This window comes from Cibotium barometz, chromosome 11 (assembly GCF_041138505.1).
Source record: "Cibotium barometz isolate CiBa-2024 chromosome 11, ASM4113850v1, whole genome shotgun sequence".
Taxonomy (NCBI): domain Eukaryota; kingdom Viridiplantae; phylum Streptophyta; class Polypodiopsida; order Cyatheales; family Cibotiaceae; genus Cibotium; species Cibotium barometz.
In genome coordinates, this window is record NC_141056.1 from 6489982 (window position 1) to 6562070 (window position 72089).

The following is a 72089-nucleotide window of genomic DNA, read 5'->3' on the forward strand; positions in this document are numbered from 1 at the left end:
CTGATGGCCAAATCATCAAGGAATAGGCATAAAAAATCAAGCATGATTTCACCTATAGTCCAGTAATGAGGGATGGATAACTCAGGGACTTTAGACATCAGGCACCCAACTAAAAAACCCGCTAGTTTCATGACGAAACCACAAAATTTTGATAGATCTCCCCTGCCATGGTCATCGACAAGGAGTCTTTCTCTCCATTTCCCAGTCCACCTAATGTTTTCATTAAGAGCCCACGAACCTTGTTACAAAAGAGGGACAAACAATAAACATCATTTCACTTTTTTTTTTGAGAGGGCCTAGTGTATAATAAAGAGACTTTTTTATCAAGATAACAAATGGGCATAAAAAATCAAGCATGATTTCACCTATAGTTTGATAGTGAGGGATGGATAACTAAGGGCCTCTACACATTAGGAGGCACCTTGCCTTTCAAAATAAAAAAACTAGGCGTTTTTCCTTCTTTTTATGTATTTTTGACAAGGACTTGGAAATTTTATATATCTGATGGCCAAATCATCAAGGAATAGGCATAAAAAATCAAGCATGATTTCACCTATAGTCCAGTAATGAGGGATGGATAACTAAGGGCCTTTACACATTAGGCACCCAACTAAAAAACCCACTAGTTTCATGACGAAACCACAAATTTTTGATAGATCTCCCCTGCCATGGTCATGGATGAGGAGTCTTTCTCTCCATTTCCAAGCCCACCTAATGTTTTCATTGAGAGCCCGTGAAACTTGTTACAAAAGAGGCACAAACAATGAACATCATTTCACTTTTTTTTTTGAGAGGGCCTAGTGTATAATAAAGAGACTTTTTTATCCAGAGAACAAATGGGCATAAAAAATCAAGCATGGTTTCACCTATAGTTCGATAGTGAGGGATGGATAACTAAGGGCCTCTACACATTAGGAGGAACCTTGCCTTTCAAAATAAAAAACTAGGTGTTTTTTCTTCTTTTTTATGTATTTTTGACAAGGACTTTGAAATTTTATATATCTCATGGCCAAATCATCAAGGAATAGGCATAAAAAATCAAGCAAGATTTCACCTATAGTCCAGTAATGAGGGATGGATAACTCAAGGCCTTTACACATCAGGCACCCAACTAAAAAACCAACTAGTTTCATGACAAAACCACAAAATTTTGATAGATCTCCCTTGCCATGGTCATGGACGAGGAGCCTTTCTCTCCATTTCCAAGCCCACCTAATGTTTTCATTGAGAGCCCACAAACCTTGTTACAAAAGAGGGACAAACAATGAACATCATTTCACTTTTTTTTTTTTGAGAGGGCCTAGTGTATAATAAAGAGACTTTTTGAACAAGAGAACAAATGGGCATAAGAAATCAAGCATGATTTCACCTATAGTTCGATAGTGAGGGATGGATAACTAAGGGCCTCTACACATTAGGAGGAACATTGCCTTTCAAAATAAAAAACTAGGTGTTTTTCCTTCTTTTTATGTATTTTTGACAAGGACTTTGAAATTTTATATATCTGATGGCCAAATCATCAAGGAATAGGCATAAAAAATCAAGCATGATTTCACCTACTGTTGCAGTAACGAGGGATGGATAACTAAGGGCCTTTACACATCAGGCACCCAACTAAAAAACCCACTAGTTTCATGATGAAACCACAAATTTTTGATAGATCTCCCCTGCCATGGTCATGGACGAGGAGTCTTTCTCTCCATTTCCAAGCCCACCTAATGTTTTCATTGAGAGCCTGTGAAACTTGTTACAAAAGAGGCACAAACAATGAACATCATTTCACTTTTTTTTTTTGAGAGGGCCTAGTGTATAATAAAGAGATTTTTTTATCCAGAGAACAAATGGGCATAAAAAATCAAGCATGATTTCACCTATAGTTCGATAGTGAGGGGGGATGGATAACTAAGGGCCTCTACACATTAGGAGGAACCTTACCTATCAAAATAAAAAAAACTAGGTGTTTTTCCTTCTTTTTATGTATTTTTGACAAGGACTTGGAAATTTTATATATCTGATGGCCAAATCATCAAGGAATAGGCATAACTAATCAAGCATATCTGATGGCCAAATCATCAAGGAATAGGCATAAAAAATCAAGCATGATTTCACCTACAGTCCAGTAATGAGGGATGGATAACTAAGGGCTGTTACAACTAAAAAATCAAGCATGATTTCACCTACAGTCCAGTAATGAGGGATGGATAACTAAGGGCTGTTACATTTAAGGCACCCAACTAAAAAACCCGCTAGTTTCATGACGAAACCACAAAATTTTGATAGATCTCCCCTACCATGGTCATGGATGAGGAGTCTTTCTCTCCATTTCCCAGCATGTTTTCATTGAGAGCCCGGGAAACTTGTTACAAAAGAGGGACAAACAATGAACATCATTTCACTTTTTTTTTTTTGAGAGGGCCTAGTGTATAGTAAAGATACTTTTTTATCAAGAGAACAAATAGGCATAAAAAATCAAGCATGATTTCACGTATAGTCCGATAGTGAGGGATGGATAACTAAGGGCCTTTACACATTAGGAGGAACCTTGCCTTTCAAAATAAAAAACTAGGTGTTTTCCTTCTTTTTATGTATTTTTGACAAGGACTTGGAAATTTTATATATCTCATGGCCAAATCATCAAGAAATAGCATGATTTCACCTACAGTCCAGTAATGAGGGATGGATAACTAAGGGCCTTTACACATCAGGCACCCAACTAAAAAACCCGCTAGTTTCATGACGAAACCCCAAAATTTTGATAGATCTCCCCTGCCATGGTCATGGACGAGGAGTCTTTCTCTCCATTTCCCAGCCCACCTAATGTTTTCATTGAGAGCCTGCGAAACTTGTTACAAAAGAGGGACAAACACTGAACATCATTTCACTTCTTCTTTTTTGAGAGAGCCTAGTGTATAATAAAGAGACTTTTTATCAAGAGAACAAATAGGGGCCCAATGTTTGTTCAAAAGAGGGACAAACAATGAACACCATTTCACTTCTTTTTTTTCTGAGAGGGCCTAGTGTATAATAAAGAGACTTTTTATCGAGAGAACAAATAATATTAAGGTTTCTGTTACCGTTAATTATGGGAATAATATTTCATAACTAAAACATTGTATGTTGTAACCCCCCATCTTTCTCTCTCATTGCAAGCAACCACATTACCTTAAAAAAAATACCTCTCTTAGCAGGTGAGTCTCTCTCCCTCTCTCATGATTTTTCTAAGAATTTTAAAATGTATAGGAGGATAAAGAATGTGCATATTCCAGTAAGACTCTTCCATACATCTGTCAATTGTAGATCGTTAAAACTGCAGAAGATGAGATTCCAAAATGATAAAGAATGTGCATATTCCAATAAGACTCTTCCATACATCTGTCAACTGTAGACCATTAATTGCAAAAGATGACATTCCAAAATGATACTTGACATTCACTGCCTTAGTGGAAATGCGAAGAAAACCATGATGAGCGAACACAATCCCCAGAGGATTGTGGGGCAAATATATAGGGATAAGTAGCACTCTAACTAGCATTAACAACAATGGTGATGCTAATGCAAAGAGCATGGCATTCAGGAGAGCAATCAACCAATAAATATCAAGACACCACCTTCCAAATGAATACTAAAAGCATAACTGTAACTAAGGCTTTCAACAAATAAAACCTTATAGTATTATTAGATGTTATGTCACGTTTTTGAAAAAGCAGAAGCCATCTCTCAAAGGATGGGTGGTGTTTAGAAACATCGTAAGGTTGGGAAGGCCTCATCTAACCCGCCAAAGCCATAGAGGGTGTGACCTTTCCTCTTGAGAGTGTATGCCATGTCCATGGTTGTCACTATCTTGCATGCATGTGCACTCATGTAGGTGTGGCAACATCCCTACTAACGTTCTCTAAGAAGATCTTGAGGATGCCCTTGGTCTCTTCGTAGATGAGGCCGTTAATGTCCATGGCCTTTCCTCTTGAGGAGGGTGTACACCATGTCCATGGTCGTCATCACTATCATGCAGGTGTGCTCCGTGTAGGTGGCAGCATCCTTGATGACGTTCTCTAAGAAGATCTTGAGGACGCCCTTGGTCTCTTCGTAGATGAGGCTGTTGATGTGCTTCATGCCACCCCTCTAATTAGAAGACTCGTTAGAAATTAATTTGGGAGCCTTAGAAAAAGTGCCTTGTGTTTTAGTGGCCATATTACACCTTTATTAACATAATATCTAACATCACCTTACATTACATTCCATTAATAATGTGCCTTGGCCATTCGACTAAATTAAGAAAACAAAAACAAACCTTTAACAAAACAACATCTACAAAAAGATATCAAACATTGTGACTCTCCCATACACATATATTGCAAGTCACAACGTTTGATATATTGCATCCTTGTGGCAATAATTTCAGCACTACAATTCACAAAATGATCAAGATTGGAAAATACTACCCATCTTCTAATTGGACAACACCATACCAAGGTAGCGGAATGGAGCTAAGAAAAATTGATGCTTTATGGAGGGCAATGGTATATGCATCCACAACAACAATGGAAGATATTTATGATATTTTTATTAATAATCAAAATTATGATGCAGATCATATTGGTTTATCAATAGGTGGAAAATAAATGAGAGCAAAGTTGATGATCCAAGGTATGCATATGAATTTTTGATGAAATAGTAGAGAATGTGAACAAAACTACAAAAATAAACAATTGAAATAACAACAACAAACACATAATTAGGAAAAAGAGCAAAAATCATTAATATAGACTGACAAGGAAGACAATATCCACAAGCTCCATTATATTTCTTTGTGCAAGAAGAGGAATAATGCTATGTAATCACATAAAAATGTAATAAATGACTCTCTTACTATGTTTCTCTCGATTTTGAATACATGAGAATTTGTAATAAATGTCTCTTTTAATATGTTTCAATCCATGGGAATTTTTGTCATCACAAATAAAATAATACATGTGGTTTTATTTTAATCTTCCTCTTTCTAAATTGATGATAGGAATTGTTTTTTAGAAAAATCGTCAAAGGTGGATCACCCAAGTAGGATAGTCAATCCTGAAGAAAAACAATGAAAAATATAAAACTTCCTTGAAAGATCAAAAACCTTAAAAAAATCAAGAAAATGTGTCAACAGATATAAAAAAACCAAGTTTCAAAGATTAGAGGCATTTATACAACTACAAATTACAAAATCTTATTCTTAAATCACGATAAAAAATTTGGGCTAAACCACCATTAAAAACATAATAATAATAATAATAATAATGTGAAGGGGTTGTGCGCCCCTTGGCACTGTATCACACGCCTCTTAGTGTTCTTTCTCATGAGTTTTGTATAGCGCAGCACCTCCTCCTCTCACCTACCAGTAGGTTATGCCACGTTTTTCTTTTAGCTTCTCACACAGTGGGCGTTCCCCACATCGTAGGGTTACCTCTATCGTTCCGTGTTGTTTGCTTTATCGCCTTTCCTGCACCGATTCGCTTTCTTACCCCTCCCCCGTACTCGCAAGAAAACGCCATCTCTCTCGGAAGGTCAGATGCCTTTACCATTCTACACAGGTAAGCTCTTTATCTTCCTCCTGCTCTTTTTCATTTCTCAACAAAAGCCTTCATTGAGTAATGGCAACCTTAAGAAGAACAGCTCGACCTTATTGTCCTCTGCAGAGACTCAGCACGGAGGCCTCTTTGTGTAGTTTTCTTAGAAACTGCTTGTCTTATGACGTTGAAACAGATCTTTGACCTAAGCTGCCTCTGCACGGAGGCCTTTTTGCAATGCTTCGTTCATTTTTAAACATCATTTCTACCTAGCCATCTGTTACCTAGAGAGAGGCTAATGTGGGAGTCTTGCTCATAATTGATGGAAATGTTGAGTATCTAAAGTTGTCTTTCTCGGTGTCCTGTAAGGTATTTTACCTGCTCCGATTTTCTACTGTGCATTAGGGCTTTAAGTTCCCCTTTTCCTTCTTGTGCTCAGATTATGTTGATAAGTTACTTCCCCTTTTGTTTTTGCTGAGTAATCCTTATCGCTGAGATTGCTTGCAGTGACTTATGCCCCAACCAAGACCTTTAGTTCCTCTTACTGCTATTGAAGTAACCCGAGGTTGTTTGATGCATTGAACAATCCAGGACTGCTTAAGAATTTGACCTCAACTGAATTATCAGGGGTAAATTACTGCAGTGGCAGTCAGTGTCTGCTTTACAGGTGGTCGCTTGGAGAGTGACAATCTGAAAGCAAAGAGTGGCATTTTGGAGAAAAGTAATTATACTTTGCTAGGTTCTCCATGGGACTGACTATGTGCTCCCAATCAATTCCAGCAATACTAGTTTCTCTGTGGGACTGGCTATGCGCACTTGGCTCAGATAACTTTTATAAAACGTTTTTGTTGCGGAGTCAAGAGGTAGGTCCCCTAGTTGAATAATCATTCGGTTTTGCTTATGTACATTTTCTTCCATTTTGGAGCTTCCAACAGAAAGATTATCTATGTGTCTCTGTGTTGTGCTTTAGTGGTACGGAGGTCTACTGGGTTTGTTTGAGATAGCAGGTTCAGTAGTCATTTTTGGCATGCTCTTAGATGATTGCAGTTTCGGGGCACAAAGCTGTATTTTTATACTGCATTTTATCCACTTATGTTCAACTGGTTGGAGTCTTTTTTCTGTTCAACAGGCGATATTGAAAGATCATGCTTTTAGGTAATTGGTTGGACTTCAAACGAGAGATCACTTGGGAGGGAGTTCCAGTCTCTTCACACCAGATTCGTACCTTCAATAACCCTTATAAGGGGCTTGTACTGGGAGACTTTAGAGTGTGGTTGATATCAAGTGTTTGTAGTGGGATTGAGCATATCTTTGCATCCTGAAGCCAGAGCTCAAAGAGGCCACAAATGCTACCGAAAGCTTTCATTTTGAAGCTTCAAATTCAAACTCCTATTGATCACTTTGGGGATGATCAACGAAGTTCCACATGCCTTCCAGTTGGGCAATGCATATCGATAAGGCAGAGGTTTAGTTTCTGAAGTGATTGTCGTCCACGTAAGCATGGAACGAAGCACTGAGCGTGATCACAATAACAAATATGAGGATGCATGGTGAGATGAGGATTGTTGTGACAACTTCCATGTTTTGTTGGCGGGGTCTGATAGAGAAAGCCATTAACCTTTTCCCCCTTTAAATAAGTCGGGAGGGATGCCACAGACCCTTGGTGTATGTGGTAGTGTTCCACTATAACTATATTTTGAGAGGATGGTTGGGAGTACATGTACTAAGTAACCTTGTATTTCAGAGTGGTAATTTGTGAATTAGAGCAGACTGAGAGGTCAGGTTATTAGGCATACTTAAGTTGCAATTAACTTTAATGAGAAGAGCGAGACATGATGAGATAGACAGGGACAACACACCTGATTGGATCCCAATCCACCTACTTAAGGGCTCCACCTTGTGGTGCATTTGATTGTCATTACTGAGTTATAACTAAGTACAAAGTAATGTTCCCACAATAGTGACTTCATGGATTGTCTAGACCTCTTTGGAAGAAGCATCGGATGAATCCCAAGCTGACCGTTGGCAACTATGCACAGTGGGCTGTTTGATGTGTTGGGGCTGATGGCTTGTTGAGCTTTGGAAGATTGAGAATGTTGGGTTTCCTTCGTGGGCTGAACTGTGCTCGGGAAGACTTGTTTGTTGATGTCTTTGACACTTGAGAAATGAGGAAGGAGGAGGGCCAAGAGTCCTTTTTATAGATGTTTGGTAGTCCCCTTAGAGCAGGCTAGGTGTCACACGCACAATATGTGGACATGCTTAATCCCCAGTTTTGGCTATGATTAGGAGCCTTTTTAGGCATTCTGTCCAAGGAGCTTGCCGATAGCAATCGGGTAGTTGTAGGGGCAATTCTAGGAGCCTATAAATAGCAAGGCCTAGTACAATCATTAGTCATCTGATCCCTGATTTGTGGGACATCATAGGATTAGGTGTTTTCCTTTTGGAGGCCATGTTGGCTAGGATATATGTACATATTGATACATACATACAGAAAACACTGTTACAGCAACATTTCTCTCTCTTCTCTCTGTTCATCTTTGTGTTTTGCACAATTCTTAGTACATGCAATCCTTCCGCGTATTACATTGTTTTTAGAGCTTGGCGAAAGTCCTAGAGGTGTTGAATTGGTGCAGATTTGAAAAACGCAGGTACAAAGGTGGCTGTTTTCAGTCCGGACAGGAAGACAACCAAGTGGCTCTTCAACATCAAGTATCCCGATGGTGCCAAAATGAGGGCATCCATGTGGTATAGAGCCCCCAGGTGGGTATCATGGGGTAACAGAGGCTCAGCCACGGTGCAAGGATGAGGGGAGGAACAAGGGGTTGCCAGTTTTCAAGACGGGATCTAGCACTCGGCCCAAGAAAGGTACAAATCTTTAGCTCAAGGAGGAGACAAGAAGAACACGTGCACGTTTCTCAATGCAGAACATAGCATTAGAGATTGGAGCAATCCAAGGTTGCAATTGAAGGTTTTCAAGACACGATCCACTCAAGAGTGTCTCAAGTTTTGGAAGTAGGATGCCAAGGATGGAGTCCACATGCATTTAAGGGATGATGTCAATCATCCAAAATCAGTTGGATTTCCGTCATCAAGCTTAGGAGGAGGAGGGGCTGTCACATGCACAACATGTGGACATGCTTAATGCCTAGCTTTGGCTATGATTAGGAGCCTTTTTAGGCATTGACTAGCTTTTTATGGGATGTGTGGTATTTATTTGTCCAAGGACTTGGCCGATAGCAATTGGGTAGTTGTAGAGGCAATTGCATGAGCCTTGAAATAGAAAGGCCCAGTACAATCATTAGTCATCTGATCCTTGATTTGTGGGACATGTCATACGATTAGGTGTTTTCCTTTTGGAGGCCAAGTTGGCTAGAATCTATGTACATATTGATACATATATATAAAAAACATTGTTACAACAACATTTCTCTCTTCTTTTTGTTCATCTTTGAGTTTTGTAGAGTTCTTAGTATAGGCAATTCTTCTATATGATACATTGGGCAGCCCAAAATGTAACATATTTCAATGGACTTGGTGTAGGTGGATTTATAATTGTGACTGAGACTAGGAGTCACTAGCATGCATTAGAGAGAAGATTAGAGAGAGCTTAGTAAGAGGGAAAGCCCAATTGCATAATGGGAGAGTGTTTGCATTATGAGATAAATTGCCTTTTATACAATGGCCATAAGTGTTCACACACTTAAACTATGGTCGAGTAGGCGCCTAAAGCTTCTAGATGGCCTATTGCTTATACATTACTTCATCTCATAATACATTGATGCATTACAACAATAGAGAGCATGCTCTAGCTCACTACCACATGCTCTTGGAGTGGGAAACACGATTAATTATCTGTCTCGCGGGCGAGTGCCTGTCCAAGTTTGAGATTTGGACATGATTGTTTCATGGCTTGTTTGTACATGAGTTTGGTGTGTCTATTCTTGACATTTGATGTAGATTACTCACGCTTTGGCATATAATTGGGTATGGAACCTTGTTAACCCTAAAATGGCCCCTTCTTGATGTGGATCGTGTCCTCATGATTGGATGAAAGACTTTGTCAAGGGGTTTATGTATGCTTGGTGTTGATAAGTAGATGTTTCATGTCTTTGATTCTCCAGAGGGATGAAGAAGCTAGTTTGTAAATGAAAACGTTAATAGCAAATGGGATTCTAATTGGGGTGGAGGCCATTGTGTGTGATTTCTTTTTTTTTTTTGGGGTTTTTTTTTTGTTTTTGTGCACAATCACATGCAAGGTTACAATATTTAGAGTAGCCGCTCATCCTTCAAGACATTGATGTTTGGGATGTTTACTATGTGTAAAAAGCATCGGTGTTCTTTTGGGTATGTTGTAGTTTGGCTTTGGACAACTTTCCACATGATATTGTTGCCTTAGGCTTCTTGTTCAGGTAAAGTATGGCTTATTTTTTGAAGACCTCCTGCCTTAGACTGGGCCAAATATAGCCCTTGAGTATGTACCTTGCCACCCTCGGATTGGGACGGTTTCGACGTGCTAACTCGGGTAATCTTTGGCCGCTTGTGGTTATGTATCTTCTCCATGCTTTGAACAATATCCATTTCAGCCTATTGTGGCCACAATGTGGTGCCTACAATATTTTCTTCTTATTTGGATCGGTGCATGGCTGTTATTTAAAGTGTTGAAATGATACAAAATTTTAATTTGTTTGCTCACCTAAGATACCTCAAACTAGTCATCAAAGGTTACTTAATATGAGGATTTTACGTTGTGTAGTATGCTAAGCACAAGTGTGCTGATGATGTGTTGCTGTTAATGCTAATTAGATTTGCAGAAACTGAAAATGCAGTAGACAAGGAAATAGATTAACCTAATCTATCAATTGAATTATTACGCCGATCCAGGCTTTTGACATCTGTTAACTGTTGATGCATGCTACTGACTTTAACTTTTGCTCCAAAGTTGTTCAGGGCTGGAACCTTCGTTGCTATGATTAGAAACTGCTGATAGGCTTGCTTATCCAACCTCGAATGCTGACATTTGAACCAAATCTTGCTATTTAAAGGTAAAACTCTTGTCCATCTAACTCTAGTTGGCTAGCCTTTTGCAAGCCCAAAAATAATGTCATAAAAATCACTAATTGTGTTGATACTCAGCTTCAAAGGTGTTCAATCCTTGATCCCTTGGTTAGGCTGTTTCACACATGCTTAGGTAGTTGAAAACTGCCCATAATTAGCCAACTAGTGTCCTTGTGGACCCAATTAATCGATGCAGGCGACATCTCCTTCCCCTTTACTTGGAGCACCAGCAAATCTAATTCACCTTTGTGCTACCTCCATCTCCAACCTTGATCATGTGCTCCTTCGTATTCTCTCCCTCTTCTATAGCTCAGTTCCCCACACGCCAAGGGTGCTTATTGACACTAGGCTCTAGAAACATGATTGCCAATTCTCCTTGCGGTCATCCTGAAGTTGCATGTCTTTAGGTTCTACTTTTAACTGTGGATCCTGCACTATTGGTCCCACTGGCGTGTTGCCAAGGGAAACTCCTTTGGACTGAGACTCTCCTCATCCTCCATTGCATAGTACTTAGAGATTAAAATTTGATGACTAAGGAGTATTGGTGTTGCCACCAACTGTGGGTTTTGTTGCTCCTCAGGGACTAGTTTGTGAACTTGCCTTAGCCTTGCAGATTGTGATACTGGCACCGCTTGGTCGACTCTTGGCTTGTGGCATCTAGACTACCTTATTTGTCCGTCTTGTTGCTCCAATTTGTACCTTCGTCGGAACAACTTGGCTCTTGTGTGGCTTGAATTCCTGTGGCCTTGGTCTTCCTTCCACTTGCTCAAACTCATGTGAGGAAACTCCCTCTTGAACAACTCCAGTCCTCAAAGCTCTTCAACTTTTGCAGAAACTCTCTTCTGCTGAGTTTCTACCACCTGTGAATTCACTACTATGCTACTTTGGTAAACTTTCCTTGTACTTATTGTGCTTGGATCTCTCCCCGACAATTAGCTAGCTTAATTCTTCAGAGCGAGTCATCCAGGTTGAATCCTTGCTTTTTAGAATTGTGCATCCAAGAGAGATGAGCCTTGATTGTTTGCTTCCGAGTTGCTAATTGGTCCTCCAAAAGAGTCTTGAAACCAACCTCCTTCCATGTCTGCGATGAAGAAAAACACAAATCTTGCTGCCTACTACCTAGACCTTATGGCCGAGAACCTAAACTACATGCATGCATGGCTCCCTAGAAAAGATCTATTCTTGGATACTAATGTAACGTGTTAAGCGGAATCATGCTGATTATGTGTTGCAATTAACTCTAATTAGATGCACAAACCGAAAATGTACAAGACAAGGGAAGAGATTCATCTAATCTACTGTATATTTATTGAAGGAATGCGTATTGACAATGGTTGCTTAGATATGGACTAGGCCTGCGCTCTTGAATGATGATGTGCACTAACTGTTGATGCATGCTATCGACTTTAATTACTTCTCCAAAGCTGTAAGACTGGAACTTGCTGTGTTATGGCTGTGAACTGTTGATCCTGGGCTGAGGCTTGCCTATCCGACCTTGAATGCTGAGATCTGACCCAAACTGTGCTATTTACAGGCAAAACTCTTGTCTAGCCAACTCGCCTTTGCAAGCCCTGAAGTAAACTGCCCATAATTAGCCAACTTATGTCCATGTGGCACCTGATCAATTGTTGCACGTGACAAGTTGTTTATGTATCTCAATTTCAGAAAGGTTTAACGCTCCTTGCCTTGGTTGAGAGAACACTTCGTGAATCTATATTTTCCTTTTCGGAGTGTGTTTTGTGGGACTTTCTTTTGTGTTTCAAATCAAGCATTTTTCAACTTTATTTTTAGCAGGATTTCAATGCAATGGTGTAAGGTGACCTGGTACATGGTACTAGTGTAAAGTCCATGTGTAGGAAGTTGATGTATTTCGAAAGTCGCTTGTTTTCTTGGAATATAAGGTAAATCACCACACAAGTTGCAGGATTGGAGTCGCTTTCTACAATGGTGAGTTATTTTTCAGAGTGCAAGCAGATGGCTTTTTATGCCCAACTTTTTAGTCCGAAAACAGATCCCTTAGGCACATTTTAGATCCCTATTTCTTGGCCCAATGTTTGACTTATTGGAAAGCCCTCCAGCACCTCACTACATTCCATCTTGTAATGTGTGCTGATTTGTTTCCAATGCCTCGATTTGTAATGCTTGTCATCTGTAGGCTTTGTGGGCTTCTATGTTAGGTACTTTTGCCTTGATCTCTATCCTCTTTCTTGAAAGCTAGGTCTGTATCTTGAGAGGTGGGTTGTTCTCTCGACATTGTGTATTTGAGGAGAGGTGTGGTAGTTTTCCATTTTGTGCTTAAAGGGAGGCATGTGGTTTCTTGATCTGTGAGTAACACTCTGCCACGTTTGTATGGTGTGCTGTTCAAAGGTTGAATTTGTATGGTGAATGTAAAAACTTATAGAAGGTGAAAAAGGTTAGAGAACCTTGATGCAAGCAGCGATGTAATATGGATGATAGCCCACACGGTGGTCACATTGGTGATGGGGGATGGAAGGAGACGTGATTGAGAAAACCAATGTATTGATGGAGAGGTTTATGGAGGTGGTTGTGGGTCTAGAGATGCCTTTCTTGGGCTCTAAATTGATGTACTTCTTGCTCACATTTGTGTGAGTTTTGATGAATAGATTTGTTTTGATTTGTGAAGTTCATTATCTTGATTATGCTTTCATTACTTTAGTGCTAATCTCCTTCATTGTCCAATCATGAGTTTGATATGCTTTGATCCTTTATAGATCCAAGTTTCAACTCTCTTTTGACATGTGTTAGTAGTCTTGACTTGAAGGTATTTCACATATGAACTTGGCCTGGGCCCTGCACTTTTCCCTACCTTTGGCAGTTCATTTGACATTGTCTTGCCACTTGTTAATTCAGCCTACACCTGCTCCTATAATTGTCATTTCACTCCACACTTTCCTTCTTTACACTTGAGAGCCCCAATGCTACTGATTTCGGCTTCTGTGTGTCACATTGGACATGTGCTACCAGCCTCTACCTTGATGAATAATGACCTCTTGATACCCTTAAAGCTTATAGACAGCTTTCACCCTCAAGTATGTTTCTTTACAAATGATGTTTTCACTCCCCAACTTCCGCTTAAAAAGGTTGAGCTGATTTTTCAACTTTCTCCATGCTTTGGACAGATACTGCCTAGTTTTGGGCTTCTCACAGCAGCAACTTTTCTACTTCAAGGTGGGCACTTCTACTCAAAGGTGGGAATGTAATATAAATATTGATAATTGATTGCACTCTTGGACTGATGCTGGTACACATTTCTTTCCTGGGCTGATTCAATCATTAAGCAGTTGTTTTACTTGTGCGGTTATCTCTATTTATTGGTGAGAGATTGTCTAAATAATTGTGTGAGATTGTCTAAATAATTGTGCTCGTGTCCTTTGCATGATTCTTGTTCCAAGGATCATAGAAAGTTAGTAGGATAGTCCACTCTTTTTGGTTGATTGTAGCTGTCTCAGCCCCTCAATTTGTGTACTTATATTCCTTTGAAACACTCTTTTCCTGTATAAATGTTCAAATCATATTTTATCAGCATTTATGTAATCTACCACAAATGACTTGAGTGTTATATCTTGGATGATGCAATGTGCTCAAGTGAACCATGAAAATAAATAGATAACCTAATTATGTAGCACAATGGGTTGTGTGGGGCAGTTAAATGCTACATGAGATCTTTGTCATCTTTGTCTTAATCATAATTCCTGGAATTTACAGTTTCATTTAGTGTTTTTTTTTCTTGTCTTACTGTTTGTGATTTGAATTTGAACATACCCTGATCATGGAGAATCCTGCTATCATGAAACCCATGTAGATGAGCAGGGCTGCTGCACTGAAGAAATGTGCAGTGTGCAATTGTTCAGTTTACAATGGAGCTGACAAACCTGTGTTCACTATTTTATATTGATCAGTATTGTTAAGTTTGTAATAGAGTTGACAACTGGTGTTTTAAGTAACAATGTCGACTCAATCTCATAGACTTGACTGTTGGTGTAGTTGTACACTGATTCTTGACAGAGAAGATATTTACTGTGATATGGCTTTGGAAATGATGGGCAGACTTGAGTCAGTAAATAGAAAGGGCAAAGGTGAACTTGAGGAAGCCATTCAAGCGGCTGTGAGTCCATCAAAAGCTCTCAACAAGATGAATGAACAGCACACTGAAGAAAGCAATGGGTCCTTCAGAGCAGATCTTTCAGCTGGATTTAATAAACGAACTATAAAAGAGGCGCACACCAATTTGGCTGGTGTAATCTTTATGTGCAACAAACGAACAATGAAAGAATGTTTTTATCATAGTTTATTTGGCCTTCCTTATAACATGTGGCATCTAGTCAGGCGAGTTGTACCGGGCACAATCCTCTTCCTCTTTGAGTATGAGGCAAGGAAAATGTGGGGTATATATGAGGCCAGTACATATGGGAAACTTAATATTGAGCGATCTCCTTATTCCAAGGGTTCATTTCCTGCACAGGTCATATGTCTAAAAACCTTGCACAACCTTGTGCTTCGTTAGAGTGGAAACCTTTCATGGGTGTAATCAGCCTTATTTGTGGTTTTCATATGCAGGTACGGTTCAAAGAGGTTGAGCGCTGTTCCCCTTTGGAAGAAGCCGAGTTCAAAGATGCAATAAGGGAAAACTACTTTTCAGATTTTAAATTTCAGTTTGATCTGTCATATGATCAGGTAAATCCTTTTTTTTCCCTCCTCATTTGCTACATACCTCACTCATTGAATCTTGGTAAGTCGAATTTATTGTATGAATATCGATGTTGTTGTGACTAGCTGTGCTATGTGACCCACCTCCACCTTGTGGCATGGTCCCAATGGAGTGGTGACGGACTGATCCATAGTGTCTTGAAAACGGAGTAAAATGAAAGCCAATGCCACATCATCATGCCATGACACACACGAGTAAACTATATAAAGTACTAATTTAAGGTCCACAGATTCAATAGAAGACACCATTATGTAAGTGCTGAGTTGAATATGAAACATTCAAGTCTCAAAGCCATGACGGTGAATGTAAATAAGTTTCAAGAATCCCTTGGACTCCCTGCTAACAAGTATCTCACCACCCAAATCGATTGTTCTGTTGCCGAAATTAAATTTTCTTACCTAATTTAAATATTCTTAAAATTAGATTTTGACAAAACCAAAGAAAATTGCCACAATTAAAGATTCTATCCCAAAACTTGGAAAGATTTTGGAGAGTCTCCCGTTACTTGCAGAAGGTTCTCTACATATAAATTTTTTAATGGACCTATGTGGCTTGAAATTTCAATCTAGCTCAAAAACCCCTACATTTTCAAATAAATGTTAATTGCCACATGCAAGGTGACATTTTTGACATTGAAAGAAAAATGTGCGTAATGTATCGATGACGGTTGCACAAGTAGGCAAACGTGAGAATGCTGTTAGGATCTCCAAAATGGGATGATTTGACAAATGGTTTTTGATTGGGTGCTGACATCTAGTCGTTCGACACACAGGGTAGGCCTTATGGCCGTTTGGGCAAGTTGGGGGTGGTGGAAATACTGGTCAGGTAGGTTATAAGCACGTCAGGAAGTAGCTGAGTTGAGTGGGTCAACCCTTATAAGGACTTCAAATGGTCCTATACATAAACATGCTTCCTCCCTCATTTTCATCATGAGACATGCTTCCTTCCTCGTTTTTCATCAATGAGACATTTACCCTTCTGCAGTAGTTGAGCTGTTACTTGTGTGTGGATCATTTGCATTTTCGAGACAGCCATTGTATTTTCTCTGTTGTATAATTGGACTTGGGTCCTTGAAATTAATACAAGCTTAGCATGGATTATCCAATGTTCATCTTTCTCTCACTAGCTCTACATTTGGTAGAGCTGTTGTAAAATTTTCTTTTCCATCATTCTGTGTGTTATGTACTTGATGCTAACGTTGAGTTAGTTGACTTAAAGCTGAGGGGTTATGGGGCCGTGGGATTTGGGATGCATGGTGATTCTAGAGATTAAGGCTCATATATTGATAATGTAGAATGCTTGTGCCTATGTTCTAGGGTTTTTTGAGATAGAAAAGAGTGCGGTGGAATCACACACCCAAGAGTCCTAAACTATTGATCTGTATTATGTACAAGAAAGAAGCGTTGCAACTGTACTTCAAGCACAAAAGATATGGCTGAGGTTGGAAACATCAATGGTAGCTCTGAGACCTAGTGTATACTTCTTGCTAGCACTTCGTTTATAGAGAAATACTTTGTGAAGTCCAACATTGAGACAAGTAGATGAGTATGACGAATTTCCAATATATGTATATGTATATGTACACACACACTTTTTTTTTGTAAAGCTTCATGTCATTAATTACAGGTGGGAAACCTCAAAACGAGGAAAACCCACCAAAAAGACCATATACAAGGGAAACTACTAGAATGTTTACTATGTTCAGTGTGAACATAGTTAAACATCTAAAAACAATCTGTAAAAAGAGCATACAGAGATGAGTCTATCTCATGAAGAGAGAGACAGTCATATAAAGATTGCTGAAGAGAGGAACGGAAGAATGAGTAAGCATCCAAATGAGGCCCAGCAAAAACTATCCTGTTGCGAGACTCCCACGTAGTCCATAAAGCCCAATAGTGAACCCAATCAAAGAAGACTTTATAGGATCTAAGGGGTGAAGGGAGAAGACCGAAGATCCAAAAGTATTTCCCAAAGGGTGCCTGTCGGAAGCGGGCTCTTAAACGTGTAGCAATCCGATCCAATAAAGTCCTGGTGAGAGGACAACTCCATAAAAGATGAAAGACTGTCTCTTGAGAAGCACCACAACTATGACAAGTTGAAGGTGCCAAAAGTCGCCTAGCCAAGAAAAGGCCGACTGGCAAGACTCCAATCAAGCATCTCCATAAAAAAAGTTTACTTTTCAAAGGTAGACTGCATTTCCAAAGAGAATGAAGCCGCTGTTTCCACCAAGCCTGACTTTTATGAAGATGCCAAATCTGATTTGCATGTTCTTGAACCCAAGAGGCAGGCAACAAGAAATGATATATCGAATGAACCGAAAGTTTAGTCATTGATAAAGGGCCTCGTGCAGGTTGTTCTCTTTTAAGGCTCCAATCAACCAAACGATCAGAACGATCCAAATCTGCAATTGGTTCAAAAGGAGCAAGAAGCTCTCGAATAAGCTGCCAGATTGATCTATAATGCATCCCCAGACCAAATTTCCTGGCGGCAACCACAAAAGAAAGCACATGGCCAGCAGCATCCAAAACATCATCAATAAGATAAACTCCTTTCTTTGAAAGGAAATATGCCTTCCTAGGCTCATGTAGAGCCAGGGGTACATCAAAAGCCTTCGACCAATGAATGCTCTCAAGGCGAAGCGAAGAAGATTGTGCATTAAGCCTCGGATTCCAAAAAAGATATTGCGTAATCTGTTTCCAGGCAAAAATTAACTTAGATGAAAGAGGGCAGCCGACAATCTTTCCATTGAAATGGCTGAAAATTGCATCCCAATACGTAACAGTCCACTTTCCAAAAGCAGGTGAAGACATAGACATACACAAATGACCCAACATAATAGCCCATGGCTGGCGCTGTTGTACAAATTCCAACAGCAAAGTGGATTTACGAGCAAGCACATGAAAATGAATATTCAATATGTTCAAGCCACCATGTATCTTTGGAGAACACATCTTTGGCATTGACAAAAGACGAAGACCCTTTTTACGATGTTGAGTTTTCCACACAATTGCCATTGCCAGAGACATAAACCGATCTATATCAGCTTTCCTCCACATAATCAATGGAAGAAAGAACTGTATGTAAGCCATCACAATAGCCTGCACTATCCTGAGACGTACATGAAGAGGCCAAGTGGAAAGCTGCCAATAATCAATTTTGCGATTCAATTTTAGCATAACCCATTGAATCATTTGTGAAGATGACAGCTGCCAACCCAAAGGGTAACCCAAATGACGAACGATATGTCCAGCAGGAGGTATTCCACCGGGCCACAATACATGATGCCATTGCTGTACACTAAGCGTAAGCAAGGTAGACTTACGGAAGTTTACTTTCAAACCAGCAGCCAGACCAAAAAGTTCCAAAGCCTTCATTAATCTCTGAAGATCTTGTTGCGTATTCTTGGGCATAAAAAAAGAATCATCAGCTTAAGCCTGAGCCAGGAAAGTATGCCCAGTAGGAAGCTGTAAGCCATGCACTTCATCAGTGGCTTGCAAAAAATCCAAATAGCAAAGAAAAGGATGTGTGGCAATAGCAAACAACAAGGAACTAAGCGGACAACCCTGGCGAACTGAACGCCCCAATTTCCAAGAATCTGATAGAGAAGAGCTCAAAATCAAAGAAGCATCACTGTCATTATAGAGCCAATACACAATATTTTGCCACTTTGCACCGAAACCAAGAGAACTCATAGTCATAGCTATATAGTCCCAATGCACAGAATCAAAAGCTTTCTCAATATCAACCTGCAAAATGAGTACATCCTGCTTAGTGTATTTGGCATATTCAATGGCAATATAAGCATTGGCTAAATTATCATTGATTTGCCTCCGAGGCACAAAACCATATTGCGCAGGATGCAAACCATCATGTAAAAATCCTTTAATACGATTTGCCAACATCTTAGTCAGAAGCTTATAGATGACAGGCATAAGAGTAATGGGCCTCCAATCAGAGAAAACTTCACAAAGATCCTGTTTAGGGAAAAACTTAACCAATCCTTCTTTCCAAGAAGATGGTAGTACATCACTTGCCCAAGCTTCATTGATCATATACAGCAATGATTGTTCCAACTGAGGCCAAAAAGCATGGAAAAATTCCACTGTCAATCCATCCCATCCGGGAGATTTCCATCGACCCATTGAACGTAAAGCATCTTTAAGTTCAATATCAGTGAACGCAGATTCTAATTCCAATGCATCCTGTGGAGAAATAATGGGCTGAACATGATGCAATAAAGCATAACGAGCATCAAGTATGTCAGACGAAGTAGTTGGCGGTTTAGCAAAAAGAGCTGCAAAATGCTGACTAGCAATATATGAGAGCTCCGATAAAGAATGAGTCCATTGACCATCAGATTTTTTCACCCTTCTGATGCATTCCTTTTGTCTTGAAGCATGTAGATTTTTGAAAAAATCTTTGGAAGAGCAACCCTTATCTATGATAGCTCGATGTCGCGAACGTGTCAACCATTTTTGCAATTTTCTCTGATCATTTAGCATGAGGAAATGCTTAGCCTGCATTAAAGATTCTTGTTCATTAGTATTTAAAATCCTATACTGAACAAGATCAGCCATGGATTGACATGTTTCTTTAGCCTGCAAGATCTGATCCCGCAAGTCGGCCATGTAATAACGACCATAATCATAGATCACAACCTGCATGCGCTGAACAAATTGAAACCAAGCAATGTCAATGTCCTCATGCATTTGAAGGGGCAAGGGCTCAATGGCTTGCAAAACCATTTCCTTGAAATCAGCATGCACAAGATAACTGTTGTTTAAAAGCAACAGCCTATGTTTCTGAAGAATAGAGAGATCTTGTGGCATGTCGAAATAAAGGCCTAACCATAAAGGAGAATGATCAGAGAGTAACATGGAACGATCAATCCATAGTTTGCAAACAAAATCATCATATTGATCAGCATGTAACAAGTACCAGCGATCCAGACATGTCCAGATATGTGGAAAAGCATTGTGGTTAAAAGTAAACCCTTGCAGATGAGGGAATACATGTTGCCATAGGTCCAAAATATTGCAAGAAGAGAGCAAATCATTCCATGTTCTACGTTCAGCTCCAAGCATATGAGTTCTTCCAGTGGAGTTAAATTCAGGAGATGGAGCATTATTAAAATCTCCACAAAGGAATGCATTATGGAGCCAGGGATAAGCCAACATTTGTGACCATATATTTGCCCTGTCAGTTGAGCTTTGTGGTGCATAAACTGCTGCAAATTCATAAATTTGTCCATACAATAAACATTGAATGACCATCCATCTGCCAGCAGAATCATTGTAGGCCAACATTGGTTGTAGATCATGCTTAACAAGCATAAAAACTCCCGAGTAATGCTGAGTGCCCGCATAAAATATATCATAACCAGCAAAGTGACCTGATTGACCCACGAAGGTATGCTGATTGTGTTCTTGCACACACACCAGATGAGGCTGCATTTTATGTACATAGTGCCAAAACAACCTAAATTTACTTGGATCACAAAGTCCTCTAATATTGTACGAAAGACATTTTATTGGAGCATCAAACATCAAATCTGTACAAAGGTATATACAGTGAACAGCCAGCAAAATCAATGTTGCATAACAACAACTGAATCAGGGAGAGAGCCCTCGCCCTGAATCAAGAGAGACTCATGCATATTCGTATCACCACACATATCCAAAGCATTTACATCGGCATCCATACTCGAGGAAGCACCTCGAACTACATCTGACCATATTCTAGAAAGCATAGTCGATGAAGTGGAAGACTGTGTAATAGTGGCAGATGCAGTCCAATTACGTGAAGGAACGGGAGCACGACGAACCATAGTAGCTTTTTTCGGAGTTTTCCATTCAGCCGAAGATATTTTATCTTTTCCTTTATCCTTGGGTTGATTAGACACTGCCAAAGAAGAAACAACTTGTGGAGAAACTTTAGCTTTTCCTTTCTCTTTCTCCTTTTGAGTATTTCGAGTGGCTTGATTTGTTGGTATCTCCTTAATTTGAGTTGGCTGCTCATTCGCTGAGATGGGAGGTACAGCAGATAACGGCGGAGGATGCAGCAGAGAAGGACATTCAGAAGCCATATGCCCAAACTTATGACAAGTGAAACAAGCACCTGCAAAGACTCCCCAATTTAATTTGAAGTAACGTGCACCCATGCCACGCACATTTTCTACTTCAACAGCAATTGCTGGTGGTTGCTCATGGTCTGTATCCCACAAGATGCAAAATCTGTTTTTGTTTCCTGTAGGACGAGGTGCACAAACCACTTTGCCCAGAGTGGCTGCTATACCTGGCAAATGTTCTCTCAAATATTCTGGAAAATCCACGACCTCGACCCAAACAGGACAACGATGTCTAATCACGGACTGATAGTCCTTGGTCGGGGACCAAGGTAACACATGTACCAACTGTACACCAAACATAAGGGGGGAAGATTCAAGCATCTGCTGCTTATATTGACCATCAGACAGTAATACATCATAAAAACCCCTTGCTGCAAAGTGAACTCCATCTACAAAGGGTCCACCTAGAATGGACTGAATCCATTGAGCTACTTTTGCGCAGAAGGCATTTTACCTGGAAAGAAGAGAATAATTCCTTTCTCTGAGTATCTACGCAGAGGAGACACAATCGTCGGCAATTTAATCTTATAACTGAAAGAAGGAGGCGGGTCCTTCCATTTGACACGACTGTCTACAAAGTCCTCACATAAAGCCTCATATACAAACTGTGCATCCGACGAATCTTGCTTGATCATGGTGACAGATTCAATTGCAGCATGCTGCCTCTTGTTACTGTCTGCAGCATTATCCCGGCGAGCATAGGTCACAACAGTCTCAGACATAATTGCAAGAGTATGTACAACACTGCTAAACAACTCTTTTTTTTTTTTGGAAAGCTGTATGCTGTATACAGGAGGCTTTGAAATTTAGGCGAGTAGACTTGCAGCTTCGAAGCAAAAGGAGTCGCAGGCGAAGAGGCGAACAAGGTCGCAAGCAATAGGCGAGTTGGGTTGCAGGCGATAGGCGAACTGCGAGCAGTCGAACAGGCGACCTGGGTCGCAGGTGAGTAGAGTCGCAGCTTCGAAGGCAAAGGGAGTCGCAGGCAATAATCGAGCTGGGTCGCAGGCGATGGTGAACTGGACCGCAGGCGAGCAGTCTACACACACACACACACACAGGTGAGAGCTGCAGCCAGAGGGAAAGCAAAGGAGAATCTGCTCTCTCTCAGACATGTGCGCAGGTCACAGGCAAGCAGGTCCCGGCGAGCAGGTCCACAGGCGAGCAGGTCCCGGCCACACTCACACACACACCTATATGTACACACACACACACACACACACACACACACACACACACACACACACTTTTTTTTAGTGAAACCATTGCTACATAAATAAAAGTAATGTTCATTCATAGCTGTCCCAGAGTGGGACATCAATGACTCAGATCAGAAATAGTGGGAAAACACCTTGTTATGTACACACACACACACACACACACACACACACACACACACACACGCACACACACACACACACACACACACACACACACACATGCATCGCTATTGTTGGTGAGCCAATAAGCATGTTGTCGGCTTGTTGCCAACCTGCCACCTCATCATTGCTATGTGGCACTTGTGCTCCGTTTGCTCCCGCGCCATGGTGCACGACTCCTACAGGCCAGCCATGCGTACCTAGGTCGAGGTGTGTCACATTCTCCCTCACTTTTATCACAGTTGCCCTGAGTTGCACGGTGTCTATATAAAGTACCCTCTCATAGAAAGAAAAAATCCAAGCAAAGCTCATCTAAGGTATCCAAGATCCCGAACACTGCGAGACAATTTTGCATCCAATGCGAAGGCTTACATTTCGTCCTTGTCGCGTTAGCACAAAGACCAACAAAGAAACCTGCTGCGAGAGGAGGTACTACATACCATAGTGCTTCAACCTCTTGCCATAAGCGCATTTGGTTGGGTGTAGAGTTGGTTCAAGCACGTCAAGATGACCAACTCTTGCCTAATCTTGCACTTTTTGTCTGTCCACCCATCCAAGAAAAAACACTATGGATCAATGAGTATCCTCTCGTAGCTCACGAGATGAACACCCCAAAGAATGGCCTCACAGATCTCTGCTATCCACACTCTAGCCTCTAATGCATTGACAGAGATGGATCACAATAACTTTTCACACCAACTTCAATCCACTATGAAGGAAGAAAGCATAATCAAGGACAATACTCCTTAAAAGAATCCCACCAAATTTGTATCTATCAGTACTGTTCGGCACCTGAATGTCCAGATCACCATCTCCTTGTGGAACATGCTCTTAGTAATACTTACGCTGATATACTGAATCAAAAACTCTAGCTATTGGTGCTAAAGTTGAAAAAACTTGTGTACTGTGAAGATACACCTACCTCCATGACCATTGACACTAGTCACTGAAGTAACTCCACCCAATTCAAAACAGTAGGTGAGAGAGTCCTCCTCTAGCTTTGAAATTGAAGCAACTGCCATGGAGGCCAAAGATTCTCCACCTAGCACAGACGGCAATTGTGAAGACTCCCCCTCATAGACCTGGCTAGAAACTTCCTCTATTCGAGCCTATGGCATGATGCAATGAAGCACCTTGGTAACTTCTTAAGTGACTATGCTGATTGCTTTGCTGACACCCTACTTGTACTGTCATGTGCACATATGCCCATGGACAAGTTCCTCAGCTAGTCCAGCAGGGGAAGCCAGAAAAAGACCAGGATGATGGAGCACATAACACTTTTTGGCAGTATGGACTTGGAGATAGGTGCAAGGATGCCCTATCAGTTGCGTTGGATTCAAGGTAGGGCAATCGGCTGCAGTTGTTGTCGGTTGTACCTGATCTGAGGCTCTGGCTGCACATCAGGAGGTGGCTGTACTTGCTCTGGCTGCAGGCGCATGATGGCACAAGAAGAAGCCCAGTCGGGTTGGGCATTTAATGCATTGTTGACTGGCCGACCAGCAGGCGGCCAGTTTTCCAAGTCTTGTGGAAGGCCTATAAATAGGCACAAAGGTTCCTCATTCTAGACATTCAGTCCTTTATGGATTGAGTCCCTTAGGATCCAAGTAGGGACTAGAATTTTGGTGTTTATCACCCTTTTATGAAGACAGCCTAGGGCTGTAGAAAAGTACCTTTTTGTACTATAGAAATATATGAATTTCCAGCACATCTCTCTCTGTCTCTCTCTCTCTCTCTCTCTCTCTCTCTCTCTTCATATCTGCGTTTTGCATCAGCATGTTTCCAGGAGTGTTTAGGGCTGAAAGAAGACCCCAGAGCTTCCGCGTGTTACATTGGTATCAGAGCATCAGGCTCAACAAAGCTAAACACTGAATCAGTCCCATATGATGGTGTACAGGTCCAAGGTGCAGGAAAGCACACGGATACGAAGCCCAAGGCAAGGAACACAGAATTGGGAATAGCTCTGAGGAGGTTTGTTGGTGGTGTTCCACAAAGCCAGAGGGGATGGCAGTCCTGTGAGCCAGATAGGTTCCCGGGCAACGGTCCCAAGGGAGGTTTATCCTCCAAGGGTGATGTGAGAGTGCCAGACTCATTTCTCAGGAATGAAGACCAAGACAGTGTTCAAGGTCAGGGCAGGAATGAATTGTGGACTAGATGCAACAGATGCATAGATCTTAAGCTGAGACAGAGTGGTTTTGGAGACCGGGCCGGGCTTTCAGAGAAAAGGGTTTGCCAGGGATGGATGGATGACAGAGGGATTTCGAAAAAAAAAGAATGGGATGATGACAGTCATCCAAGAACAGGTTGGAATCCCGTCATCAAGTTTAGCAAAGGGGAATGTCATGTGCACATATGCCCATGGACAAGTTCCTCAGCTAGTCCAGCAGGGGAAGCTAGAAAAAGACCAGGATGATGGAGCACAGAACACTTTTTGGCAGTATGGACTTGGAGATAGGTGGAAGGATGCCCTGTTAGTTGCGTTGGATTCAAGGTAGGGCAGTCGGCTGCAGTTGTTGTCGGTTGTACCTGATTTGAGGCGGCGGCTACACATCAGGAGGTGGCTGTACTTGCTCTGGCTGCAGGCGCATGATGGCACAAGAAGAAGCCCAGTCGGGTTGGGCGTTTAATGCATTGTTGACTGGCCGACCAGCAGTCGGCCAGTTTTCCAAGTCTTGTGGAAGGCCTATAAATAGGCACAAAGGTTCCTCATTCTAGACATTCAGTCCTTTAGGGATTGAGTCCCTTAGGGTCCAAGTAGGGACCAGAATTTTGGTGTTTATCACCCTTTTATGAAGACAGCCTAGGGCTGTAGAAAAGTACCTTTTTGTACTATAGAAATATACTAAATTTCCAGCACATCTCTCTCTCTCTACTCTCTCTTCATATCTGCGTTTTGCATCAGCATGTTTCCAGGAGTGTTTAGGGCTGAAAGAAGACCCCCAGAGCTTCCGCGTGTTACATGGACAGTTACCTCGAGAGAGACCAAAGGATCATTGTATTGACATAATCCTTGGTAGTTTCCCTCCTAACCGACCTCCCTACAAAGTAAGTACCACCCAACATGACCCAACATGAGGAAATTATGACTCAAGTGAATGACCATCTTGAGAAAGGATTGGTCCGACTGAGTTCTTCGCCTTACTGTTCTCTAGTATTACTTGTTCAGAAAAAAGATGGTTCTTGTAAGATATGTGTAGATTACAAAACTCTGAACAAGATAATTGTCAAAAACAGATTTCAGATTCCTAGAATCGATGACATTCTTGACAAGCTTGAGGGAGCTGCATGTTTGAGTTGTATTGATCTTAAGAGTGGCTATCATTAGATTAGAGTGATGCCTCTAAGATGTTCATAAAACTACTTTTAGAACATCTTTCGGGCTCTATGAATACTTGGTAGTACCTTTCAGTCTTACAAATGCACTTGTCACTTTTAACAGGATGATGGATAGGATTTTTACACCTCACCGCAAGTTCACCGGAACTTTCTTTGATGATATTATTATCTTTTCAAAGAGTCAGGCAAAACGTAAGGAGCACCTCACCATTGTGTTTGAAGAGCTTAGGAAACACAAGCTTTTCATCAATGGAAAGAAGAGTGAATTCTTCTTGTCAGAGATCCATTCTTTGGGGCACATTGTTTCGAAAGAGGGTATGCACATGGATCCTGCCAAGATCCACGCTATTAAGGATTGGCTTGAGCTTTAAAATGTACATCAAGTCAGGAGTTTCACCGGCTTATGTTCTTACTATCGTTGATTTATTCGACACTTTACTTTCTTGGCTTCTCCGTTTACATGATTTAACGAAGAAGAAAGCTGTATTCCGTTGGTTTGATTCAGAGAGAACAACTTTCCAAAAGTTGAAGGATGTCATTATCTCAGGGCTTGTTCTTATCATTCCATATTTGCATAGACCCCTTGTGGTCGAGTGTGATGGACGTGGAGATTGTTTGGGGGTTGTTTTAAATCAAGAGGGTCATGGAGAGGCTTTTGAAAGCTGCCACTTACAACATGCAGAATGGTATTTGCAGGTTTATGAGAAAGAGTTATTAGCCGTCATTCATGCCCTACAAACATGGAAACATTACCTTTTGGGGATTGAATTTATGGTTAAAACAGATCATCAGAGTTTACGACACTTTCTCACACAACCTAAACTTTCAAAGAAGCATTTAAGATGGGCAAATTTTTTGTCCATGTTTCATTTTCAGATTTTGCATACTCCAAGCAAGAAGGATTTGGTACCGGATGCTTTGTCACGGAGGCCTCAAGTGCATGCAGTGACTACCGCCTACCATTAGGACTTGTCAAGGTTGCAAGATTTGTATTCTTTGGACACAGATTTCCAGCTTATTTGGGCTGATTTGATTGGAGGTATTGTTGTCCCATCTTCTTCGGTACGAGATGGGTCTCTAATGATGTAGAACTGCATTTGCGTGGTCAAAGATTTACGTCAAACGATTATGGAAGAGTGCCATGTTCCTCTATATGCATGTCATCGTGGCATGCTAGCTACTACATAGGCTTTGGAATGATATTATTTTTGGCCAGCTTTATGCAAGGATATCGAAACTTATGTTCGTGAGTGCCTGGTGTGTCAGAAAGTCGAATTTGACAGGCACAAAACATTGGGTTTGCTTCAGCCTTTACCCATTCCACATGAACTGTGGGAAAGCGTTGCTATGGATTTTATTGAAATCTGCACATGGTAATGATGCTATGTAACTTTTTGGCCCTCCTAGCTCTTCTCACACGATGGAACCTTTGCTCGGACACTGGATAGATAGAAGAAGGCAAGGGAACAGGGACCATAAGGTGTGCACATGGAAAAGCATCATTTTTGGTCAAAGTGGCTTCTTCTAGAGCGCTTTTATGATGTCATGCCTAAGCTCCAAGTAACTGTGGTTTCACCGGAGTGGCAGGAATGGATACAAGGTGAGATACCTTTGCGTGTCGATGAGGCAAGAGCCATTCAACGGCTATGCTTGAGAGAGTTCTTCTGGCGCCAGGTCCGCGTCCTAGTCATTGCGGTTACTCCCTTGTATAGGGTTTTACGCATGACAGACATGGAGGGGGCTACTATGGGGCTCCTCACTCTCTTTATGAGAGAGACCATTGCTGAGATTACTCGCACCACAGTCCTTGATAAGCTTGATCCAGAGTATATGCTAACAAGGTAAATAAGATTCAACTTTTCAAGAATAAGTAATAAACTAAAATAGAATGTTGAATCTACATACTTGTTCTTTTGTTTGTTCCATATAAGATATTCTCCCCTTTATTTGCTTACCAACAACCTCACCTACAAAGAGTGGCTTTGAGGATTCTAGCGCAGGTTGGTACTAAGTTACTAAATTATGTGTAGTTACTAGATCCTGAACATTGTTTATTTTTATTGTGGATTAGGATTGCTCTTCGGGTGCATGTGAGAGGAACTGAGAGGAACTGGAGTTCCTACTCACTTATACACACGAAGTTACGCAATCGACTGAGCACGAGACAGTTAGAGCGGTTGGTCTATTGCCGCAACAACTTACGCACGGTGCATGCAATGCACGATATGAGTCAAGCTAGACAGGTATATTGTTATGTAACATGTTAGACTTACATAACTTTCAATGTTTAATTATTTAGCCCCTAATCAATTATAAAACTTGTAGGTAAACGTCGACGAATTCAAGTTGACGGTGGACACTCTTAAAAGTGTCCACAAGGAGCGTAATGGAGAGGAGGAGGCCATATATGCAGAGCTCTACAAAGAGCTAGAGGAGATTGATAGACGAGTCTCTCGCACTCGTCGTGGCCACCGAGCTAGAGGTGGAGTACAGGTTCGGCCTATTCTTACCTTTGGCTCTGGAGGCTCTGATCACCGAGTTGCTACCTATGTAAGACGTGGCTCTCGGAGCTCTACCTCCGCAACGATTAGAGTTGAGGATGCTTCCACTGCGGAGTCTTCTTCGGCAGTTCATGGTGATATTAGGGAGCCTGAATATGATGATGAGGGCAATGTTCTTAGCGATGGGGATTTTGGTGGGAGCTTTGAGGTGTCCTCCTCTAGTAAGGATATTGAAGAGCCTAGCGATAGCTCCGAGTCCTGATTCATGACATAGATGTTGACATAGGCTTTTAGCCTCTATAGTCCTCTGTGGGCTTTTTGCATTTTTGTACTCACATTTTGTACTTGCCCATGCCGTATGCCGACTTTTGTGGCTTTATATATATTCATGACTCTTTGACATGTCACATGTACATTTGTCTACTTTCATTTTCTATGCAAGTTGCAAGTTGCAACATTCTAAATATTTATGTTTTGTGTAAGTTATAACTTTATAAGTTGTAAGTTGTAACTTCTCTAAGTTTTGCATCTATATCTATATTTTTAAGTATTTTTTAATTCACCGTATCTCCAATGTATTTTTATTTTTAAAATTAAGCGGTGCGTTCCGAGACCGTATTTGAAAGTACCGCACCGAATCGAACTTTTCGTACTTGACAACTATGAGTGTTTCCAATGTGGAAAGAAGGGACACTTTGCTGAAAATTGTCCCAACTTGACAGATCAAGAAGCTAAAGAGACTAGAGGATCATCAGATTGACATCTTGCCATGAAAGTTCTTGGAACAGTTTTGTATCACGAGGGCTATGTAATGGCTTATGACAGTTTTAGATGAGGATCTCTAGAACTATAATGGAACATATTTTTGTGACTTTTTGTTACCAAGAAAGATTTAAGAGGGAGGGATTGTATCTCTAAGCTCTCTTCATTGTATATACATATGCTTGGATTTATCGCATGTGAGAGTCCAGTGGGCTCCAGACTACCTGGCCAGTACCTAGAATACCCAGTAGATGCGAATGATGCATACTTGTTTGTTGACTAGTTTGTGTCTAGTTTTTGCAGAAGGTGAGTATGCATTTATTTTCTAACCTTTGTTACAGGCTATGAAGAATATGTACCATCAAGAACAAGGACATCGGTCAAAGAAAGGCACAAAGATGTTGCTAGAGGAGCAGAAGGCACCACATATATGAGGAAAGACCAGATGCACAAGAACACTAGATGGGGCTAGTACCATATCTATGCCACAGTTGAAGACAACTGTGATATAAGAGGGAGGGAATGTAACTATTTGGTCCTCCATAATCATTTCTCATGATAGAACTCATGCCCGGACAAATGGTCAAGATGATGGACATATGGAAACAAGGTTTTTAAAGTTGGAATTGGAAAAAGCACTCGTGTTTGTGTACCGGATAGTATTGAGATTAGGAAGGTTTGTGTACCAGATAGTATTGAGATTAGGAAAAGGATCTTGTATGAATGTCATGATGCTCCTACAGCGGGTCATCCGGATGTTTTACTGGCCTAAGATGAAGGCGTATGTTCAATGACTATGTGAGCAAATTTTTCATTGCCTAGATTGCCACCCCTCAAACTTGAACATGAACCTGAATAGAAAACTAGTAGAGGTAGCTCTCTTCGAAACTTGAGAGGAGGATAAGGTTACCCTTTCAGTCTTTGTGGAGCTTCCAAATAGTTTTTGGGAGTTCGATACAGAGGATATCTTCCGGAAGTTCCTATAATGGAGCCAATGAGCTTGGAGATTGAGCTGGTGAATATGGAGCGGGGCCTAGAGATGGACCAGAACAAAAGTGGAGCAAAGAGGTGTATGATTTTCCGTAGTGCTCCAGGTTTAGGAGGGGATGTCATGCACATCATCGATGTGTGCCATGTGGACATGCTTCCTACTTGCAACCACTTTCTAGGCAAAGTACGGGGTGAGGATGGCTTGTTTTGGGCAGTTTTAACAGCCAGATAGGTTTCAGAGGGTGACCAATAGAAGTTGAGCACAATATGAACACAATAAAGGGCTTTTTGGATGACAGTTTGGGCTCATAAAAGACCAAGGGCTAGAGAACTAAGACCAAGGGCAGCAGCAACCAAGGCATTTGGATCACCATAGAAGTTGTGAAGCAACAAGACCAAGCAGCCCTCATGTCCATTAGAGCATGCATGAGTGGTCCAGATCCAAGATCATCATTGTAAATATAGCAAAAGACAGTAGATTATGTCGTGCTCTCTGTGTGTGTGTGTGTGTGTGTGTGTGTGTGTCTCTATTATGTCTTGCATAGTTTCTATTAGTGTTAACTTGTCATGTTCTTAGCGTTAATCTATGTTCACCACGTCACTCATGTGCAGTGTAGCAACGAAACGTGTTTCAGCTGGTATGAAACGGACCGAAACGTTTCATGAAAGTTTTGTTTAACGAAACATGTTTTTTATCTTGTGTTTTCCCAAAAAAAAAAACGTTATCACTTGTGCCGACTTTCCGTTTGTGGCACATGTTTCGAGGCTGCTGTTTGCACACTTGCCACCACGACTCCCACTCAGCTGCCATCATCTGTGTACCTGTTGCTGTCGCCTGTGTAAAGTTGGCCGATTGGTCACGAGTCATGACTGTTGTCCACGGTCCACCCTCACAAGCTTAATACTGCTGCCGGGTAAGCCAACGTTTGCATATGTTTCTGTAGAGTATACTATCTAGGCTGCTCTAGCTTGCTGCTTGCAGCCTTTTGCCCCTTTTTTTTGGGCATATGCTTCTATATATGTGCAGCTATACCTCTAGCCCCATAAATTCTATGGGTGTACTAAAATGGGATTTTTTCCCATAACATGTGCAGGGTCTCACTACAAGCAACATAGTATTTCTCTTGCAACTTTGCAAGATGCCTCGTACATAGGATCCCTTGTGGAGCAATGTCACATGGGAGAGCAAGTATGTAGGCTCAGGCTTAGGAAAATGGAGTCGCAATTTTTGTGCAGAGGTGCATCCTGGTAGCATTACACGGTTGAAGGCACACTTCACACATACAAAGGGCCATGGGGTGGAACCTTGTAAGGCCATACCAAGGCACATTTATGAAAGCCTTAAGGCTTGGAAGGCTAAGGAACTAGGCCTTCCTGTTGAGGAGATCGTGGATCTTGAGCATTTAAGAGAGCCTGCCATCAGTGTGGAAGAGCAAGATTCTACAATAGGTGACATGCAAAGTCAGCATCATTACACTTTTACTGTTGGGGGTAGCTCTAGCTCACAACCTTGAGCAAAGAGGACAACTTGACGTTAGTGGGGATGTCGTAGTATCTAGTCCATACTATGCATAATGGAGTTGATAGTTATATAGTCTTGTGGGTTGACTACCATGAGTATATAAAATGCACGTTCCTAAAAGGTGAATTTGGGCATGTTCCTAGATTCATCTAGGTATATATATATATGTATATTGTCCAAAAAATGTGATCGGCCACTTGGGATCTTTTGCCTTACAGCTTTCGTCGTGTTCATGTCGCATATATGCTTTCATTGATAAAGTAGCGCTTTTGTTATGTGTCTGATGTATATGTACATGTTACTAATCTGTACTGCTTCATTTGTTCCAGGTCTATAAGTTATGCAAAGCATTTCTTTGGAAGTCTGCTACTCAGAGTAAAAACAGTACTCCTGATCGTAAGGCATCCGAAGTTGAGGAGTATGTTCCTGTTGATTATTCTCTGAGCACTTATGAAGGTCCGCAGCATGGCAGTGTACAAAGTTACACTTCTCCTAGACAGCTTCAGGCTGCCCAGTGCACAGTTTATGATGACTCCTTTAGTGATAGGTGGTTGCAGAGTGATGCAAATGGTATGCCAAACTTGGAAAAGTGTTTTCCAGACAAATTTGTTGAGAGCAGCTATCCAAATGACATTCATGAAAACAACAGGAATATAAATGAGCTAATTGATAAGCAGGTCATGCATGCTTCCTCTGACAAAGTGTTCAATTTTTTGAATAGAGGATTTAGCATAGACGAAAATAGGATTAGACCATTAGTTGGGATGCTTCAAACCTCTCAGTATAGCCTTTCAGTGTCTACACAGATGATGCATGAGAAAATGACAGATGTTGGAGCAAGAGGAATGTGCAGGGCTGGTTTGGAGCCAGATGAATATGCAGAGGAATTTTCACGACTACATGCTGACAGGATAAACCACAAGCCCTCAGTATGGTCCAGGATATCTGCTCGAGTAACCAATGGTGAAGGAACAGAGAATCGGCTGGGAACACCTAATTATAACTATCTGAGTAGTGATGAGATCACAGAGAAAGATATGGATGTGCCAAATTGTGATGGCATTTTTGGTGCTATGATAACAAACAGAGGGTCAACAGAAGTATCTGCAGAAGATAGAGGAACTGAAAAAAATGAAATCTTTCAAGCTTGTGAGGAAGATAACTTAGGTGGGTTAGGTAAGACTGACTGCACAGTAGAAGAACTTAGAGGCTCTGACTTAGTTGAAGTTGACTTTCCTATCTCTTTTAAGAGGAGGAAGTGTGCAGTTGAAGTTGGAAACCCGCAAGAAACTGGAAAGTCACTAAGAATTAAGAGGAAAATTACCAGACCAAAATTTTCTTATGCCAATGAGTCGATGGAGGAGTGCGAAAAAGAATTTGGGCAGCTTAATAAATACATGAAACCTGGGACCCATGAGCATTTTGAGCAGATGAAATCCAAGGAAGTTGAAGGGGAACAATGTACCAAAATACTAACTAATTCAAATTCAAGGGTCAAAGAGTTTCACGAGGCCTTTCAAAGCAGCATTACAAATGAGCGTTCTTTGTGCTCAAGTCCATTTGAAGGATTGGGAAATGAGATTTTAAACAGTGGAAATGTCTGCAAGTTACAAGATAGCCATTTAGAGATACAGATTTCTGCACAGAACGAAGTTTCTCCGGTCGAGAATGCTAGCCAGTGTGAGGTACATGCATTACGAGAATCCCCTCTGGTTGATGTTTTTAGCAAGAAAACTGCAGAGAGGTGGCAAAATGGTGAAGTGCCAGGAAATCAGTGCAGGGAAAATGACCCTACTGAGTTGGTTTCTGCAGATTCAGCTACAGTCATCCATAAGTTCAATATTTTGGATGCTGCTGACAGCTCTGTTGTTAGAGCAGAAGATTTGACTGGCAAGATTACTGTGGATCAAAGTACGATTGATTTGAATCAGCCAATTTGTCAGTTGGGCAGTGAGCTTGATGAGAAAGATTTGGTGCGTTGTTTCTCTGAAGACAGCAATACAAGTGCTTTTGCCTTCAGCTCTCGTAGCAGTAGGGATGTGCACAATTGTCAGACATGTGGTTTGGAGCCTTGCCTTTTTTTAGAGTTGACAATGGGTCCTGGTGCTCTTTCTTCTGCAAATCTATCTGGCATTGGTAAAGGAGGAAATTCTCCAAATAACGACTTGGTGTCAGTAATTACCACAACAGAAAAAAATAGAGACTTAGAGTTGACTATAGTGCCTTGTGGTTTGTTGTCTGCAAATGTGGATGAAGTGGCAATGTGAGAATGTTCAAGAAAGCAGGGTTTGGTGCCTGAGAAGCAGGTACTTGACTGACCACACATTTATTTTTGTTTTGGGAATTAGAGAAAAAGAGTGCAGCTTTCTCAAAAGGCAGGTTTGCCAAGTTGCTGTCTGAACATTGTGAACAAGTACAGTCCTCGTGAAGATAAGAAAACACTTTTTTGGATCAAGGCAGGAGCCCCTGGAATGTTTTGGGCGGACTTAAGGCTGGAGTAAGAAATGGGCGGCACAAGGCCGTGAACTTGTTGCCGAAATCATGGTGGGCTAGGGCCCAAAAACCTGTATAGCAGGACAAACATGGCGCAAGCCAGTTTAGGGGTGGTGTATTTTGTTGCACCAAGATGCCTTGCTCGTTATCATTGCTGGGGTTCCAGTGCCACAAGGATAGGCTTGATAGAAATGTATGGATTTCAACCCAGGTATAGGAGTGTCCTACAAGAGCTGCCTCCAGCTTTGAACAATGGTTTTCTTGAAGTCTGAACTTTCAAGCCTATCTTATCTTTACTTGTTTTTTTTCCTTGAAAAGGTGAAAACCCTTTTCTTTTTTATTTTAAGCAAAAGTGCAAATAATTGTTCTGTAGTTTGATTTTTTATTGTGCAATAGGTTTGCTTTTCTAGTCTATATAAGCTTGTCACTAAGCAATGCACATTTAATCCCTTGCAATAGAATACGTATGAGCTCTCCCTCTTCTCCCTACCCTCTTGTGCTTGTGATCTATTGAATTTTGCTTGCTAGATGGCTTTGATTATAGGATCTCCCTTGCGTGAGATTCTTATCTCTATCCACCTCTTTTGTGATTAACCCTTAGTGTAGACAATCTTCTTCTCACCTTGATGAAGGTGATTGAAACTCTACCTTCATACACCATAGCCATGGAAGCATTCCAGTGTGACAAGGAAGTGAGGATGATGGACAGACTACCACACCCTCAAGGGAAGTTGTATTTGTGGCTCTATGACAAAGTGCCAAACATCACTTGTTTTCGTAAAGGCCAAGGTGGCAAGCTCTTGACTTGAATAGTAGTATAGTAAAATCAAGAAGTTTCGCACAACTCATGATTTTTACAAGTGTTGCAAAATCCCGATCTTTACATCAAGCGTGAAGGTAAGCACATTGCTCTCTCTCATAAAGGTTGATCCTTTGGTTTACTGATATGCAGCACAATAGTTCATGGCCCACAACACTTCAGGTTCCTTAGGTAGTAGAACAACTATCTTTGATGATTCTTCATCTCAGCACTATCGAATGTTTATCTTCGGTCGACCTTTGTATCCACCTCTTTCCTCTATTGGAGTCTTCTGTAGTAGCCACTCCTTGAATGGTTTCTCTAGGTATACCTATTGAAACTTGAGGATCCCATGAAGATGGTGATGGTGAGGGTGAATTAAGCTTATACTAATTGTAATGTGATTAGAGCTTATCTAGCTAGGGTGGATGATACCTAAGTACAATCATAATGATGAATAAAATAAACTAATTAAGGTTTAGACTCAAGTACAATTAGGTTACAAGATTAGGACTTGTACTCATAAAGAGGCTTAGGATGATACCCAAGTACAATTATAATGATGAATAAACTAAACTAATTAAGCTTTAGACTCGAGCACAATTAGGTTACAAGATTATGATTGTACTTATTAGGATGATACTTAAGTACAATCATAATGATGAATAAACTCAAATAATCAAGCTTTACACTCAAATACAATTAGGTTACAATATTAAGACTTGTACTCATAAAGGAGCTTGAGAGCTTGCTTTATTTCATTGCTTGAAAGTGACCCCTTTTATATGAGGTAGGTACAACAAGACTTGCTTTAAGCTTATTGGATTTCTTTGGCTAGGTGACTTTGCACTCTATCGTTACTTATTTCAACACCCTCCCTTGATGCTAGATCGGGTATAATTTTTACACTTTCACTCTCTCTTTCTCCCCTTGTGTTAGGCTACTTTGGCCTTGGTGCTACTTTGCACTATAGCTACTTTGGCTATAAATTTCATCTCTTGAGTGCATCATATGGCCTTAAAGGCTTATTAAAACACTTTTTATGGAGATAAGAGGGGTGAGAAACATCACGTTTCTTTTTCTAGAAGAGTTTTTCTTTGTCTTCATCTGTAACATCTTTGATCTCGACATAGTTTTCTTGATTCTTCTTATGGTAGAAATCTTCTTCTAGGTGACTAACTTTTACTGCAGAAATCATACACAAGATTTAGTTTATGGTTGTTATGATATTCATTCTTTGTGTGTGACCAAGTTTTTCACAATGATAGCATCTTGGAAGTGAAGAGATTGATTAATTGTTCCTTTGAGTTTTTTCACTCTTTGCAGAGAGTGCTTGTGCACTGTGAGGTGAATGTTTCTTTGTCCTTGAATTTTGATTTATGCTCAAGTAAAGATGATTCTATGTCTTGAAGCTTAGTGTTCGGTACATTTTTAAATGTAGCCACAAGTGATTCATATGGTTCTTTATCAACACTTAGTATAACAATAGACTCATCTTCTTCAATAACTTTCTTCAAGGCACTTAATTGTTACTTGATACCTTTGAATTTATTGATGTGTTATGCCATGCTCTTTGAGTCCTTCTTTTTAAGCTTGTAGAGTTAATCTTTAGACTCAACCACAATTAGGTTACAAGATTAAGACTTGTACTCATTTTGATGTATCGACCAATGTATTACTTGGAGTATATTCCGTAGATGGTGGTCAAACATAAAGGTGCATAGTAGTACTGATGGATACATATTTGGTGAAACTCTTTTGAAGAGTATAATATTAGTACTACTTTCTTCCTTGAGTTGGTGCAAGCACGCATTGTAATGGTTGGATGCAAGTTTAATGGAAGAAAATTCAGCTTACATATATAATGGCTAATGCAACCAAGAAGGTCGTAACCATGATGTAAGAACACATTTAAATAAGTGGAACTAATTTGGCTAAGCTATAAGTGCAAGAACACATTTAAATAAGTGGAACCAATTTGGCTAAGCTATCAACACAATTTGATGTGGTGGTGTACCACTTATAGGGTAGATTATATGGCAAATGAGTGTCTTCACTCAAGCCAAGAGGAAGAACACCTTTAAATAAGTGGAACCAATTTGGCTAAGCTATCATCGCAATGTCATGTGGTGGTGTACCACTTATAGGGAAAATTATATGGATGTCTCCACTCAAGAGCCAAGAGGTACTATTGTCAAGTATATAATGCTCCAATCCCACCTTCAATTGATTAAACACTCACGGAACTAAAATTGCAATTAGGTCCACTACTCTACAATGAATGCACTTAAATGCCACAAGAGAAAATGCTCACGGGCTATCTCGCTTTTATATTGAATAATCTTTTAGACATGGACTTTAAATGCTATAAAGGACTTGTGAACGAGTGAAGAAATCTAAACTGGGGTCAACCCCACAACTAGAACTCTACCAAAATTGGTGTAGAGCCCCCTATAAATTTAGTGAGTTGCTTCTTAATTGCATTCCTTTTGGTAGTAATTGCAAACAAAGTTTGCCCAAGAGCACATTGCAGATTGTCTAAAAAAGTTATAAGCAAGTGTTCTTGCCATGTCTATAGTAGGTAGCATAGCCAGGTCTCCCATAGGACCAAAAAAGACAAATGTGCAGCACTGGCCAAGGAGGTATCCCCTTACATTACATACCACTGGCCAAGGAGGTATCCCCTTACATTGCATACCATGTAACAAGGTGGGTTACCTTCACACAAACTAATTAGAGCAAGTGGGGGGATACTAAAATTTCATGTAAAGGATGGCCACACAGACAAAAGCTATTATGCAAGCGTACACAAAAAGAGTGTCGACACCTATGTAGAAGCCAATCCAAAAGGTGGGTCTCTTGGACTTCTTCAAACTATCATCGTTGGGCATGGACTACCTTAGATGCTTCCAAGAAATTAATTCTTATGACATGCCAATAAAGGCCTTGTAGTAGGTGGATCCAATATAGGGCAAAGAGCGATCCTCAGCTTGACTGTTGGAAACCGTTTAGAATGCCCTGAAATTTCCAAGAGTCGACCATGCTTGGGTCAAATATAATGCATTAGAAGTAGAGAGAATGATGTGTATGGCATAATCACTATAATGATGTGATACTCTATTACCTCATCAACCCTGGCAAGGCAAATTGTACTTGCTTCTCTCTCTATAAACATAATGGATTCACTAAAGTTGACTCTAGGGTGCTATTAAAGCTTTATTAAAGCATATAGAGAGAAATATGTTAAGGTTTCAGTTTAAAATTTTGCTAAACAAGAGATTGATAAGCTCCTAACACTGAGAGGCCAATACCTTGGTGCATGACTTCTACTTTACCGTAATAATCTACTCTAGCCTCAAAGCCCTTCAGTAGTTTCCAAAGCCCATGAAGAGGCCAACTGAGGACCAAGCCTCCACTCAAACTCCTAGAAAGCCACACAGGAAGGATGAAAACTCCCCAAAACCAACTCCCCTACCCCTAAAGAAGCTAAGAGTAGAAGAGACCACCACTATAGAAAGGCTCGTTGGAGCCAACGGCCAAAAGCACAAGCTACTGGTGCTCGAGGGCATTGATCTAGTTAATGACTTTAGGATCGGACATTAACTCTAAAAGAACACCCTCACTAGAGCCACATCCACAAGGGAAGGACAAGGAAAAAGAGCATGTAGCACAAACATTGAAGCCAGGCAACGGGACAAGGTAGGCATGAGAAGGAATCTACCACAAAAGAGACTGAAATGCCAAGGGACACTATGCCATTGCCTTCAATAGCACACTTGGAGGTATCATTGTCTATAAATGCTAACTAAATGGCTAAATGGACAACTAGAGAGTCTTGTGCCAACAAGGGTACCTTTGAGATCCAATTCTTAATTTCCCAAGGACAATGGAAGATCCAAGCCGAGAAGTTATCGGAAGAGGGTGAGGTCCTACCCACTCGTGATTAGCGAACCACACGTCAATGGGCGTGCGAGCCCTTATTTTTCAACCCCCCTAACCTATTCTTTGAAAGAGAATAAAGGTTGCCAAAGGACATTCCATGGTACCTTTCACACCTCCTAGCTATCCGAGATTACGATGATACCATTTATAGGCTAGTAAAGACCCTTCCCTATAGAGAACCAATCCATGCAATACACCGACTCAAGGTCCAGATAATGTGGCTATTATTGAAATAAGTGATGCTAGAGTGCCAAGTCACCTAGCCAAATAAATCCCATAAGCTCAAAGCAAGCCCTGTTGTACATACTGATACAAAAGGGGGTCACTTTTAAGCAATGAAATAAAGCAAGCTCTCAAGCCTTGTGGTTAGTAAAGTATGTCCCAAAAAGTTGTACACTATGAAGCAACATTGGTATATCCTCCAAAAGTTGTGCACTGCGAGAAGACACACCCATTGGTATATCCTCCAAAAGTTGTGCATTGTGAAGACACACACCCATTGGTATATCCTCTAATCAAGACACACCCGTTGGTCTATCCTCCAAAAGTGAAGACACACCCATTGGTATATCCTCCAAAAGTAAAGACAATCTAGTGATATGTCCTCTTATGGTGGTGCCTCCATGGCATCAGCACATTCAGACATTGAAGGTACTCCACCAAACATAAATGGTAGGTGGAAGAGTCCTCCTATATTGGGGCCAAAAACTAAAACAACTGCTACTAAGGCCTCCTAGTGCAGAGGACAACTGTAAAGGTCCTCCTTTCATGAGTTCGGCTGAGCACCTATTCGAGCTTATGGCATGATGCAATGAAGCAACCTAGGTATATGGTCAACTTATGAAATGACAAAAATTGAGACGTGCATATAGGCATCTCCTTCACACTCATTCTCTAGTTATGAAACCACTCTTATTGTAGAATATCTTTATGTGTAAGATATGGCAAAATAGCCACATGTGGAGAAAACTCTTGATTTTAACTAGCCACCTATGTCACCGCATATGGACTTCCATACTTAGCTTCCAAAAACCCCACATATGCCTACTGATGAAGGAATCAAACAAAATCCATAATTTTTTAGAAGTGTTATATCAACACTATAACTGCTAGTACCTATGGGCACTAGTATGCTTAGATAAACATTTCCTGGCCTGTTGGGTGTGCTAATGCTTGTTGATCCTCCCTATGGGCACCTCCTTGTGGACTATACTCTAGATAATACACCTTGGAATACACCAAATAAAATATTAGATTGAGTGCCAATGCTTGTTGGTCCTCCCTAGGGACACATCCTTGTGGATCATACTCTTGGAAATACACCAAAGAAATTATTATGTTTGCAAAGCTGTCTCTAGATGAAACCTCATTTCTCTTGTGGTGAGAACTGACATGTTCTCGTGTGGTGCCATCTTTGAATAATGCACCTCTATTGTAGAAAGGGAAGGCTCCTTGTCCAACTCTCTTGATGGCATGTGGAGAATCCTCCCAATGGCACTCTCCTACTAGAATTGGGGATAATGTCATTTCATGGTGCCATTTTTGTGTAAATCACCTCTCTTTGCTGACAAAAGCCAAGGAAGAAGATGTCCATGGCAGTGGGGCAAACCCAAAGAATCTCTTTGTAGAAGGCCACGTGTAGAGAAAATCTCTATAGAAGGCCTGTGGTGAGGAAGCACTGAGAAGAAGCATATTATTTTGGCATTTTTTTTTTGTGCACGTATAGATACGCATTAGGGCTGAAATTTGAAGGCCTACCTTAACCTTTAATTTTAAGGCCATAAACTAGGTCGACCTTCAAAATACATATGTTTATTTGTAAAATTTAGAGAATTTTTTCAAAATAGTGGCCTTTTGTGGCCTTCTTTTACAACCCTATTTTCTAAGAGGAATGATCTACAAGGTTTGAATGGCTTTGATGCCCTCTGAAGGCTTCAAATTTCAACACTAATATGCATCGTTGATGCTTGTCAACATTTTCTATTGTTTGGGCCACCTTCATGTCTCTTAAAAGGGGCCCAAAATATTAAAGTCAACTTAGCCCATTTATTTAGGCAACAACTTAATATTTTAATATTTATACTTATCCACCCATCAGCCTCAACTAGCCATCACTTCTGCATAAACCTACTTGACTCAACTGCGTGCATTGCTCACTACCCTCTGGTTGTTGCCTCTGGTTGTTGCCTCCACTTTTGCCTGACAAAAATCTGCTTGCTGACTTGATCATAGGTTGCCAGATGGCATTGCTATTGGTGAGGTGTGTCATGAAGATTTCTTCCATTCGTTGTACCTTTAGTCGATCCTTTAGTTGAGATTGGCAACCAAGTATTTATTGAAGCCCTACTTCCCTCTCCATGAGCAATGCTCACATAGCCTGATTTGTAGTGTAATTTTCCCAGTTGAAATTCAAAAATCTTGGTTGTAATTCGAAAATCCTGGTTGTAATTCGATGTTGCGTTTAATTTTAATGGATGAAATTTATACATTTTACTTATAAATCCTGGCATTTGTATGATGTCTAGTGATTTTCAAGTCTAAATCTCGATTAAGCCTAAGCATTGCCTTTAATTTAAAGGGTTGAAAAAAACATTTTTTAAAAGCACAAGTAATGAGATTGTGGACTTTTGCAATGTAGTTTCTCACATATCCTTTTTTTGTTCTAGTTTTTGTAACGTAAGAGTTGGCTAGTTTGAAAACCCTAGAGGTTGGAACCTAGTGATGAAGGATGAATGTAGATTATCCCATTCCTTTTTGTGGTAGTTGGTAGACCCTCATACCAATAGCGTATAATACTTGCCAGGCACATAGGAAAATATATTCACATGATTACTTTCTTTGTCTTGTAGTAGTGAGGGCTATATTGAATTCATCTACAAATCACTATGCATGTGGACTTGAAATGCTATAGGCATTGAAGGACATTGCCATGTCTTGTGTTTCTCTATGTTCTTGAGAATTTGGGCTACCCCGAGGCATTGGAACTTTTTGTTTAGCCTTAGTGTCCAATGTTGGCACTAGTTATGCTAAAAGATGTTCACCTAAGAGGAATTCTCTAGAAATTTGATTCAAAAAACTTTCAATAGCAGCTTGGTTTGGTCTTGAAGCTTTGGTTTAGCTTGTGAAGTACGAATTTGTGAATCCAAATTTACTTGTGTGTGAAGTACTAGCTTGTGAAATACTAGTATGTGGATCCAATTTTGCTTTTGTATTTTCATGAATTTGAGTATCACACTAAACTCTCAAATTTCAAACATCACTTTACTCCTAGGATAGGGTTGTTGTCTCTGGTTAGGCTTTCAGATTAGGTTATCCCTCCTTGAAATCCTATGGTAATTAAGTGACCTTAGCTATATAATAGCATGCAATAGTACCAATTTTTTTAATTAAATAGTTTTAATGCACAAATATCTTTCCCGAGGTTTATGGTCAACCAATCATGTGGGAAACTACACTACTAACGTGTGCTAGATAAGGTCCTAGGAAACCCACTAGATCTACCCATTTCTCTCCCTTATTTAGCTATCACCTAGGAGAGCTAGCATTAGAATAATGGGAGGGTGACTATACTACAATTCTACCTACACTTAACTCCTACTCTATGCTCTTCTTCTCTTTCATATCTGTTTGACTAATGGGTTAATCACTTGTCTAGCTATCACATAGAAGAGCTAGTGTTAGACTGATGTGGGTGACTACAATACAAAACTACCTACACCTACTCTTACTCTGCACACTCCTCTCCTCTTCTCCTTCTCCTTCCTACCTAATGGAAGCCTATGCTTTATATGATGGCGATTGACTTTTTATGAAGTGGTCATACCATGTCCCTATGCCAAATTGGGAACTCACATTCTTTATGACTGGAAATAGTGGCCTTGGACCATTTTTTAGTTATGACTAACAAAGTGTGGAAACTAGCCATTTATATATGAGTCAAACTTGATACTAAGCAATACACATGTATTCCTTTGCAATAGAATACTTATGAGGTCTCCCTCTTCTCCCTTCCCTCTAATGCTTGTGTTCTATTGAATCTTGCTTGCTAGACAGGTTTTATTATAGGATCTCTTTTACGGAGCTTCTTATCTCTATCCACCTCTTTTGTGATTAGCCCATAGGGGAGACAACCTTCTTCTCACCTCAATCAAGGTGATTGAAGCTCTACCTTCACACCCCATAGTTGTGGAAACATTCGAGTGTGATAAGGACATGAGGATGATGGTGATTTTTTTGCGAGCTTCTGATGCGAGCTTTTTTCCAACTCTTAAGACCATCACACTAAGTTTATATCATCAAGATCAAAACCATAGCGACAATATATTTACCTATCACTCAAGATGTTTACACATAACCTACATTATTTGAGGGGCTACACTATCTAAGAGAAGAAGGGGACTCTAAGGGGCTTAAATGCTTACTTTAGATGAGCTTAAAAGACTAAAAAATGGTAGAATCGATTGTAAACACGCCTATGTTTCGACCATCTTTCTTTAGCTGATGTTCAAAAAAGAGGGGTGCTGCCAGCCCCTAGACTGTCAACGCCAAAGGCTCCAAAGTGGTAGAATCAACTATAAACAAGCCTATGTTCTGGGGGACTACCAACATTCACGGTCCAGGGGACTGCCAGCACCCCTCTTTCCTGAATAGTTGGAGAAAGATGGCTGAGACATAGGAGAAAGACGGTCAGAACATAGGCATGTTTACAATCGATTCTACCATTTTTGAGCCTTTTAAGCTCATTTTCGATGTCAAAAGTGCTAAATTCTACACCCAATTTTTTTTGAATCTTATGATGGAATTTTGGGACTCCTTGAGCCCTCCTTTTTAAAAGTGTGGTTCTTGTTTCTTTTAAAAATTCCCCCCAATGATCTAGAGTTCAAAAAAAAGTTTTAAAAAGCTCGCACACAAAAGCTTGCAAAAAATATTCCCCACAGCTGCAAGGGAAGTTGCATCTGCAGCTCTACAACAAAGTACCAAACAATACTTATCTTCGTAAAGGCTAGGCAAGCCATTAACTTGAACAATAGTACAATAAAATTAATATTTTTTTTAAAAAGCTCGCACACAAAAGCTTTCAAAAAATATTCTCCCACATCCCAAGGGAAGTTGCATTTGTAACTCTAAAACAAAGTACCAAATGATACTTGTTTTCATAAAGGCTAGGCAAGCCATTAACTTCAACAATTGTATAGTAAAATCAAGAATTTTCTCACAACTCATGGTTTTTACAATATAATTGAAAAATCCCACTTTTTATATCAAGCATGAAAGTAAGTGTATTACTCTCATCATTTTGTATGTTGTTGATCTCAAAACGTAGAAAGTTACAAAAATCAAGAATTAATTAACAATAGAATATAAGATGAAAGACCATAGTTTGTATGGTCTTATGATTAAAGTGATTATAGATACAAAGAAAATAATTTCTTTCATAATAAAAGTATGCTCATAATATCTTAATCAATATGCATTCATGAAAACCTACCAATACTCCCATAGAATTTAACTTGAGGCTTGATAGTTCAAAGTTTGTTAACTTATATAAGTGGTTTAACGACGACAACTTGAAGCTTGATAGTTCAAAGTTGGTTAACGACAACTTATACAAGTAGTTAGTTGGTCCTTTGATCCATCTCATAATAAAAACACAAGATTTATCGTTATTTGTGTGGTATGAGTCATATCATGCATCAACCTAGGTAATCTTATTAGTTGGGAGTGAAGACAATTCTCATATCATCTCAAAAGGATAATTGATGATAGATTGTTTTATACATAGATAATAATTGGGAAAGTTATACCAAAGAGAACAAGCCTTCCACCTCAGGCTAGTGTTATTCACTTGGAAGTGGCATGAAAATATGGTCAAGGAAGAAGCAAACTACAACTGCTACACTCTCATCTATTGCTATTAAAGTTGAATACAGAGGACCAGCATATGTAGCTCAAGAAATTGTATAGTTAAGAAGGATAATGATGTACTAAGTACATGACAAACCAAAGTGTTTTGAGATATTCTTAGTGTTTACATAACCTAGTTGCATTTTTAGATAGAGTACATCATGGAAACCAAGAGTTGTCAACACACGAAGGAGTAGGATGATGGTCAGCCCAACAAATGTGCTCATCTTAGCGTGCCCCTTCCAAGAGACCTTTAGGCACACACATGTGCATGGGCCTCTTTTGCGACTTTGGCATACTTAGGTAGGTCCCCACTCTACCTAACTACCTAACTAGCCCTCTTGCATACTTTGGCATACTTAGGTAGGTCCCCACTCTACCTAACTAGCCCTCCGATCTTTTTCTATAAAAGACAAGCTTGGCAAAGTTGAAGATAGGAGGGGTCCTTTTAGACTATATATACCCTTTCATCTTTCACACTATCTTTGCATGTAGGATTACTTGGCATCCCTTTTCCAATCTTGTAATCCATACTACCCATATGATAGTTAAACCTCCAACACTCCTCTCCAATCAAGCATGGAGGGGAGTAGTGTGAGACCATGAACCAAGGCCTGATATCATCTTGGAAATCAAAAGTTCTTTACACATTGAGGAGGAGGTTCATGCCAGATAATCTTCTTGCCCAATTGCAAGGAATCATAGAATAGTGGCCAAATCACCGAGGCCTGATATCATCTTGGAAATCAAAAGTTCTTTACACACTGAGGAGGAGGTTCATGCCAGATAATCTTCTTGCCCGATTGCAAGGAATCATAGAATAGTGGCCAAATCACTTATCTTGGATCGCGGAAGTCCCATCAGGAAAGGTGAAAGAGGCCAAGAGGTGTGTTAATACCTCTTGTTTAAGCCCTTACTCTATTCTCAATCCTCTAAAGTAATCATTACCATGGTAATGGTTAAGCTCAAAAGCTTGAACCACTCTCCTTTCCATTCTAGCTTAATGACACTCTCAAAAAAGCTAGCAAGCATGCACACACACACTCTAAGCACCCACACAAGCATGTACATAGGGTAAGAGCATAAGAAAAGAAGAAGTATTTTGGCCCTTGAGAAATGATTGATTCTCCCCATTCACATTATCAAAAGTTGTACATATACATAAGGGCTTTGCCTAGCTACCCAACTTAAGTGGGATGAGACGAGGGAGGTTTTATGTTCATAATGACCTCTGCAAGTGGAAGTGTTACAAGTGGCCTTCAATCATTGGAGTTTCTTCCCATTATTAGGGGTGAACATTAAGGTGTATCAAAAGAGGATGAACTTGGAGGGGAGCATCTCTTCAAAAGATTGTATCAGAAGGCTTCTAGGAATTGGATGCACATGAATAGCCCATATATCTACCGTAGAGTGGTATTGATGTTGATGTTGAAGTCAAGGCCTTACACATGAAATTCATCATATTTGTACCACTATAGACTTAATGACGCTTGGAATATGCGATGTCCATAGGGACCTCTCGGTAGGAAGGGATGAATTGTGTGATCCTCTTGCACATCTAATCTTGTGTTGGGATCATGCCAAAAGATGGGGATTCAAACTTGGAAAGTTGAGGAGTAATGGATTGGTCCACTATAGACTTAATAATGCTTAGAATGTGATGCCAAGGACCTCTTGGTAGGAAGCGATGAATTGTGAGATCCCACCCGCACATCTAATCATGTCTTAGGATTATGCCAAAATATGGGGATTCAAACTTTGGAAAGTAGAGTAATGGATTGATCTTCTTTTTTTCTTCATAATCCTTTTACCACATGTACCTACTTAGTGGTATGTATATAGGGTTGATCTTTTGGTTTACTAGCATAGAGCAATAATACGTGGACCAACAATTTGGGTTCCTTAGCTTGGATGATTCTTCGTCTTAGCAATAACGAACACTCTATCATTGGCCTACCTCTTGTATCCACCTCTTTCCTCTCTATTGGAATCTTATGTAGCCACTCCTTAGGTTTTTCTAGGTGTATCCACATCAGTGGGACCTTGAGTCTATGTATTGCATGGATTGGTTCATTTGTAGGGAAGAGTCTTTGCTAGCCTATAAATGGTATCATCATAATCTCAAAATATCAAATAGATGGGAGGTGTGAGAGGTCCTATCAGGGGACCACCTCATGTACTTCTTGAAGAATTAATCAAACTCACATACACATCAAGGAATAAAGCATAGACTTGAATCAAATTGACATGATTAAAGCATAGCATAAAAACCATGAGATAGAGTAAACATCACCATTGACACACTATTGGGTGTAATCTCCCCCCTCATGCGTGTAGCTCCCACTTTCACGACATGAGTATTTTGAGATTTGTATTCAAAATATAGCCCAAGGATCTAATAATAGTTGTGCATACAAAATAGGGCTTGCTTTTCCACTTTTACAAAAATAACTCAAGCACTAGAGCTTGTTCACACACTATGTGTAAAATAACCAAAACTCTTCTAACACATGTGCTAATAAAATAGCAACGCCACTCACAAGGTGCAAAAATAATATGTACAACCATGACCAACAAAATAACTCATACGAAATAATAATAATCCAAGATGATATAGACAAAATCACTCTATGTGTAACACATGCACTACTCATCACCTATCTCACAAATATAAACACATTAGTTGTTCCAATTAATTGCTATCACAATAATTAATCCCAATATGAAACGTTGATAGTAGGCACAAACACAATATACACTCACACCACTTGTTATGCTTTATATTCAGTCTATATAAGAGGCACCCCATCATGAATAAAATGATTAGGTTTATCTCCTCTAATGATCCATGAGTTGTATCAAGATCCCTAATCTCTTTATGATTATTAATCATATTTTTAATCATGCTTATGTGCTTGTTTGATCCACCATGAATTGTGAAGCCTTACCAAGTCCTTAATCTCTCTAATGCATTTAGCTAATAGAGGGCATTCAAAAAAGACCATGATTCCCACTCATTTAAAGGTCTTCTTACATCATGGTTACGACCTTCTTTAGGTACATTAGCCATTGCATTTGTAGCTGAATTTTTGTCCATTGAACTTGAATCCAACCACTACTGAACTCCTTGGTTATCTTAGCTATTGCATTTTCCAGCTTAATTTTCTTCGATTGAACTTGCTTCTAAACCACTACATTTAGGTGCCATGGACGAGGCTTCATTGTTTGTACCACAATTATCATAATCTAACCAATTCTCGACTTAAACTTTTTAGAACCAATTATATAATATTTTGCCAAGACTGTAGAACACGTGTGCCTATATGCTAGAAAGAAGAGCATCAAAATTAAACACATACATCACAAAGTATTACAATTGAAACTCAATTATTACAAAGGATGGTTGAAAATACAAATGAGTCAAATGACTATTTGTGCAACCCAACACTCGTAGAGGATATCCTTGGCCAATCCACATGTGGAGAAATGCTCTATATGTTGAGGAGAAGTAGATCATATTGTATACCTTCACTAGTCTATAAAGGGGCCCATAATATTAACATTTTGATTTATCTTATGCCACACCTTAATTTTTTAAATATTAATGGCTTGATGACTACCAATTAGCCTGTTGGACTGGCCATCACTTGTACCTAAACCTACTTGACTCTCCTCAGCCTCAGCACTATCTCCCACCCTCTTCCCTTCCTTGCCTTCTCCCTCTTCCACCCTCCCTATGCATAATCTCTACTTCCCTCTCTCTCACTCACCTTCAACCCTTGTCCCTCCCTTTCTCCCTCTATCTCTATTTTCACCTTGTCTTACTTTATCTCTCTCTCTCTCTCTCTCTCTCTCTCTCTCTCTCTCTCTCTCTCTCTCTCTCTCTCTCTCATCTCATCTTTGCATGTAATTGCATAGCATTACATGTCAATGCATGATGCCTTTGAATATTCGTACTCTTTGCACGCGCTTACATTTTTTTTTTTTGCATTTGCATGACATTGCCTGCCATTTATTATCTTTTTGCATTTGCATGACATTGCCTGCCATTTATTATCTTTTTGCATTGCATTGCATGGCATGGCATTTCATTTACATGTTATTACATGTGTATGTCATTGCATATCACTACTTTCTCTTTGCATAGTATTTCATGTCATTTGCGCAGTGTTGCATGTCATTGCATACCATTTGCATAGTGTTGCATAGTGTCATTACATAGTGTTGTATGTCATTGCATGACTTTGCATGTGATTACATATCATTACATGCCTTTGCATGTACTTGCATACTGTTGCATGTCATTACATGCCTTTGCATGTGATTACATGTCATTACATGCCTTTGTATGTGATTGCATGTCATTCCATGCCTGTGCAAGTGATTCCATGCTGATTCCAAGATGTTATTGCATGCCCTTGCACGATTGCATACCTTTTCATATGATTGAATGCCCTTACTCTTTGCATGCTTTTGCACATGTGATTGCATGCTTCATGTCATTAAAGATTCATGAAACTTGAAATTTAAAAATTCCACTTTCAATAACAATGAACAGTACAATTGCCAAGGTGAATAGTATAGACAATTGACAAGGTGAATAATATAGACAATTGACAAGGTGAATATAGACAATTATACATACACGATAATTTCATTCTAGGAAAGATATTACATTAGCCTTTCATATGGTTTCATAAAAACAATGAATAATGTAAAACTGTTAAGGTTAATAATATAAACAATTATGGGTAAAAGATAATTTTATCACAGAAAAGATATTACATTGGGCTTACATACTGTTTCCTAAAGACAATAAACAATGACAAAGTGAATAATGCTTAGAAATATAATTAAAAGAACATTTTATTCCAAAAAACTTATTACATCAACCTTATATACTATTTCCTAAAAACAACATGACATCACTATATATAACTAGATGCAAGCTGGCATGAGAGAGTTGTAAGGGTTCCTACACCTTATATACTATTTCCTAAAAACAACATGACATAACTATATAACTAGATGCAAGTTGGCAGGAGATAGTTCTAAGGGTTCCTACACCTAAGTAGTTTTAAGGGCTACTTTATTCTTCAAATCCTCTTGGAGGGGCTCCTTCTTTTCTTCACCAATGTAGCCGTAACTATGCCAAGTACCTATGGTGTCTCCAATCTTCATGTTCCACACACATATATATATCTCCTGAGTCAATGGGCTCATCCACTAGAAGCTTGTCCCAAAGATTATGGGCCTCTATTGTAATTTTAAGATGCTCTTGCACATATCCACTTGACTTTTTATGCACACAAATCCTTGCAAAGGGTATCCTTGAGAGTAGATTATGGGCCTCTATTGTAATTTTAAGATGCTCTTGCACACATCCACTTGACTTTTTATGCACACAAATCCTTGCAAAGGGTATCCTTAAGAGTAGAGTTTGGAGCATTTGTTAAATGAAGACATGATGAGTCAGAGAAAGATAGAGAATGAGGGAGAGGGGGAGGGTGAGAATGAGAATGAGGGTGGGTGAGATAGAGAATGATGGTGAGAGAGAGAGAGAGAGAGAGAGAGAGAGAGAGAGAGAGAGAGAGAGAGAGAGAGAGAGAGAAGGATAAATAGGGAGGAAAGAATGATAATGAGAGACAAGGAGACAATGAGAGATGGAAACGAGGGTGAGAGTAATATCCAAGTGGTCATATATATAGATAGAACATGCTAAAAGCAAAAAGTGATTTGCATGGATAATTCCTAAGGTTAGAAAAAGTAATTGCATGGATAAATACTATATTTAGAAAAAGTAATTGCATGGATAATTCCTAAGGTTAGAAAAAGGAATTGCATGGATAAATACTATATTTAGGAAAAGTAATTGCATGGATAAATGCTATATTTAGGAAAAGATATTCCAACCATTGATAATATATAAAATGGAGATGATGACCTCAATATTTTAAAAAATGCTATATTTAGGAAAAGATATTCCAACCATTGATAATATATAAAATGGAGATGATGACCTCAATATTTTAAAAAAAGTTAATATATAAAATGAAGATATTCCAACCATTGATATTAACGAAAAAATGTATTTATCATTTCCATTTGAAGCATTGTAGTACAACCATATAGATTGTCCTAGAAAGAAATAAGAGAAAAGTATATATACCTTCATAGAGATTCGATAGTGACATGATATCAAGGGCATTATATACTAGCAATATCAAGGACATTATTATATACTTTTATGTGAGTTTGATGTTATGTATCTCTTTCTCATGTAAATTTTTGAGAAAATGGACATTCTGAAAAAATAATCTTATCATTAATATTGTCATAAACTTAGATACTAACTAAAAGAGCTAAATGTTTCACCTACTGCTAAATATTCTTCTTAGGTCCCCCTTTTTTAGAGTGGTTAGAGAGAGCTAGTAAGGAAACAAGGGCAAAAAAGAAAAGAGAAAAAGGGAAGGCTGTAGGTTAATGTAGATTGATGCATGGATGATGTGGTTTGATGTGTGAATGATGTAGGTTAATGTAGATTGATGTATGGATGATGTGGTTTGATGTGTGAATGATGTAGGTTAATGTAGTTGATGTATGGATGATGTGGTTTGATGTGTGAATGATGTGGGTTGATGTAGATGGATGAATGGATGATGTGGATGTGGATGTATGAATGTGGAGGTGGATGTGGATGTATGGATGTGGATGTGGATGTGGAAATGGATGTATGGATGTGGATGTGGATGTGGATGTATGAATGTGAATGGGGATGTGTGGATGTATGAATATAGATGTGGATGTGGATGTGAATGGGGATGTGTGGATGTATGAATATAGATGTGGATGTGGATGTGAATGTGGATGTGGATGTATGAATGTGAATGGGGATGTGGATGTATGAATGTGGATGTGGATATGGATGTATGAATGTGGATGTGAAAATGGATGTATGGATGTGGATGTGGATGTGGAAATGGATGTATGGATGTGGATGTATGGATGTGTATGTATGAATGCGGATGTGGAAGTGGATGTATGGATGTGGATGTACGAATGTGGATGTACGAATGTGGATGTGTATATAGAATAATGAATGTGAATGTGTATGTGAAATGATGTGACGTCGATATGAGTGAATGGATGAGATGTGATGACATGTGAATTGGGATGTGAATAAATGATATGTGATGTGAATGAATCTGAGGTGATGAGATGGAAAATGATGTGATTGGATGATAATGAGTACACATATGAATGGAATGTGGAATAAGTAATGTGGACTGATGAGGGATAATGTGGAAAGACGAGAGTTCAATATAAAAACTGTATTTGTGACCTGTTTGTAAATGACTGTTTTATGTCAAGAATGTTGGGGAAGCATTTTGACCATCTAGTGATTAAGGTCGTGGAGACCTAACTGATAAAGTTGCAACAGCTGACGGAGAGTCAACGGAGGACGTCTCCGTAGCATGGTCGACCGAGGTCTTGACCAGCCTCGGTTCGATTTAAATGGTGAGCTTCCGGTACGGTGGATGAGGGACCAAGGAAGCGGCCTATGAGTGAAGCGCTAGGTGACCTGCGAAGGATCCTAGAGGGTGCTGACCATACGGTGCTCGGGCTCTGGGTCGCCGAAGATACCCACACGTGCATCGTGGAAGATACCCACACGTGCATCGTGGAGGATACCCACACGTGCATCGTGGAAGATATTGAATCAAGGAGTAAGAGTTGTTTTCTGAAACCGGGCATGGATCTGGTTGATTGGCCTTGCTGGTCCTCAACAACGGATGAGTCTATGACTCTTTTATATAGATCTGTTGGTTGGTCTTGCTGATCTTCCACGGAGATTCCATTTTGTTATGTGAATATATTGCCGGTTACTATGAGCTAGGAACTATCGAAAAGGCCCCTGTGTGAACAGGTGGTGAGCGTTCTGGTTGCCAATGATGCCATAAGTACACCGATGAAGGAATGATTGGAAATAAGGATTCAACCAGAGATTTTCAGGATTGTGATCAGTGACACAATGGTTTCATTAAACGATTGTTTTAAAGATAGCTGATGCTGAGAAAAAGGCAATTTCATATTGGGTGTGTAAGTGGTGTGACTAGTTTTATGTTTGCATGAACATCGGGCTAGGGGGCCTGGGAACTCTTTTCCCTGGTACCCGGGACAAAACCTAACCAAATTCCTAATTAGATCCCATCACTATAGTGGTTGGGCGGTTGGCTAACCCATGGGACTGGGTTAGGCTGGACTGATGGATCCGTAAATCGAGACTCAATTTCTGTTTAGTTCGATAGATGAAGTAAATTCCGGACAAAAATTATTCTATGGAAAAGAATCAACGGCTGTGCCTCTCAATGAGGAAAATAGAGTTGGTCTCTATGATCCAAGTACAGTCTTTTTCCCTGATCTGACTATGGGACTTACGGGTTTGGTCAGATGAGCTCAGTTAGTTAAGGCTTTCGACTACGTTAGGGAAAAGTTATCCTGGTGGAATCGCCCGTGCTTTCCGGGCAAAGGAAGTTTTTTCGAGTTCGGTTTTGGAAAAACCGATGGATTAGTCTCTAGTCCGGATATCCATGGGCGAGGCCCCGAGTGTGGGACCCTGCCCCGCGCAAGAAGTGCTACTTCCACTGCTAGCACCCCTGAATTTGTTGCGCGGTGGGGATAGGGATCTTACATTAATACTTATATTAAAGCAACAAAAACATTAAAGATAGATAAAATAATATATTAAAAATAGTATATTTATATGTTGTTACAATTTCTCCACAAAATGTTATGCATTTGCAACAACAACTATCAGGGGGACTAAAAGATGACCCAAAAAAACCTTTTGAAGAACATACTCAAGCATTATCACTTTGCAAACTTAACATCACTAACCTTCCTACCAATGATATTAATACTTGTAATCTCTATCTCTATTACACCCATGTGAATCAAGTGCTCATGCACATCAAACAAGCTCCCAACACTTTTTTACATGACCGTGTTCTTTAATTTGTCACTTAAAAATTAATAGGTATTTCTATTTCTCGATTGGCTAAAGTAACACCTTTCTTCATAATCACATGGAAGGATTGGGAATAGTTTAGGAAATTGTAGTTGACAATCATTGTGTGGCACCATATAGAATGTTCTTAAAAAGTCCTAGCAGCAGCAACCGTTAACTTTGCCAAAGAGTCTAAAAGCAAAAAAAATCCAACAATCTTCACAATGGGACCTCGTAGAGCTCTCCACCAATGGATGAAAGCTATCTCAAAAGTAGAGATTGATATATATACAAATGTCTCCACATCTCTAGAGTGGACAAAGGAGCATATTATGAGACGAATCAACTTGCAAGAAGAGAAGCTAAAAATCAAGGACTTGGAAAGGGATCCCTTCAAGAGGTAAAAATGGCTGAGACTAAAGAATTGTGGGTATGCTATTTGTAATATAAAGGTTTTTTCTATAAGGGAAAGATTTCTCGGTAACATTTGATGGAAGACTTGCCACCAATGCTACTAAGGAGATGCCCATGTCATTCACGGTTTGGCAAAAGATTGGTAGATAGACGATTTCTCGACCAAGTGATTGGGTACATCAAAGTGCAACACACTCATATTACCAATGGCATGTTAATATTTAATGCTTACTATTACATGAATGTCCACTACCTTTGAATCGTTCACATTCTTATGTATTAATGTCCCTCTCTTATATTCATAGCTTGAATTCCTTGAACATGAAATCCTTCACATCATTCCGTATTGATGTCCCTCCATAGCTTGGATTCCTTGAACATAGATGATGAGGATTGTGAAAAGTATTGGGTCACTCATTCTCTCTGCTAAATGAAGAAAATTAACCCAATTGAATCACCATTGGTGCTTATAATCTGGGGATTTTTTAAAAAATCGGCCACACAAGCAACTCATTTGCACTATCAAGCCATCCAAATATGAAGCCCATATCGATTTCTTTATAGCTTGGAGGTCTCCTTTGATGTGTAAGAAAATATTACTTGTGTGTTAACATAAATAGTAATAATTTTCACAAGACAAAGAACTTAATGCAAGAGATATAGAGAACAATATTGATTTTTTATTTGCAAAGCAAATCACAAAATCATGGTCACTATGAAAAGGAGTTTTAATAGTGATCTAGGTAGACTTTGAGACCAAGGATGTCATGAACTAGCAAGGGTGAACAATGTAGTGAAGATAGGTCTCAACTTGATGATCTCAATATGAGAGAGAGGCTTTTAAATGCATCTACAAATAATGCCTAGGGTTGGTCGTATTATAAGTGTCATCCTGCCCAATTAGGCAGCACGTTGGGTTAATTCTAAGAGACAATGGTACACTTAGTATATGTGGAAGAGAAAAATCCATGATTGATGGTAGTGATAAGGCCACAAAGGCAGAGATAGTTGTTCCGAGAAATCCAATCTACATAAGAAAGGGAAATCTATCTTGTTAGAAGCCAGTGATGAGGTCACAAAAAGGCAGAGATGATTGTTCCAAGGATGCCAACACACATAAGATTGGGAAATGTATCTTGTTGGGAAGTCCAAGCTAAAGTTTGGGAAGAGGCCATGAGGATGGTTCAAGAAGCCCAATATATATATATGGTGGGAAGAGCCAATAGCACGTGTGTTAATAAGCATGAGGTTTCTAGCACAAGGATAAGGGAAAGGCTGAAGTAGCTAAAGAATTCTGACTAGATCAGCCAAAGTAGGGTGCTGAAAGTTGGATAGATCTAGAGGAGGATTTGAACAACACCCTTGAGTTCGTAGCACGATGTCCCAAAAATTTTAGAGTTTGTTACACCATGGAGACGACAACACAAGTAGAGGAAACATAGAGGCTGTCCCAAAAATTTCGAGTGTTTCCACACAAAGTTGTAGGTACATAAGAATCAGAATGGTGACATTGCACGGAGATGTAGTGAGAAAGCCAGCAAGGTCAAAACAAAGTACGATCTTTGGAACGATTTGAAGGATTTGAAGTTGAACATAACCTTGAGTTAGTTATTAAGCTTGGTCCCCCAACTATTAGAAGTAGCTCCTAGAGTGTAAGGACAAAAGGAGGAAGAGAAGGAAGAACCTTCTAGGAGGAAATCACTTCAAGAACCTTCTAGGAGGAAGAACCTTCTAGGAGGAAATCACTTCAAGAAGAGGTACTCTAGCGAAAGAGCAAGGATTCTCATTCTATAGTCGTAAACAAGATGCCAATTTTCAGATTCCTTCCTCATTAGACCCAATCAAGGAGAAGAAAGGAAAAGGGAAAATAATGTTGTCCGAGAGAGGCAGTACCTCTCAAGAGAACAAGGGTAGCCACTCCCTTAGAACCTAGAGTACCAGCATGGGAAACCGAAAGACCAAATAGTCACGAACGTAGAGCTACAAGCCTACTAGTAGCCAGTAGGATAACCAATGACACATATGGCCATTGTGTTCCTAGAGCCCTTACTAGGAGCATCAGTTGTTGGAGTACCAGCCTATGGGTACACAGACCGGCCTATACCGGTAGTGGGATACCCAATGACACATATGGCTAATGTGCTCCTAGAACCTGCACTAAGAGCATCAATTTTTGGAGTACCAGCCTATAGGTACGCGGGACCAGCCTATGCACTAGTACCTCCTAGAGCTAAACCAAGATAAATAGCCTTGATGGCTCTAGAACCAATATTTGAGCCTCCAGAACCTAGAGCACGATGAGAAGAGTGCTAGATGCTATCCCATGGTGCTTAGACCACGTAGAGGAATGAGGGACGTGTACAATCATGGCCATTTGCCCGTCGAGGATTAAAGCCTCTCACATATCCAAGTTAGTGTCAAAGTTTAATGAAACAAGGGATCCCTATAACCACCTAGTTACATTTAGACAATTTGTATAGCTGAGAGAGTAACCAATCCGAGAACTAAGATCGATGCCTTCATATTAACCTTAGAAGGAAATGCTTTGTTGTGGTTCCAAATGTTGGAATATTCACAAAGAGGGACCATGGAGGACCTCGAGCTAGCATGTACCACACGCTTCTTGAAGACTGGTGTCAAGAAAAACTTAGTTATACAGTTGTATCAATTCAAGTAGCTTGAACACATGAGTCAGTAAGAGATTGTATAAACCGCCTTACGAACTTGAATAACTTGAATAGAAGATGCCCTACTGAGGAAAAACCATGCCAAACCAGGCTAATCTCATTGTTCTTAGAGGGTTCGAGAAGCAAACAATTGCATGATGCTTTGTATACCAGAAGGCACATAACGTTACAGGAGTGTTTCCTAGATGCGATAGCTAGATTTTGATGATTTTACAGGCATCCCTTCCACATGACGTTAGTGAAGTGTTAAGGACCCCACAAAGTGTCAGAATTCCCCATAAAGGCAAATCCTAAAGCGATTAACCACAAACCTACCACCTTTGGATAGATAGTGTAGCACGTGTGACATAGATCACTTGATCAGTGCTACATAAGCCTACAAATCCAAATTCATCTATCATCACATCGCAACCAGCACTAGTTGAGTTTTGGCATAGACAATGTTGTATGACAATCTTATTCGGAAGAAGAACAAGAAGTTCTAGCAGCAGGCGAGGATTATGACTAGGGTATAGGCCCAACAAAAGTATGATCAAGCTAGTCCTAAGTCTATGACCGAAGCACTAGAGACTTCCAAGAGTGTTTTTCAAGAGACGAGGCAAGGACCATAGCAAGGGAAAATCTACATTGCTCATCCCAGAGTCAACAAAAGTAATAAGTCAGGGACCTCAAAAAGTCCTAGTGGTAATGAGACAAGCGAAAAGGACCCAAAAGGCCATCTGGGTTATGCTGAGATTGAGGATGTTCCAGATTCAATAAGTCTTGTACGAAGAGAGAGGATTAACCAGTCTTGATAGAATTGTGAATGGACCTGTCCTAATAGAGAGAACCCCAAAATAGTTGAAAGAGCTTCACAAGATTATAGGGAGGAATGAACAAATCCAAGGTTAAGCCCAATCAATGATACAAGCTAGATGGAAATAGAAATCATTTCTGAACCATCACCACTTCAAATCACTCTTGATGAAGAACGAGGTACGAAATTGAAGAGACGGATCTATCATAATGGACCATAAGAATGAGATTCTTGAAATGCTCAAGAAAGCTGTGGAGGGGAAGTACAAATTTAGAAGACCATAAGAATCCCTTCCCAATACGTTATAAGCTTACCCTAACCTAAGAGAGGAAATCTTGAGGTTAAATGACATGATGGAGTTGGTATAGCAGACCTAGCTAGAATTAAAAGGGCCAGAAGAACCAATTTCCATGTTCCCATAGAGAATGCATGTTACAATACTGTTAGAGCCAATCATCATAGAAGAAGTGCACGAGGAACCAGAAACACCAGTGGAGGCAGAACCAAAATTGCCCATAGCAACACTTGAGTCTCACAAAGTGCTTGAAAATGAAAAGAAAGCATTGGAAGTGCTATAGGATCTTGGAGAAATAGAGTATATGAGGTTGCTCCCACAAGCATATCATAAAAGAAAGGCTTGACCAAGAGAGGTTATATGCCCTCATAGAATCCCTAATGGGAGGATACACAAAGAGACAACCTTTAGAATGGGCATGAATACCATGTAAATTTAAGGCTATCTCATTACCGACGACCTTTAGAATGGGCATGAATACCATGTAAATTTAAGGCTATCTCATTATCGACGACCACACCATCCTACATAGGTATGGATGATGATTTGATGATAATCACGAATGTGCTATCATCACTAAGGGTACAGATGATGAGTCGATGATAGTCTCATGAACAAATGTGCCATCGCTAAGGCCTGCAACATCTCTGCAGCATTGAAAGGAGAAATGGGAGCCTCAAGAGAATTCCTCTCAGCTCCAGTCATCATAACCATGGCTGAATACTTAGCGTGCAAGCTAGAAGCTTGGGATGAAGTCCATCAATGGATAAAAGAAAAGCTTAAACCTATCAGAGAAATTGAGGAGATTGACCATGCTGAAGAAGAGAACCTTACGAACGACGAACATTCTTGGATGTACCAGATAGTGTGGTTGGGAAGTATTGTGAAGGAGATGATATGAATGCCACCATTCCAATCAAATTGGAAGGAGTGACCACAACTACGATCCTTTTAATCAAATTGGAAGGAGTGAGCATTGCGACCAAAGATATATGGCAAAGATGGGAAAGCAAGCCCCTTAAAAGAACCAAATTAGTCCTCAAGCTAGCAAATGGAAATTTAGGAACCCCTATGGGAATCTTGAAGGACGTGGAGGTAATATGGTGTGGCCTGACCTACAAACATACATTTGTCATTATGACTTTGGGAGGCCCACCAATTATAACATAATTATTGGAAGATCATTCATGCACCAAATGTTGATGATTCACGATTGGGGTTATGATAACATTTACCTATGTTAAGAGGAAAATACCATTAAGGTGAACATAAAGGACCATACATACAAAAAAGTCACCAAAACACCTATTGATGACTTGGAGTCTAATACTATGACTTGCTTGGAACTAATACATATGCATCACTTCAGTGGACAACGTGACAAAAGACGTGAGTCGGTAGATATGATGAAGATTCCATAGCTTCATTACCAGCTTCCATAGCTTCATTACTAGACCATGAAGAGAAGGGAAACTAGATGCACATGCTAGCTATGATGGATGTATGTCCAAAACCCATGGGAACATAGTTTTATGATGAGAATGGTAGGGATATAGATTGAGAATCACTAATTGAGATTGTGCCCAACAAGAACAATAAAATCCGTTGTGTGTGCCACTAGTCGAGCACACAGATTAGGTGTGGCTAGTCGAGATTGTGCCCAAGAATAATAATAAGTGATTAATCTCCTAACTAGCCCAACATGATATCTCTTGTAAATGGATTCTCCAATGAAAGATGAAGTCTAAGGCCCAATGGTGCAGTGGACCTCCATGTGTGTGTAAACTTAAAGAAATTGATCATAACCACATGGTAAGATATCATTACCCATTGCCATACATTAAACATGTGCTCGAAAGAGTGGTAGGAAAAGAAGCCTACAATTTCTTGGATTGATTTTTGGGTAAAACCAAGCAAAGGATCAGCATATAAGACATCATTTGCTACATAAATGGTAATGCCGTTTGGTTTAACCAACATGCCAACTACATTTCAGAGACTCATGTGCACAACATACAAGGATTTCCAATGGAAGTCCTTAGAGATCTTCATGGATGATCTCTGCATGGACTCAAAGTTGAGACAAGAGCACATACCCCATTTGCGCTAGTGTTGGAAAGTTGTTGACATTACAAACTGTATCTGAACCTAGAAAGATGCAAATTCCAAGGTACAATCCTAGGGCATGTGGTGTCTAAAAACGGAATATCCATAGATGAGGGAAAGATCCGAGTGATCATAGTACTTGAAAGGCCCAAAACTCCAAAAATAGTTCAAAGATTCATGGGTCACATGGGGTATTATAGATGCTTCATATTCATGTATGCAAAAATTGCCAAACTACTTTATGCCATGTTGATATGTTTTGTGTGAAATGAGGAGTGCGAAGAGTCATTCCATAAACTTAAGGAGGCCTTGTTAATAGCTTTGATTCTAAGAGTGCCAAGGTGGGATGTCATCTTCCATGTACATATAGATGCATCAGCTTATGCTATAGGATACATATTGGCTCAACCTAGCAAAAAGAACATAGACTTTCCTATTCATTATGCTAGCAGACAACTTAATGGGCTAGAGAAGGATCTATGTGTTGGCAAAATTTTGGGCCTTCATTGAGGTCCAAGACGAGGCATTCTGTAGTTGGTCCTTTGGCATATCCTTGAGGATGCTAGAAGAAACGACATGTGGCAACTATGGCTAGGTCGGGGGATCTTTCTGTAGTAGTAGAGATCGTTGAAATTTTTCATTCGTAGCCACATCTCCGTGGTGGTGAGTGGTGTGGGTCCTTCAATGTAAGGAAAGTTGTAGATGGGCCCTTTTCCTTCAATATGCACAAGAACTTGAAGCAGGGACACCTTCTTTTGATTGGCATAAACCTTGTCTTGGAACCTTGGCTTGATACAGACTTCTCTTAGCATGGACATATACTCTCTCCATATCTGGTGATTGTTTAGGAGATAGGTCTTGCACCAGGGGTATTCTCATAGATAAGCTTTGGATGTGTAGTCCCTTGAATTAATAAATATCCAACATTCTCAGGTGTGTGCCACCTTGGGTGGTTGATCTGCCATTGGGAAAAATAGGTTATCCATTTGTTGATTCACCAATAGAATTTTGGTCGTATCAAAGGGTGTGTCAAGGATGTTGTGGAAGTTACCTTGGAAGATGAGGTCCCATGCATTGGGTGGTGGATAAGAGAGTTGCATCTCATGGATAGGCCCTTAAGGACCCCGGTTCTCATGGATCAGCCCTTAAGGACACCCCATGGTCCTTTCCACCTTGACCTCTTTTTGTGTGTTTGGCAATATTGCCACAGTGAGGAGGGCCCCTCATGGAATGGTTCAATGACTGGGGGCTCATGGATCTGGGTGGTTAAGGTGGTTAAGGATTGATCGTAGAAGAAGAGGGTTTCTAGGGTTGGTTTTCACCATGTGATGATGCAGGCGAGCATGGTGTAGATAGAAGGTGGGGGTTGAGATTGGGTCGGATATAAAAAGATGTGAATTGAAGAAGGTAAAGGAAAAGGTGATGATGAGGTGAGGGTATCCATGGGGGATTGACTACATTTGGTAAGGCGTTGATCTAGCTTCTTTTGGACACACCCTTCTAAGGGGGTATCATCTAAGGCAATGGTTTCTTTCTTATGAATTCATACGTATGCCTTGGTGATCAAGTTGGAGGAGCTCTTGGTAGGCCTTTTCTCTAGGCATCTATTTGGCCATGGCTTGGTTATACTCACGAATTTGGTCACGGCTTCACACTCTTTTTGCAAACTGGTTAGTAGCACACATTGCTTGGACTTCTTCTACTTTAGCGTTCTTGACCTCCTCTAAGAGTTGGTCCTTGTGGGCTTCATGTGCCATGGAGGAGCTCTTGGTAGGCCTTTTCTCTAGCCATCCACTTGGCCATATCTTGGTTATACTCTAATGAATTTGGTCAAGGATTTTTTTCCTCTCTGATTGTCTCACCTTCTCACCTTCACACTCTTTTTCTAGGAGTTTGTCCTTATGGGCTTCATGTGCCATGTTGGCTTCCTCATTCTTGGTTGCTTCGAATTCTTGGTATTATTGTAACCGGAGGGCATCCACTGGAGGGTGCCCATTTCCAGCTTCTTGTTTGCGAGAGTTGATGAGCTCCTCTAGCCTTGACACCTACCATGAGCTCGTTCTCAAGCTTGTAGACTTCTCTTTTTGCTTTGACTTGGTTTTCCACCTGAAGTTGTTATTAAATGGTTGAGCCTACTTACCTTCTTCTTCTCCTTAGTGTTTATTTCTTCTCCTTTTTGGCCTTGTTCTTGTTGGGGCCCACCTCTACTTACTTTCTTCTCCTCCTTAGTGTTTATTTCTTCTTCTTTTTGGCCTTGTTCTTGTTGGGGCCCACCTCTACTTACCTTATTCTTCTTCTCAATGTTTATTTATTTATTTATTTTTGCCTTGTTCTTGTCGAGTCCTACCTCTACTTACCTTCTTCTTCTCCTTGGTGTGTTTCTTTTCTTCCGACTTTACTCCTCTGTCCTTTGCTTCTTCTCCTTGGTGTTTATTTCTTCTTCTTTTTCGCCTTGTTCTAGTCAAGGCCTACCTCTACTTACCTTATTCTTCTTCTAAGTGTTTATTTCTTGTTTTTTATGGCCTTGGTCTCGTAGAGGCCTACCTCTACTTACCTTCCTCTTCTCCTTAGTGTTTATTTCTTGTTTTTTATGGCCTTGGTCTCGTAGAGGCCTACCTCTACTTACCTTCCTCTTCTCCTTAGTGTTCATTTCTTTTCTTCCAGCTCTACTCCTCTTTCCTTTGCTTTTTCTTCTTCTTTTACCCCCCTTCTCTCTCTCTCTCTCTCTCTCTCTCTCTCTCTAAGCACATCTTACATACATAGGCACTCACAAGACCTAGCACCTGCACCCGAACTCATCATTGATAAAAACGACCCAAGTACATCTCTAGATGGGGGGGCCATGGTGCGATGGGCAGCACGATCCATGGTAGAACACATCACCTAGATTCTTTTTGAATGTTTAAGAACTCCCAAAGATCTTTAGAGAAAACAACACCTTTTGTGGCCTCCATTGGATCATTTGTCTCTTCTTCGACCATCTTCACCATCGCAAGAAGAACCTCACCACCAAGGATAACAAGCACAATAAATTAGCCAAGCTCTAGTTTCACTATGAGAGCTGGAAATCATACCTTGTTGCACCCACTAATTCTAGACCACTATCAGCCAATCACATGCAGGTGGTCGTGGTGCATGAATCCATAGAGTAAGGCCATGGGCCCTCTTTCCTTATACAGGCCAATCAACTCACCACATCAGAGATGAGGCCTACATCAACTATTTTCACTCCCACGTTCCACCACATGCAGCCTCGACATTGCTTCTCAGCTCAAGGGCCAACCAAACCCTATCTCCAGCAAGCTGAAAGCACATGGATTTGATTAAGGAATTCACCATAGACATCCCCATAATATCCATGCAAAAGGACTATTCAAAAGCATCAAGGGCCGTATGGTCCTTGATTAGCCTCAAAGATTGTTTTAAATGCTTCTTGCAGAAGATCCACAATGAAAAGGGGGACCAGTTTGACCATCCAAAATGCACATGAAAATTGAGCTTGCACCAGCCAAGATTGAAACGAGATATCAGCAACATACATATGAAAATCTTGCTTCAAATAGCTGAGAAGGGTGCCAAAATTTTGCCACCAAATTGTTCCAAAATTCACTTCGTGAACACGACTGTGGTGCAAGAAAGGAACAATGAGAGAGAGAGAGAGAGAGAGAGAGAGAGGAGGGGAGGTGGTGGAAGAAATAAAAGGCCTTACTTAAGAGGTTTAAAAGCTTGAACCTTTCCTCTCTGGTTCTCCTTATGAGTTTTTGGCCTTAGTCTCTGTCTCTCAGTTAGTCATCCCATCCGGTTGTGATGATCAGGTTCACATTTAGTGTGATTTTTGTGCACTTGTGGTGCCCCCTTCTTGGCCTTCCTTGGTATTGGTGGTGGGTACTTGGATTTTAAGTGCCCAACTTTATCACAAGCAAACCAGCCCATTTAGTAAACAAAACACACACACACGCGCACACACACAATAGTAGAAGATATAACACAATCATCCACAACTCCTTGCATTATGACAGCAATCAACCATGGGGACATTATTACAGTGAAATCAACATTCTAGACACTACTGCTGTGACTCGAGTCACTTGACCTTCTGCTTCTGGTCTGCCACAAAAAGATGTCCTTTAAATGAAAATGATCAAAGATTTGACTATTTGAGGAGAGCAGGCTGTTCAATACATGAATGTTGGCTTATGACAAAGAGGCCTCAAGTACAGTAAGCAATCCTGTTTAAACTAATGCGTTAAGCAAAGCAGCAGTGAAGCTTGATTTTTGTAGCTAGAAAATTCTGTGTCATGAGTTTCACACTTTTTTCTTTTGTCCCACTAATCATATCCTCACACTCATCCATCCTAGATTTCAAGCATTCACCATCATGCATTCTAAACCAAGTTTTAGAAGCATATATAGATTCATGTTTAGTTTGAATGTCTTGCCAGATATACCCCTCTACACATTGTTACTTAACCCTACATGCTTGCCATCTCACTTTCGAGGTAGACAGAGTTCCAACTTGTATCCATTAAAATCCAAATAACTTCCTGGTAAAACCAAGAATCGGTGTTCTTCCGTGAGGTGTCATTTCGATGCGAGAAAGTACACAGGTAATACATGCGATAAACTGGTTCTCACCATGCTGCTCAGACAAGGGTCGAACAACATCAATAGTAGACAAGGATCACATATAGTATGGTAAGCATTTTATACTAGACCCGTATCTAAACATCATCATCAACAATAGACAAGGAGCATTCAAATCCCCCCTCCATCACAACCATAAACACTTCATCTACTCTGATGGACATCATCATCAATAGACAAGGATCATTCAAATCCTCCCAACATCACAACCATAAACACTTTGTCTACTCTGATGAACATACAAAACCAATCGCATGTCTTAATTATGCAGGATCCTCCATGGTATTATATCATAAATTACATCTTTTCACTTTGCATAAAGAGTTCAGGTATGACCCCCATTGACCGAAAAACAACAACTCTGTAGGCGGGCCAAGAACAGCTACAAATAAAAAGAAAGATGGTAACCATCACTATAGTAGGGTCCCAAACCTCGTAACATACTTGATAATGTGAGAAACATAAACCCACATACCATTCAAATCATCACCATCATCGTTCCTCATTTCGCGCAGCTAGTTATTTTTGAAGCTTCTTCCTGCCATTGATTTGGTGTCAATGCTTTCTTGACTGAAAGGGCATGTATCTCTTTCATCTCTTCGGTGAGTGCCGTGTTCACGAGCCGGTGCCTCTCAAGAAGCCGTTTACCCTCAAAGGCCGACGAAACTATCTCCACCACAAAGCTTGCACCACATCTAGAGCCATTTTCAAACACCCCTCAATCCAAAAAATAAATAAATCAAGCATTCATTAAGTGAGCAATTAAAAGCATGCAAAACACACACACACGCGCATGTGCAAGAGACAGGAACGTACCCTCCGGATGCGTCGACAACATTCTGGTGCCATCAATCACCACACCACAATGTGATGATGATGGAACATACAACATTCAAAACAAAATCAATTCCTATAATTTTAAATTAGGCTCAAACTGCATTAAAAAAAAAAAAACTACCAAATTCCCACACACAGAAAGCCCCAGATGCACGCAAACGCAACCCTAATTTTCACCTAATCAACATATGATGCACGCGGAGACGAAAGACCCAAACTCCCCAGCCTAATCCGAATCATCCAAGCAGAGACAGAGAGAGAGCTCATACCAGGTATATTGGCTTGAGCTTGTCGTTGAGAGCAGTCTCCACTGCGTGCTTTGAAACCCCCATTTCGTATAAACGCTCGTGTCTTCCTTACTACACACACAATGGCTCTCTCCTCTTTATATAGCACCCCCCACACCGCAACCTTCACCTTGGGTTTTCACCACATAAAATTCAAATTTGACCCCTTTGAGTGTGACCACCTTACCATGTTCTCATCTAGCCCCTTTCCTATGAAAGCTTCCCTCTCTATGACTCCACCATGTTGCCATTCTCCACCCACCTCTTCCTCCCAACTCCTCCAGCATCCCCCTCCCACAAGAACTTTATGTCAACACCCACCGTCTAAAGTGAGGGACACCACCTCTCTAAAATCAATGTTTCTCTCTCTCTCTCTCTCTCTCTCTCTCTCTCTCCCCCTTCTTACACATCCACCAACACAAAAAAAGCTAGCACAGCATGCACATCTTGCATGTTCACATGGAATCACATGCATCATAAAAATGTCATGGTACGCGAAACTTATAAGGATGGAGTACATCAAATTTAAAATAGTCACACTATGGTGACCAACGCTCCCACACAAAGGAGGCGTATTCTTATTCCAAAAGTACCTTAGGGAAAGGAATCTCACTATGGTAGGTAAAAGTATTGAATAAAAGAAGCATCATCATCGTTGATTGATTATATTCAAAGTGAACAATGAGGATAGAAAGTGGAAAAGGCTCCATTTTTTTCACTTCTTGCTTTTCATCCTTTGCTTTTCAATCATCAAAATATCTTCTTCTTTAGTCTAGATTTAATCCTTAATCTATCTTCTCTACTTTTTTTATACATTCTCTCAAAACAAGCCTCCCTAAACAACAAGTCTTTTCACCAAAAACACCACTTATCTTCCCATCATTGGTTTCGTAACCTCTAGCATACCCAATCCTCTCTTATCACTTCCTTGAGTTGGTAAAACTCTTCTCACAGGTTCTTTAATAAAAGTACATCTTTAGGCCCCAAGTTTTAGAGGTTTAACTAGCCATTAATCAATTTTTTAATTCACCCACCTATGACTATCTAGTGATTTTTGTTATATAATACAAAGTTAGAGGGCCTAGCCAAAACACTTCCCTATTTAAATAAAATGTGCTCTTAATAATTCTCCTCAAATTATTTTTTAAGAGTCAAACCTTCTCACTAACTTGCTATGGCAATCAAGCATTGCTAACTTATAAATGTGTCTTGTTCTTAACTTGAGAAAAATACATAGAATATACTCATCCTTAAATGAGCCTAAAAATAAAGATAAAAGAGAAATGCTTTTCTTTCTTTGTGGTAATGTGAAGTTATTGAATTCTTGAGTTGTAGACTTAAAAAAGTGGATTGTGCCCTTATGACATACCTTGCATAAACAAAACTAATCATAACTATATAGTGGATATATATATATATAAATGTTGAAAAGATGCAGGGGAGAAGAGAGCTTGAGCTCTTGCAAAGCACACACACACTCACAAATCCTAAAAGAGAACACACAAGGTGAGAGGCTGAAAAAAATCTTCTTCTTCTTCACACAACACTCAACTTACCATATATAAAGATAAGAGTATACACGATATGAAAAGGTACTCAACCACACCATATATAAAGATAAGAGTATACACGATATGAAAAGGTACTCAACCAAATACATACTGGGGTTCTCTATAGTGTGAACCCAACTAAATCAGTAGCCGCAACACCTGTACCGACTCATTGATGTGGTTGCTTATGCATGCAACCTCCATTCTTTATAACCATGCCAGTCCTCTCTAGAATGGCTATCACACAGCCTGGACCTCTATATGCTTCGTGCGAGTATGAAAAACTGGGTTCCTGGCCAACTGTATACTGCTAATGTTATCACAGAAAATGACAACTTGTCTATCCACTGATAGACCCAAATCTGCAAGTAGCTTTCTCAACCAAGCTACCTCACATGCTGGCATAGCAGCACCTCTGTACTCGGCCTCTGTACGGATAGAGCAACCGTAGGCTGCTTCTTGCTGCTCCAAGTCACAACAGCACTCCCCAAAGAAAACATGAAGCCACTAGTAGATCTTCTATCTGAGATACTACCAGCCCAATCAGCATCTGTGTACCCATGTACACATATCTCTGTCCCAGTTTCATAAAATAGTCCACAGTGCAAAGTAGACCTCACATACCTCATTATGCATCTCAATGCATCCAAATGCGGCTTCCGAGGAACCTGCATAAACTGACTCACCAACCCAACAGCATAGCTCAAATCTGGCATGGTGATCGTCATGTAGATCAAGCTTTCTACTATGCGCCTATACATAGTAGGATCCTCCAAAATCTCTCTTGAATTTGCACTCAACTTGCCATTCTGATCCAATGGCAGTGAGATAGGCTTATAGCCTGTCATACCATACTTGGACAACATGTCTAAGCCATACTGTCTCTGTAGTAATCCAATACCATGTGGTGACCTAATCACCTCAATGCCCAAGAAATATCTGAGCTCCCCCAGATCCTTCATCTCAAACTTCTGTCTAAGCAAGCTCTTTACATCAAAGATCTTTGCACCATGGTCCCACGTAATGATCAGGTCATCTACATATAACAACAAGCACAACCCCTCTATCACTGTGTCTCACATACAGCGAGAAATCTGCATTGGCTACATGAAAGCCAATAGTGACAAGATATTCAGAAATCTTGTCAGACCATGCTCTTGGTGCTTGTTTTAAGCCATACAAGGATTTCTTCAACCTGCAAACATGCTCAGGGGGCGATTCATATCCTCATAAACCATGTGGCTATAACATATACACCTCTTCCTGCAAATCCCCATGCAAGAATGCATTCTTTACATCCATCTGATGTAAAGACCATTGCTTTGACGCAGCCACTGCTATCACAACTCTCACAGTTGCCACTGCTATCACAACTCTCACTGTTGCCATCTTGGCAACAACTGGGCTGAAAGTTTCCTCATAATCAATGCCATATGTCTGCGCATATCCTTTGGCTACCAATCTAGCCTTGTACCTGCTTACGCTTCTATCACTGTTATGTTTTACTTTGTACACCCACTTGCATCCAATGGCTTTCTTGCCTTCAGGTAATTGCACTAAATCCCAAGTCTCATTTCCATATAGTGCATCCATCTCCTCATCCATAGCTTTCTCCCAACACACATTTCCAACAGCCTCATCAATGCATGTGGGCTCTATAACCTGTACAACTTTTGCCATGTATGCATAGTGATGTGCCACATAACCATCATAGGTAAACCTTTGCATAGGATTCTTCACTCTCCCAGATCTTCGCAGCTTTGCATTCATGGCTTCCATAGCCTTCTTTACACCAGGTGTTCTCATAGCTGGTATCCCAAGATCCTCATCAAGGCTCATCTCTGAGCCACTAGACTCTCCATCAACATGAGAATGCCCTGTAGAAATGTCAGGCATACTAAGGGGCTCAACCACTTTCTCTTTGCCTTTATGTGATGTACTAATCACATTTGCAGGACGACTGGTGTTATGACGCAGCCTGCCACTCCATGGTCTATCAACGGAACCACTAGACGAGGACTCTCCTGGTCCACCACTCAAAGACTGTGATTGCTGACTTGCATTCTGTGCAACCACATTTCCACTCACATCAGCCCCAACAACTTCTTTTTCAGCAACATACCACAGCTGCTCATCTCATCAAAAATAATATCCCTGCTTACCCTCAACCCACGTGTAGCAGGGTTATAACACCTGTATCCCTTTTGCTCAAGGGAATACCCCATAAACACACATTTTTCAGCTTTTGGATCTACCTTAGTTCTCAGCACATGCACATATGCAATGCATCCAAAGACTTTCAGATGTGAGACAAATCAGGTTTTCTGCCAGTAAACCTCTCCTCTGGAGTTACATCATCATGTATAGCTGTAGTTGGAGTCGTGTTCATGATGTAAACTGCTGTAGAAATAGCCTCAGCCCAATAGCTATGCAGCATATTCTTCTCTCCCATCAATGCTCACGCAATCTCAGCAATGTGCCTGTTTTTTCGCTCAGCAACTCCATTTTGCTGCGGAGTGTATCTGCATGTAAACTGTCTCTGAATACCATTCGTCTTCAAAAATTCAGAGAACTCATTGGAGAAGTACTCTCCCCCTCCATCATTTGACCTTAGGCACTTTACATGTTTCCTTGTTTGCTTTTCAACCATAACTCTCAAATTCTGAAAATGAGTGAACACCTCACCCTTCTCCTTCATGAAGTATACCCACACTTTCCTTGTGTGGTCATCAATAAATGTCACATAATACGTGCAGCCTCCCATAGACATGGTCTTCGTAGAAACGATGACTTACCCGCAGTGCTCGAAATCGCCTGCTTTTTGAAAAACGGAGGTCCTAACGCACCCGAAACGCATTTTCTGCATGAAAAATTTAGTCCGATAGGACAGAGAATAGTTGCCCTATAGCTTTACTCCCATGACGAAGAAAGCTCCTCAATCAGAGATCGTTTGTCGGTGCCTCCCGTAGAGCTCCCGAGACAAGGGTGTAGTCGCCAACACAAATAGGGAAGAGTAGATGAAGCTCTTACCCTCGTACCGCTTCCTGTGCTTTTATTGCTTGTAGCTCAGCCCTTAGCATGAACTAGAGATGCAGGGGAGAAGAGATCTTGAGCTCTTGCAAGCACACACAAACTCACAAAACCCTAAAAGAGAACACACAAGGTGAGAGGGTGAAAAAAATCTTCTTCTTCTTCACAAAACACTCAACACACCATATATAAAGATAAGAGTACACATGATATGAAAAGGTACTCAACCAAATACATAGTGGGGTTCTCTATAGTGTGAACCCAACTAAATGAGTTGGGTTCACACTAAATGAAAAGGTACTCAACCAAATACATACTGGGGTTCTCTATAGTGTGAACCCAACTAAATGAGTTGGCACTATAACTATGCCAATCTCTTTAGAATGGCTGTCACACAGCCTGTCATCCCACTAGCCGCATATCACCCATGATCTCACCAACCATGCTAGTGGTGTAAGTGTGGGGCCTATCCCCCAGGCAGGTCATCAGTGTCCATCGCCTCACTAGATGAGCTCGATATCTCAATAAATGTGACTTCTTTAAGTATTTATTTAAAATAATCAAGCATAAAAATTAGGACAATAAATTTTCCACTTGAGTATGAAAATTGAAATAGTCTTTTCATACATTGAATAACTTTTAAATCTCCATTATTTAGCTTTAATTATCTTGATTTTTTTATTCAATTTTTATTAAACACATTATATTTTGAGAAACACATTATATTTTTATTTAGTTTTGATTAAACACATTATATTTTGAGAAACACATTTATTAAATGGTAAGAATAATCCTCCTTCATGTGTAATATTATTTTATGCAAATGCAAAAATTTAAAGTTTAATCTTTATTGTGATTCAAAACATTTTTCACCTTGACTTACAAATTTGTACACTAAAATTGATTGCTTCAATAAAATTCTTGAGATGAAACTCTAAAAACCTATGAAGGCCTTATTTTTTTTAATGTCTTTCTATCAATAATACTAAAGGCAAAAAAGCTATAATTATAAAATAATTTGTGAACAAAAAATACAAAACTATACATTTGTTCCTTGGTAAAAGCATGATAAACTATTGTGCAATATTGTGATGTAAAAATTAAACTTTAATGCAATTATATTTACTTTAACATTAGGAGAAGATGAAAGGGAATAATCATTTTTGGGAATAAAATAGAGAAGAAGATATGGGCATAGTGTAGTAATTTTCTAACTTACAAATTTTTTATGAATTTGTAAATTAAGGACTTGAATATTCTATAGTTTAAGAGTTTAAAATAATAAAACAAAATAAGTAACACCTCTATTTAAATCTCTCTTTCTCTAACCATTTTGGGAATAAACTAGAGAAGAAGA

At 40.1% G+C, this 72089-nt stretch overlaps 2 protein-coding genes across 2 annotated transcripts; one reads left to right on the top strand and one right to left on the bottom strand.

The window, feature by feature from the left end:
• Window positions 1–5442: 5442 nt before the first annotated feature.
• Window positions 5443–34780, top strand: LOC147633697 (uncharacterized). Its single transcript, XM_086804702.1, has 5 exons — window positions 5443–5570; window positions 13742–13810; window positions 14670–15084; window positions 15180–15296; window positions 32271–34780. The coding sequence occupies exons 3-5, from the start codon at window positions 14755–14757 to the stop codon at window positions 34206–34208; spliced, it is 2385 nt and encodes a 794-aa protein (XP_086660828.1). The 5' UTR covers window positions 5443–5570; window positions 13742–13810; window positions 14670–14754; the 3' UTR covers window positions 34209–34780.
• A 30500-nt stretch (window positions 34781–65280) lies between these two features.
• Window positions 65281–66393, bottom strand: LOC147633698 (protein BOLA2-like). Its single transcript, XM_086804703.1, has 4 exons — window positions 66135–66393; window positions 65845–65867; window positions 65504–65723; window positions 65281–65410 (listed from the first exon to the last, which is right to left on the bottom strand). Exons 1-3 carry the CDS (start codon window positions 66195–66197, stop codon window positions 65531–65533), a joined length of 279 nt encoding a protein of 92 aa, XP_086660829.1. The 5' UTR covers window positions 66198–66393; the 3' UTR covers window positions 65281–65410; window positions 65504–65530.
• Window positions 66394–72089: the final 5696 nt, after the last annotated feature.

Bases quoted from the DNA above. Each gene is read 5' to 3' on its own strand.
- LOC147633697 (XM_086804702.1), top strand. From the start codon at position 14,755: ATGAATGAACAGCACACTGAAGAAAGCAATGGGTCCTTCAGAGCAGAT. The intron at 15,085-15,179 runs GTCATATGTCTA...TTTCATATGCAG, and splicing joins AGGGTTCATTTCCTGCACAG to GTACGGTTCAAAGAGGTTGA. The intron at 15,297-32,270 runs GTAAATCCTTTT...CATTTGTTCCAG, and splicing joins TTGATCTGTCATATGATCAG to GTCTATAAGTTATGCAAAGC.
- LOC147633698 (XM_086804703.1), bottom strand. From the start codon at position 66,197: ATGGGGGTTTCAAAGCACGCAGTGGAGACTGCTCTCAACGACAAGCTC. The intron at 65,868-66,134 runs GTATGAGCTCTC...TGATGGCACCAG, and splicing joins AGCTCAAGCCAATATACCTG to AATGTTGTCGACGCATCCGG. The intron at 65,724-65,844 runs GTACGTTCCTGT...AAATGGCTCTAG, and splicing joins GTTGTCGACGCATCCGGAGG to ATGTGGTGCAAGCTTTGTGG.